Source organism: Heloderma suspectum, chromosome 1 (assembly GCF_057233095.1).
Source record: "Heloderma suspectum isolate Gila_16-S chromosome 1, 16-S_ref, whole genome shotgun sequence".
Classification (NCBI taxonomy): domain Eukaryota; kingdom Metazoa; phylum Chordata; class Lepidosauria; order Squamata; family Helodermatidae; genus Heloderma; species Heloderma suspectum.
The window spans coordinates 43,478,082-43,550,170 of NC_139458.1; the positions used below are offsets into that span (position 1 = coordinate 43,478,082).

General features: G+C 42.9%; 1 protein-coding gene across 1 annotated transcript; it reads left to right on the plus strand.

The window, feature by feature from the left end:
- The first annotated feature begins 13,918 nt into the window (after positions 1-13,918).
- SEL1L (SEL1L adaptor subunit of SYVN1 ubiquitin ligase) lies at positions 13,919-54,183 on the plus strand. Its single transcript, XM_084841290.1, has 21 exons — positions 13,919-14,247; positions 22,177-22,214; positions 22,843-23,068; positions 24,768-24,935; positions 27,657-27,762; positions 28,174-28,336; positions 29,033-29,086; positions 29,182-29,241; positions 34,273-34,354; positions 35,976-36,130; positions 37,138-37,194; positions 39,133-39,201; positions 40,063-40,140; positions 40,777-40,839; positions 41,704-41,791; positions 42,713-42,861; positions 43,851-44,016; positions 45,674-45,748; positions 46,372-46,544; positions 47,014-47,142; positions 49,632-54,183. The coding sequence occupies exons 1-21, from the start codon at positions 13,947-13,949 to the stop codon at positions 49,833-49,835; spliced, it is 2,604 nt and encodes an 867-aa protein (XP_084697416.1). The 5' UTR covers positions 13,919-13,946; the 3' UTR covers positions 49,836-54,183.
- Positions 54,184-72,089: the final 17,906 nt, after the last annotated feature.

The following is a 72,089-nucleotide window of genomic DNA, read 5'->3' on the forward strand; positions in this document are numbered from 1 at the left end:
CTCTAATACTGGAGGTAGTATATAGCTATTATGACCACTAGCCATTTGATAGCCTTATTCTCCATGAATCCCCTTTCATGTCTCCATGTCTAATCCCCTTTTAAAACTATTCATGCTGGGGGCTATTACTACAGGGATCTCGACACCTCAAGTTTATTGCACATTCATGGTTGCTCACTCACTGAATTGTGTGGGTCCATTACATGACGTCATGGTTGTCCAGTCATTATTCCACTATTGCCTCCCACCTATCCAGTGTTTTCCTCAAACAGAAAAAAATGGGTATTTTTCCAGATATGCACAAATGGAGCGCCATGTCCTCCCCGTGTATTTCTCCCCTAGCGTGAATGAAGCGCTGAGTGTGGTTGTTGGGGGCATGGTCATGATGTCAAAGGTGGTGACAAAGGTCTGATGGGTGTTTAGCCTTCCCGCTCCTGCGCCATTTGGGCTCCTTGCCAGGGGTGTCATTAGCAGAGGGTCCACCTGGGCATGGGCCCTGGATCTTTTGAGCTGTGCCCTAGATCTTTTGAGCTGTCCTAATTGCCTTTTTTTTTTTTTTACATTTTCCCATTGACTTGCATTGGAAAACAGAAAAAGCCATAACTTTTTTCTTTGATGTGATAAATACATGACATTTGGAGACCTGGCAGCCCCTATATAGATGACTGAATCTGCCAAATTTCAGACAGTTAGGCATGGTGGCTTTTGTTCTAGCCACAGGTAAAATTTGATTTTTTCCAGAAAAAATGTCAAAGCAAAGAGCTATATATTTTTTTTGTTCTTCTACATAAGCACATGGAAATTGGGGATCTGGCAGCTCCCATGGAGCTGATTGAACAAGCTATTTTCAGGCAGTTAGGTGCAGTGGCTTTTATGTAGGGATGTCAGAGAATTCCACAACGGATCTCAGTGAGGCCAAATGCCAGTGCATTCGCCCCCCCGAAATCTGTTGTGGAACAAAGCCCCACCCCCCCAACCCACGAAAGGCGGGCGGGATGAAGTCCCCGCCGCCCCCACCCCACGAAAGGCGTGTGAAATGGAGCACTTACCTGCTCCCGTCCGCGCTGCTTTGCGAATGGCAGCCGTCCTGGCCGCCATTCACTTCCTCCTCTTCCTAGCCGTGATAGCCTACGTAAATACTTATGTAGCCTATCATGGCTAATGCAGAGACACCATTTGCATCCTTGCGGAGGCCATGATAGGCTACGTAAATATTTACGTAACCTATCACGGCGGGGTGGGGGGAAACCCCAATGTACGCAAATGGCGGCGGCTACCGCCATTTGTGTATGCTGGGGTTTTTCCCCCTGCCATGATAGGCTACGTAAATATTTACATAGCCTATCACGGCTCACTACAGGGACGCAAATCGCGGCGGCTACGACACCCACCATTTGCGTCCCTGCAGGGCTGCCCAGTGGCCGGATGTCTGGCTGCGGGTGGCCGGAGCCGGCCGGCAGCTCCGCAGCTTGGCCACAAAGCGGAGCCGGCCGGGCAGGATTCCGGGGGGAGGGACGGAGCACCTCCCCCCCATCGAGGATTCCGGGGGGAGGGATGGAGCGCCTCCCCCCCACCCCGGATGCCCCTGCGCGGAGCCAGGTAAGGGATTTGTACATCCCTACTTTTATGCTAGTCACAGGTAAAATTTGCTATTTTCAAGAACATGTGTCAAAGCAAAGAGCTATATTTTTTTTGTACTTCCACATACATGCATGGAATTTGGGGACCTGGCAGCCCCCATGCCCTCAGCCACCTCACCTCATAAAGTTCATTTAAGTACATGCAATCCTTACAAACCCTCCACAGCCTCCTAAATTTCTCTGAAGTACCACCTCTCTGAAAGGAGCCGCTTGGCTTAAGGAATTCCCTCTAGCCCCCACCCTGCATTTCCAGTCACCATTCTTCTTTTCTTCTTCCCTATCCTGTTCTTTCTTTCTCTTCTTTATTCCACCCAGAGCATATCGTGAGGAATTCTTAAAGAGGAGTCTCTTCAGTGGGCAAGAGAAGTTCTGAACTGTATTTGACTTTATACAAACAGACAAGAGGGTTGGGTTTTCTCCTTCTCACTCAAATCTTTGAGAAGAGTGGGTTCACATGGTTGCAGAGAAACAAAACTTGGGCTGTTTTGTTTGTTATTTGCCATTATCCAGCAATAGGAAGGGCTGTAGCTCAGTGGTAGAGCACATGCTTGGCACGCAGAGGGTCTCGGGTTCAATCCCCAGCATCTCCAGGTATGGCTAGGAAAGAATCCTGCCTGAAACCCTGGAGAGCCGCTGCTGCCAGTCAGTGTCGACAATACGGGGCTAGATGGACCCAAGTCTGACTCAGTATAAGGCAGCTTCCTATGTTCCTATAAACAGAAAGCTTTAACAAAAATAAGAGGTTTTGGTTTGTTTTTTAAGTGAAGGGGAGATAAATACTGCTCATTTATGCAATCCTATGTATGCCTACTCAGAAGCCCCATAATGTTTAATGAAGGCTACCTTCAGGAAAGTGTGCATAGGATTCCAGCATGACTTACTTTTGCAGGGACGTTTGCACTTTGATGTTCTGGATGTTTACTCAGAAATAAGTCCTGAGTTGTGACATGGTACTGCAGGCTTAATACAGTGCCTACACAATTCCACCTAATGAATTGACTACCCTTTCAGCTCAGTCTAATGCATGTTTTGTCATTTGTGGGTTTAGTGTTTTGTTGTTGTTGTTTTGTTTTGCATGAACTCTAGCTTCAGTGGTGAGGGAAAGGCACTTAGCACATGCTCAGAGTTTCTCCATAACTTAGCCCTACTTTTGAAAACAGACTCATTGGCTGAATCCTGGTGAAGTCTTGGCACAAATGAAGTTATGGGGAGGAAGATACAATGAGAGCTTGTGCATAACAAGGAGGAGGTAGAGAGGAGTTGCACAAAACAAGACATCTATTTTTTTGAAGAGTTGCTGGAGGATGGTAGGATGAGGAGAGATGGTTGTATGGAGGGGAATAGAATTGGTAGGGGGAGAAAGTAAGTGCTTAGTGTGAACGAAAAGCATTCTGCATATGCTCAGAGGCACTCTTTATTTAAGAACATAAGAAGATCCATGCTGCATCAGACCAAGGTCCATCTAGTCCAGCATTCTGATCACACAGTGGCCAATCAGATGCCCTTGGGAAACCTGCAAGTAGAACATGAGTGCAATAGCACCTTCCCACCCATGTCCCCCTGCTGCTAGTATTGGTGAAATGTAAATAAATTCTAGTTGTTCTAAATTTGCATGTATCTATATCCTTCAGAAATTTTGCAGGTTTCTTGCCTGGGAGACACCTCTAATGACCTATGCATTTTCATACAAATTTACCCAAAAAAACTATTAGGGAAGGGGTGAAGGGAAAGAAAATCACTCCCTCCCCAAACTGGAGAACTCCCCTTCCACATGAACTGCTGCATTTATCCTTCTGAAACTTTGCTGGTTTCTTACTTAGGGACAACTCTAGGCTGTCTGTAATTTTCAGAACAATGGTCCACAAGAACATAGAGAGATAAGTATGTCCTCTTTTGGAGCCCTCAAAATGGCAAGGCCACTCTTGCACAAAAATCCTTGTGGCTATCATTCTGAAATTTGAAGACATGATCTCCTCAGACATGATCTCCTCTTATGGGGCAATGAATCCTGAAACGTTTATCCAATTCTTCCAAGTAATAAAAATTTTTATTGGCAGTTCCCATTAACAGAAAATCAAAATATAAACCCTGCACCTATTTTTCTGACATTGGGCAGGTGTAATCCCCTTCTAGGGGGCTATTATGCCTGAAATTATCATCCAGTTCTGAGCAAGAGAAAAAAGTTACAGGGTGTTTTTTTTAAATTTCCAATGGTAGTCAACAGGAAGTATAAAGATTCATTTTTCCAAACCTTAACTCAGGTTTGGTGCTGAGCTGAAATGGTCCGACTACAAATTGGCCTGAGCAGAAGCGGAATGTTTTCCAAAATGCTGAATCAGGGTCTGAGTTGAAGGGGGGGGGGGTGTCAGTGCACCCTTATGTATATATGTATGTATGTATGTAATCTATACACACACACAAGCACACCACACACATGCACACCACACACATGCATGCCACACACACATATGTATATATGAGGTGCACTTAGACTCGGATATATTATAAAGATAGATAGATAGATAGATAGATAGATAGATAGATAGATAGATAGACAGACAGATGCAAATTTGTGTTATGGGCCTGTGCCCGAGATCTTTTAAGAACCTAGCAATGCCCCTACTCCTTGCCATTTTCAGCCTGCCTGTTCAAAACAGAACGGCAGGGCAGCAGTGAGGGTGGGGCGGCAGAGCGGAGGAGCAGCAGAGGGGCTGAGCATCAGGGACTGGCCAAAAGCATGGAAGAGGGAGGCAGGGCCCGGGAAGATCTGGGGGGGGGGCTGTCCGCGTGTCAGTCCCCATCCACCAGTAATGGGCAAGGGGAGCAAAAGGGGCAGGAACCCAGAAGCAAGTATTGCTGAACCTGGAGCGTGTGTAATGCCTCTTCACGGAAGCATAACACTATGGGAACGGCCATCTACAGAGAAGGAAGCGTGTGTAAAGGGAATCAGTTGTGATCCTGCATTTAAAACGGAAGTGGAAAGCCGCGTTTGAAATGCAGGATTTTAGGCTGGTGTAGAAATCCCCTGGAGAAGATGCTGATGCTAGGGAAAGTGGAAGGCAAAAGGAAGAGGGGCCGACCAAGGGCAAAATGGATGGATGATATTCTGGAGGTGACGGACTCGACCTTGGGGGAGCTGGGGGTGGTGACGGCCGACAGGAAGCTCTGGTGTGGGCTGGTCCATGAAGTCACGAAGAGTTGGAAGCGACTGACCGAATAAACAACAACAACAAATCCCCTACATCTCATGGAAGCGAATTACACAGTTGAACTATACACTGTTTAAAGAAATACTTCCTTTAGTCTGTCCTGAATCTCCCACCATTCAGCTTCATTGGATGACTCCCAGGGTTCTAGAATTGTAAGAGAATGTGTGCTAGTATTTTTTATTATGGTCTTTATTTACTAGCCCTCACAGTGAAGGAAACCTAGTGTATTCTAATGGATTTTTTAAAGGCATACACACACACACACACGAAAAACAGGGGGAAAGAGTTGGAACATGTGTGCATGACCAGCAGAACTTCAATAGTTCAAACTTTTCCCAGCATGGAGATGTAGTGATGAGAAAAGCGAGCCCTGTTGAATGTCTAGCTGCCAAGTTAAAAGACTGGGAACTCTGCCGGGGAGAAACCCTAGCAGAGATCTATCCGCATATGATCTTATTTATTTCATTTATATCCCATTTTTCTTCCATTTAAATTAGGCTGATGAAATGCAGAAAACTTCAGGCAGGGGTAGGCAACTAGTACCCTCCTGGGTTTTTTTTAACTAAAGTCCCATAAGCCTCAGCAAGCATGGGCAGTGGTCAGGAATTATGGGAGTTATAGTGTAAAACAAGAGTGAACTTTTGTATGAAAGAACTATGAGCTCAGTTCAGTTCTGGTACTGAAAACAAATTCAGAATGTGCTCAGGGGCATCCTGTTCTTGAATTCTAAGGGCATGTCTTTCACAACTGGCTCTGGTTGGTGGATCGTAGAGTTCTGGCAAAAAAACAAAGTAGTTCCAACAAGCCTAAAGTCTGCCCATCCCTAGTTTATACACCCTCTTGTGTATGCATGAGATGTTGCTATTGCAGTTTGCTCTTTCAAAATCCAGTTTCCAGAGAACACTATGGCCCTTATATAAGAGTTGCCTGTGTTACTAGCCAGTTAATGGTTCCAAGATTGCTTTCTAGACTGACCTCTCAAGGGAGGGAGATCAAGCAAAGCTAATTAATTCCTAGGTGAGTTTATCACTTCAACTCTGCCTTTTTAGATAGTTCCTTAATAAGCCACATAATCAAGGCACCTGATGAGAACAAGCTGGCTCAATCGACTTTTACTTTTCTCTTTAAAAAAAAGCTTTTCTCCAAGCTTTTGAGACATGGTATGGTGAATAAAAGAGAATGTCTCGAGATTGTCTTTTGCTGTCCAAAACAAATGTCAAGTGCACCACTTAAAGCACTTTTTGAGCCTTTCTTCAACTGTTGGTGCGCAGGTGGGAGAGACAGAAATGCAGTTCCAAATGTGTTTGTATCAAGTTTTTTAATCAATTAATGGCCATGCAGGAAGATGGATTTACAATGACATTTCAACCTCCTTGTGTTATTAAGTAAACAAGTGCATTCTGTTTGAAGTGTATCTCTTAGTCTCCACCCACTAGTTTTCCCCATAAAGTTGTGTGCATTTGGGAATGACTACTTTCATCTCCTCTCTGTGTGGAAGCGTCTTTATAACACAGTGGTGAGGAACCAGTAGCCCTCCAGCTACTTTTCCACTACAACTCTTGTCATTCCTGACCATTGGTCATGGTGTCTGGAGCTTGATGGGAGTTGGGAGTCCACTAATTTTGGAGGACCACAGGTTCTCCACCCCTGCTATAAAACTATTAACAGGTGTGGCTTTCTTACTTAATTTTACCCTATTACCCAGGGCTGGCCCTACCATGAGGAAGAGTGAGGCAGTTGTCTCAGGAGACAGAGGCTGGGAGGTAGCAAGGTGTTGGGGGAGAGATCTGGGCAACATGGCCAGCTCTGCACCCCCTAAGGTAGGCCTTCAGATGTGGGGAAGGAGGTTGTCCCATTGCCAGTGTTGAAGAAGACTCATCGGCCAACCCATGGCTTTCATATATGGAATAGGAGAGGGTGCCATCTTGTCCTTTGCCTCAGGCTGCAAAATGTCTTGGGCCATCCTTGCCTTCAACTTTTCCTTGTCCATGGGCATCAGTGGCACAGATTTTTCCTTCACTTCCTTGGTCTCAACTGAAACTATCAAGATTAAGGGCAAATCTTGCCAATTTCATTGGGGTTTTCTTCCTTTTTCTTGTAAACATCACATATTCCCACCATTGCGCTGGGTGCATGCACATGGAAATACTTCCAAAAAAACCTTACAAGCGATCTGTGAAACTGACATGGGTTTCCCCCAGAGCTTGTCAATTTAACTGTTATAGAAGGAAAGCGGGCATCAATGGCATTGATAAGGTTTTCCCCGAGCCTTGTTAATTTCAACAGAGACCAGAAAGGCATGTGCATGTGCACTTGTGTGCATTGTTAAAATACAGAAAGAAAGCAATTTTTGTGTGATTATATAAACAGTTCTAAAAAGATTGTTTTTCTGTGTTTTACCAATGTGCCTCAGTAAAACACTGCAAAAAAAGGCTATTGGTGCAAGCATATGTATGACTACTGTGATTGTTTTTTTTGCACTGTGCTATCAATGTGCACATCTGTGTCAGTAACATAGGACAGGGAAAGATGCCAAGGGAGAGAGTGATCCCAGGTCCCATAGGCAGCATCTGGGGGAGATAGGATTTCAGTTTCCCAGCTCCAAGGTTGTAGACAGTGGTGAGAGCTCATAGCTAGGAAACCATGTTCCCTGCCCCCTCGTAACTCGCACGGAGAGAACCACACTTCTGCCACCTCCGTGCTCGTAACATGGGGCATGGAGGGATAAAAATGGGGCATTCCTGGGGGGAGGGGATGGAAGGAGACCAGGGAAGCTGTTTTAGATAGCTTCCTATGTGGTCTCCAGCCCCATTCCTGCTCCTTCCCTGAAGCCTCACTTAGACGCACAAAAATGCATGTCTAAGGCAAAGTGCAGGGCGGCTGCAGCACAGAGGGAATCCTCTTCTCCATGCAGCTTCCACCCTGCATTGGATAGGAAGTTGCCTCCGACTTCAGGGGAGGTTGGAGGTGCCCATCTATCTCTAGAGGATTGCACCCTAAACCTATGGCAAACTGCATGTGCTCCATTTCTGGAATTAATTTTTAAAATTTTCCTAGTTAAATGAGAATTCAGGAGGTGTGAAATGTAGGGCAGAGCAAACCCACACAACAATAATGGAACAGAACTGGGGCAATCCATTCATCCCAATTCAAAACATAGATATCAGTCCTTGGAAATATCTTCATTTTGATAGTAGCAAGACCTTTTTCCATGAGCAAGACCTTTTCCTTCCTAATAATTAAATTTAGACAAATATATGGAATTACTAGTTGTTACTATTAGCTCTATATTGGATTCCATTCATTCATCAAAGGACGTATAAGCCATTTAGGGCCAAACCCTCACAAAGTGACATTCAAAGATGAATAAGATCAGACAGGTGTACCGTGATTAAGAGAATTGCTATGAATAACACATGCCATTCACAATCTTAAGGAAAGACTGCAGTGAAGAGATCAGTTTTCAAATCCTTCTTAAAGGCCTGAACTGAAGGGGCTAAGTGTGAATCCGGTGGAAGGTAGTTCCTTAACTGTGAGGCCATGACCAAGAAGGCTCTGTCTGTCATGCTTACCAACCTCCTCAGCAGACACACAAGCAGGCCCTCCAAAGCAAAGCTGAGTGTATTTATGGACCATATGGGTAAAAGCAATCATTAAGATAACCCGGTCCCAAGTCATTTAAGGCTTTAAAGATTAACACAAGTTGTAGGTAATCCAACTGATGCAAAAATTGTGTGACATGTCCTGACTTTCTGGACTGTATAACATTTAGGCAATCTGGATAACCCTCATTGCTTCAGCCCTAATGAAATGAGTGCTGATTTTAGCATTATCTTTTGAATTAGCTTGCTTATTCAGCTTTGTTTATCCCTTTTAGGTACACCTTCATTAAGCACATTGTCAGCTCATTTTACAGAAGAGAAAATAGAGAGATTGAACTTCTCTTTTGCCACTCAAAACAAAGTTATCTGTAGCACAGTTAGACACCACCCCAGTAAATACTTTTGATTAAGTTCTCCTCCGTTCCCCAAGTTCAGAGAAGTTCAGGGACAGTGCTAAAGGAATTTAGTTTCCTTTGGAGAGAGCACTGGAAATACATGGTGTCTTTGAAGTATTTCTTTGTTTGCAGAGCATAGCAGACACAAATAAGAGTCTTAAAAGCAGGTAGCACAGCTGCTGATCCTGCCTTATACTCCAAGGGGAATTACTGTTGCAGTCCATCCAAGGCTCAACCCCAGCTTTAGCAAAGTCCAGCTAAAAACTCCTGACTTTCTCTTTCCAAATGCAACCAACAAAACTGGCCCCAAACCATTTACCTGACCCTCCGTCATGTCCTCAAGCTCTGATAAGTAAAAAGGTGAAAAGGTAAAGGTGTCCCCAACCAGTCGTGTCCGACTCTAGGGTGCGGTGCTCATCCCCGTTTCTAAGCCGAAGAGCCAGCGCTGTCCGAAGACGCTTCCGTGGTCATGTGGCCGGCATGACTGAACACCGAGGTGCACGGAACGCTGCTACCTTTCCCGCCGAGGCGGTACCTATTTATCTACTTGCAATTTCTTGCTTTCGAACTGCTAGGTTGGCAGGAGCTGGGACTGAAGACGGGAGCTCACTCCGTCACGCAGCACTCGGGTCTCGAACTGCTGACCTGCCGACCTTCCAGTCTGCAGTTCAGCGTCTTAACCACTAAGCCACCGCAGCCCAGTATTACAGTCCAAAGACTGGAGAGGGGCTCCTAGCTACCAAGGAACATTACTGTTTTTATAGTTTCAGTCCCTGGCCATTCAGTTCACTGTAATCGTGCAGTTTACTGATCAGTAGCTTGGCCTAATGATCTTGAAATAAAATTGCAAGCCTCAGTTTGCCCATTCTGTGCAATATGTTTTGTGCAATGGGTGGATTGTGTGTTGCTGTATGGATCTCACCCCCAATGCTTTGTTTTGCTCCAAACAGCTTTTTCAAATCTAAGTTTTGCACACAAGCTTCATTTTAAAGAATGGACAAGCTATACTTCTGAAAAGGTCTGGGGCAAAACTTCTTGTTAATAGAGTGATATGCCTAAGTGGAGGATCAAGATAGCTCTAAGGGGTGGTGGAGGCCACATACTTTGGGTAAAATTCAACAGAAGCCCCACTGAGAGTAGACCCATTGAAATGAATGAGACTTAAGTTAGTCATTACTAACCTAGGTCCCATTCATTTCAATGGGTCAACTCTAAGTAGGACTTATGTTGGATTTTACCCTCTGTATCCCAGCACAGAACTAAGTGTGACAGCACCCAACCCTGCTATACCAAGGTGATACATTATCCTTCACCTTAGTTAGGTGCTGACACTTCCAGATGAAGGCTTCTAGTGCTACCAATTCGAAGGCATTGCACAGCTATTCTACCTTTTCCCCCCCAATGGACTTTTTGTGGTGAGGGGAAAAAAGATGGAAGAGGTGGTGAGAAAATATGGCAGGATTATGAGTGGAAGACAATGATGTCTTGATGCCTCATAAAATTCTGTGAATAAGGCAGAACAATGGCACAATAAAAGCCTTATGAAGTAATGGTAATGCATTGCTTAAGGGCGTTAAGTGCATTGTAAAGCAGAAGGATGGGGAGAAAACCAGATCTAGTTGGCTCCACCTACCGTCACCCCTTGGATCCACTTATTGTGACCCCTTGGATCCACCAGCCTCAATGGACACCAACCACCACTGAAGAGAAGCATTATTCTGTTCAGATGCTTCCAGAATTTAAACCATGAAAAAACACAGCCAGTGAAATAACAAATCTATATGTCAACTGATACATTAGAACAAGTCCAAACATGAGAAACATTTACACAAACCAAATAGATTCTTGTAAGGCTGCCTGTGACAAAATCACAATTCTTGCCATGTGGAGTTTATATGTGTTTGCTGTGTTAACAGGTGAGTTAGGGTAAACTAGGAGGGAGTGAGGGGTGTGAGTGTGTGTGAGGAGAGTGAGTTTATATAAGGCTGGAGCAGACAGTTAGTTGGTTAGACAGGTGATAGAGATAGGGTTTGGAGTAGAGTTGTGCACAAATGGCCTCTCAAAATTCCCCAGCCTATTTGTGGGCAGAGAAATTGGGCAGACAATTTCACTGAATTTCTCCTGGGGAAGGAGAAATTCTTCAACAGTTTCTCACAGATAGGGCTCACTGTCAGCAGGGGTTGTCACACCTTTCTTTCTTTTTTCTAAGGGTTTTTGGTTTATTGCACTGCTGCTGCAAGTGGCAAGAGCATCAATTGTGTTGAGGCTTCCACTTTTTTGAGGCAGAATTTTGAATTTCTTTTGGTTTTTGAGCTTACCCAATCACTCCCAGGTGGCTGAGGCTGCTGTGTGTGTTTTCTCTCTGTATTACACATCTTTCCATTGCCCTACAGTCTCCTAGGCCACCTGCCCTTTCCGAACTGAAAAAGGCCCATGGGAGGAATTGCCTCATGATGTCTTCTGCATGATGGCTTTAACTGAAGCATGGGAAGCTGAAGAGGTTACAGGCTGCCACAGAAATTATTGTAATGACAGACAGGACACTCATGCACACTCCTCAGCCACCTCATAAGTAAGGTAAGCCCAAGAAGCCCAAACCCAACCCATGAGAATTTCTCTGAAATTTCTATTCCTTTGAATTTCTTTTTGAAAGCAATTCCTTTTCTATCAAATTGAATGAGAATGGTTGAAAAAAAAGTGGGAGAAATTTTCGGCACAGCACTAGTCTGGAGATAGGGACTTGGGGTTTGATGAAGCTACATCTAGATAGTGGGGTTGTGGAAACAGGAGTTAGAAGGGGTAGAGTAGGCAAGGTAAGACCAAGAACTGAGTGATTAATTATAAGATATAACATCTCGTATTAAATAAACTCTAATTTGTTTTTAAATTATAAAATCCCACATCTTGTTCATTCTGTGCTACCAATAGTGTTCATATTTCCTGGATACTTCTCCTGGGGGGATAAAGGGAACCAGTTAGGCATATTGGGTGTCTCTGTTACCTGGTGAATTTAGGGGCTGAAGCTTGTGGGACAGCAAGGACAGGAGAGTTGTCCTGCACGACCTGCAGGAGAGTTACGTCACACTGCCCTTATAAAAACAATGCAGTAATCCAAATGGGAGGTTACCAGAGCATGGATCACTGAAACCAGGCTATCTCTGTTTAGGTACGGTTGTAGCTGGAGTACCAGCCTAAGCTGGTAGAAGGTACTCCATGATAATATTCCTACATTGCATGGGGAGAGGGGGAGGCCTGAGCCCGAGGAAGATAAATTTATGACCACCCTTCCACTACTGTCCCCATATGACCGGGGGGGGGGGGTGTGCAGCTGAGACATGGACAGACATTGAGAGAAATTGATGTGATAACCCCGTAATGTAGTCCAGTTTGGGTACCTGGTCACTTTCAGTTGGTGCCTGTTTGGTGTTTCCAAGAACAGATACCTTATCTTATAGAAAAGAAGATCTCAGAATGGAACAAAGTTAAGTCTAGTTCAATTACCACTACCATTGCTCCCTCAAAAGCCCTCAAAGCAAGCACTCAACTAAATTTAAACATGTTGTACTTTTACAGCTGCAACAGAGATAAATGGATAGCTGGGGAGAGGGGATAAAGCGCAATCTACAAATTGAATAAGGATGCAATCCTATGTGTGTTTCAACAGAAAAAAAAAAGTCTTACAACTCCCAGCATTCCCCAGCAAGCATGGCTGGCTGGAGAATGCTGGGAGTTGTAGGACTTTTTTCCTTCAAAAAATGGATAGGGTTGTGCCCTTAATGAATAGCACTGGACTCCATTATAGAACTGCTGTAAGCCATCTGCAATATGGAGGTAACACCACGGGACAATAATATGAACTTCACACACGCACACTTACATTACCTTAAATTAAAACGAACAAACGAAAACCCTGGATTCTAGATAATAATATTGGAGTACATTGCGGGAACGTCGTTTCACTACTCTCCATCAGACAAACCCCTCCCCACTCCAAGGGGTATAATAACACTGGTCCCCATGAGGTTGTGGCTGAAAGACTGGCTCACAACAGCCCTGCCAAGTAGCTCAGTATGATTATAATCCTATTGCCTGGTGGAGGGGAGGGGAGTCTGAGAGAGAGTAGCATAGGATGAAATAATACCTGAATTAGGGGGCAATCCCATGCATGTTTAGACAGGAAAAAACAGTCCTACAATTCCCAGCTTGCTGAGGAATGCTTGGAATTGTAGGACTTTTTTTTGTCTAGATATGCATGGGATTGCGCTCTTAGAAAGAGTATGAACTCCCTGTCTGCTGATACTTTTTATTGGGTGGACGGGCAGGGAGAGAACTACACTGTCCCGTCCGGTCGCAGATACTCTAAAATCTTGGATTTCTACCGGGAAGTCCTTACTCTAGACAATGGGTGTGTCACACTACTTATCTCTACGGGCGACAATGTACGACTCTACACTTTTTATCTCTATATGGCTTTTAATGCGAGTGACGTAGTTCCTCCGCACGGTCCCCGGGGCCGGTGTTCTGAGCTGGCCTTCTCGATGCGTTCCACTCGCTTGTGGCAATGCCTTCTGGTTATTGTAGTCCTTCCTGCCCATTCCCTTGCGCGCATTGTACTGCCTGGCTTGGGCGAGAGGATTCTCTGCGAGAGCAAAGGGCTACGGTCTCGATGAACTTGGGGCTATACTTCCGGTTCGAAGTTGCTCTCAGTCGAAACCTCCATATGCGGGGCAAAACTGCTGGAAGTCCATAGACAACTATGTAATAACGCAGGTAGAGGCTCCCTTTCGTTGCAATGGTTTGAAATACTGACAGCTTGAATCCCTCCCCCCCCAGCAAAAAGAGGTAGAAAAGAAGCTAGCCATTTATTTATTTTTCTTCTGGGAGGGCTTCACGGCTTTTTAATTCCAGCAGGCCCCTCCCGTGAAAGAGCGTAGGGGCTGCAATACAGAACCGGAAGTGGGAGTGCGAAACTTGCGTTGACGTCCTCATCGCCGTCGAAACCTGACTGGTCAAGGGGAAGACACTGACGCGCCGCCTCACCATTGGAATCGGCGCCTTCCGTCCAATTCGGAGAGGCCATGTCGGAGAACGAGGCGGCCAATGAAGCCCCGGCTTCGGCGACGTCAAGCGGCCATTGGAAGCGCTCGCGTCGTCGGCGGCTGCCGAAGCGGTGCTGCGCGATTGGCCGCCGTGCGGTTAGTGGGCGGGGTCGGGGGAGCCGGACTCGGGGCTCCCTCAGCGGCGCAGCGGCGGCCCGTCGTGTTGCTTCGCCGGGAAGGAATCCGGAGCGCGATGGAGCTGCTCGGCCGGGTCGGACCGCGGTGGCGGCTCGTGTGGGCCGTGGCGGCGGCCGTGGCGCTGACGGCGCTGTTGTTAGCGGGGGTCAGCCTGGCTGCCGCTGGTCAGTAATGGCGCTTCTGGTGGGCCTCGCCTTCCTGGGGCTGAGTTCGGGAGGGCAGATCCAGGAGGAGGAGTTGGGTCCCAGGGGGACGGCGGGCGGGCGGCTGGCAGGTAGAGTGCTCCCGCCACAGGGTGCGGAGGGAGGGCGTCATCTCTGGGTGCCCCAAGAGCCCACCGCGGGGCCAGGGCTGACTTCTTCGTCCGTCTCTTCACCACCCCGAGTGAACTTCAATGAAAATATTATTGCTTTCCTTATTTCCCTTCTCTTTCTCTCTCACACACACACACCCCACCTTGAGTGTCTTATCCTGCGCAGCATCAGATTAGCACGTTGTTCAAGGGTGGACGGCGGCACTCTGCTCCCACTTCTGTTTATAATGTCACTTCTGCAGTATCTCTGCCCACCCAATTTCTGGAAAGAGTGGGGAAAGCTCTTACCAGCACGGGCTTTCCGTATGGGCCCGATCACGTCTAAATGCGCTGGCTGCACGTGCCGGTGCTTTTGTGTGGTTAAGCTAGCACTCCGGTGATGGGGCGGGCGACTGTGTTTGAATTGTAGGGGTGGCCCCCCTGCAATTTGTGTGTTGCCTCCCAAACCTGGCCAAGTGCACACTAAGAAAACGTATATGGGGAAGGACCGTAGCTCAGTGGTAGACAGCCCACGCTTTGCTTGCAGTTCAATCCCAGGTTCAATCCCCAGATATTGCTGGGAAAGACTCCTGTCTAAAACCCTGGAGAGCTGCTGTCAGTCAGTATAGACCAAGGGTAAGTACATGGTACTCTGCAAATGTTTTGGGTTATAATCCCTGACCATTGGCCATGCTACCTGCGACTGATGGGAGTTGTACTCCAAAACATCTGGAGAGCACCATGTTGCCTACCCCTGGTATAAGCAGTACTGACCTAGATAGACTAAGAGTCTGACTTGGGTTAAGGTAGCTTCCTAGGTTTCTGTATGGGTAAGTGTTACCCTACGTTCTGTATAAATAAGGCCTGTGTCTATGGCCTGGGCAGCTGGTGTAGGTTAGAAAGCCCTGGACCCTGTTCCTCCAGCAATGCAGGGAATTTCACTTAGCTAGCAAGCTACTAAACTGCCTCTTTACCTACACCATGGGAAAAGGCAATGGTTCTTTTTCAAAGATATTTATGTAGTTGAGGTAGGTACCTCTAGAATTTTGGTAACCCGGGTGGTTGTGTCACCTGCCCCTCTGGTTGAATTGTGAAGTGCCAAGAGGCTGTGGAAATCAGTGGGTGCCAGTTGATGATGGTCACTGATGGCATGAAATATGGCAGGTCATTTTTGAAACTTGGAATAAAAGCTAGTTGAAAGGTGGGAGGGATGGTTTGGATTGAACAGGGTAGGTACAGCAAGGGCCCTGAATTAATTGGATAAGTCTGACAGATGGCACTCAGAGGGTGGGTGGGGCAGTAGTTTGTAAGTTGTACAGATAGGATGTTTGGATAAGGGTGAAGGCATTGGAGAATGCACATCAAATAGTGGATGTGGTCGATGCAATTAACTGACTAATCTGAAGTCAGAGCCCCCCTTTAGGTAGTCCAAATTCATAACTTGATCTGTATATTAGCTAACTTGGGATTCAAGCAGGATGGAATCAGCCAGTGGAATGGCAATATGTCTGCTCTTCTTCCGTGTGTCTAATTGTTCCAGTTTATGTGCAGAAGTCTTCTATATAGTTTAACAGAGAGCTGGTTCCCTGTCTTAGGCTACAGTCCTATGCATATCTATCTGGGAATAAACCCAATTGAACACAAGCCCTGTTTGAGTGTTCAAGCACATGGGATGCAAATCGCATGAAAAGGGAAAGCTGGACTGTATTCACTGGCATTGGAAAGGAAGCTGTGCAGCAGGCAGCTTGCTGTAGGAGTGTAATTGTATACAAGGGGTTCTAAATCACATGGGGTGCATCATATGTATTTGAACATCCAAGTAGAGCTTCAGTGGGACTTACGTCTGAGTAACATGCATAGGATTGTGTTGTCATTGTGCAAAGAACAGGAGCGCTATCCAACTCAAGTTATTTCTTGATACTCTGGGTTCCTTGTGAGCAGTTAAGCCAGAGGAATGGGTATATAATTGTACCTCCTTCTCCTCCTCTCCTACTTAACTGCTGAGAAGGTGGAGGCACTGATTTCATTGCTTGTTGCAGGCTCAGTTGCTCAGAACATGAGAGTATTACAGTGTTGTCTTTACTTTCTGAAACTTGTTCTCTAGTTTTGTAGAGGTTATGATGCAAGCCTGTCAAGCTGAAAGTATGTTATCTCTGAGCTACCAGTTAGGTAAATAGGGTTAAGGTGAAGGAAAACATAAAGAAGCATTTGGAGGAGAATAAGTGAGTGGCTTTGCAGTAATGCGTACTGGTTACTGCTGGAGAGGTTGTGGAAATGGGATTATATTAATCTCTTTTAATGGTAACCAGATTAATAGTAGCTAGACATTGAGAAGCATAGGAAAGGGTTTTTTATCTACTACAGAGCAGTGGATTGATTAGAGTCTTATAAATTCTAGTGATAAAACGGTTCATTCACCAGATTAAAATTGGCAGTCGGGCTGACTTCCTACGGGTGTGGTTACCATTCTTGGGATTAGTGCTATGTATGTTTATAACTTGTAAGACCCATTGACTTCAATGGAGAGATTTAAGTACATGCTTAGCTCCCACTTACCACTCAGTTCACTAGCTTAGCTTTAGTAGGATCATGCTTACACTTAAAAAGAAAATCCTTGGTGGATTCTCATTTGGGCATCTTACCAGCCTTCTGCCTGTCCATTAGGTTGATGTATTGGGGGGGGGGGTCGGGGGGGTGCAAAAAGCATGAGCATTGTGATGCCAATTGTAAGTTGGTGCGCTGGACAACTTGGGTTAAATATCAGTGACAGGATGCAAGATCAAGTTGTGCCCCCAATGTGGTAGTGTGCCCCTGATCCTGTGAGCAGCTCTCCCAGTACAACAGCTAAGAGGAAAAGGCCATTGACTATTTATCACATCCAAAGATATGATTAGCTGTTTGTTAAACCTAACTAGCCATCTGCACTTTTCCCAGAAGTATTTTTAAAATAACTGGTTCTGTGAAGTCAAATGAATCAACCTTGCTAGTTGTTGCAGGTAATAAGTTCCAGGGTTCATCAACCTTTTCCACTCCTTACAGATGACCAAGACACTAGCAATATTTTTGTGATCGAACTCTTATATGTAATCCTGAAGTCCTCTGACACAAGTATTTTAATGCATGCCAGGGTTTTGGTTGGCAAATAGAAACTAACTGTGGCATAATGATTTTGCTATGTTTGATGGGAGGGAGGGGCGGTTGTTAATGCTGACCTTTCCCTAGAAAATATCACATTTTAATTTAAGGATGAGTATATGTAGATTTATGTTATCAGCCTCGCATTTTCTGATTCATAAGTTAGACACAAAGTATATAAAGAACAGAAGTCTACACTACAGCTAAAAATAAGACTGAAATTAACTCCAGATATTCCAGAATGATTTTGCTAGTTAGTATAGTCCTTGAAAGGCATTTCTATTACTGGCTTTAAAATGACTAGCATCTGAATTCTGCATTGTTAGTATGTCCTGATATCAATAAATAAATGGCCTTTTAATATCTGAAGTATTAATTTTCACCAACTTAAGCCTGAAGGCTAAGTCTCCCTCATATATTCTTGGAATGCATGGTCAAGATTTACTTGGTCTGGTTCTCTGAATATAATAGCATACTGACAAATACCCAGTGTGATTTTTGTATGCCTCGGTCTGCTGTAGATCTCCTGAACCAGTTCAAAATTGTCTCACGAAGCCTTTCTGAGACAAAAACATCCAGTTGCTGCCATTTTTGACCTTTCAGACTTATGACAGTTCTTTGAAATATAGGAGTCTTAGAGACCTTTCATATTGTGGCCGAAGAGGCAATTTGTCCATTTTTGTTTGCTTGTTTTTTCTTTTTCTCTTTTTCGAAGAACCATACATTCCAGGGTTGCATTGGATTTACCTACTTCAGACCTTTTGAGAAGCAGGATGGTGTCTCTCAAGACACCTAAGTGTAGCTTCCTATGTGTAGCTCTTTTGTCTCTGAAGATTAATGGCATTATAACTCCACCTCTTATCCACCCCCCACCCACTCATGCTCCCGGCAGTCGTAGACCGGTATACATTAGTGGACTTTACTGAACAGGTGTGGATTCTCCGGGACAAAAAAAAAATTCTCTCTACTTTTGCCATAAGCTTGGCTTATATTCCAGTGTAGGACTGAAATTGGGCCAGATGGATGTCCCAGTGATGAGAGACAAAGTTTTGGGGATTGATCTTAGCAAGCTTTCTTTCCACATGTGAGCCAGCTCAAGGTAAAGTTCTGAAGGCACTAAATGTTTTGAGAATCCTATCTTTTATCTCATTTGGAGTAGACCATACATTTGTGTTGCAATTCTACAGAGCATTGGTTCAATCCAAACTAGACCTTATTTATCATGGGGTGAGGGGTGGGGAGGGTGCTCAGACTGTATCAGAAAACATTTCGTTTCGCCTCCCCTCTACATAGTCTCTATGCTGAAGCAACAAACCACTGCTGAGTTTGTCATGCACAGCTCTCTGCAGTGTATTGCTATGACGTGGCATCTGTTTGACCACTTCACTGGGTGGGAGACGTTGTTTGCTGAGTTCTTTCAGTCAAAGCTTTGCACTTAGACTTAACCTGCTTCTGCAACAATTCAAGCTACCACTTAATATTGCTTCAGTAGTACTTCATTGTCCTCTCTGGCCAGGAGGCTTCTTGGGGCACTTTGCCCACTTGAGATACTTGCTTACTTGCCCAGTTCCCAAAGGTTGAGATCACTGTCATCCATTATCAACAGTTGAATTATGAACACCATTCACTTCACAAGGATTTGGCACTGATTTTTATTGACAGTTACAAGACACATGACCACGTGGGAGCAGTACTTATCCATAGGCAGTTGACTGTAGCACAAAGATTCCCAACTGAGTCATCTGTGTTCACTGCAGAACTGTTTGCAATCCTGGCATTGGAATACATTAAGCATCTGGGCTTGGAATATCAGTGATTATACTGACTCCTTCAGTTCACTGATGGCTGTTGCTGGGAGTGCTCCTTGTATCTTCATTCACACGTATATGTAAACTCACATTTATACACGTGTATATGAATAATACAAAATATTAGGAACTTTCGTGCATACACGGTAGGTCATATGCTGTGCCAGACAAGATGGGCAAATTAATTCAAGATCACTGACAAAGATCAAAAGCATATAAGTTTTATTTGATCACCAATATTTACAGAAAGGAATAATTTATTAGTATACCACTCCATAACCCTGGACCAGCAGGCTATTCCTAATAGCAGTGATAGAAGACAAAGGCAGGGAGTTATGGTTTGCCACATACGGAGTGGAAAGGGCACTAAAAACTCTGTTCTCCTCTTTGTGGCAGAATAAAACATGAAGGTTTCTAACATTAGCTTTCCTTATTGCAATAAGGAAATTAAATTAATTCTAATTCGCCTTAAGAGTTATAGGGTTAATGTTATGCCTGTAATTTCCTAGTGTATCTTTTAAACATTTTGGAATCCATCTATTGGATTTGCAGAAATAATAGATCATGTTTTGCTAAGCTTGGTTTTCATCTTTGAAAACAATTTATGAAATCAATCCTGACTATAGTTAGTAATCGTTACGATTTTTCTCTTGGGAACCTGTAATTAACATGTCTTCTTGTTTAGGTATACGAACAGAGTAAGCTTTCAAGTAGCCTTAAATTAATATTTATAATCATGGAATTCCTGATATTACTTTAAAAGAAATTATTGTTGTTGTGCAGTGGACATGCCTCTCCATTAGAGTTCTGTGCCAGGAATGGTAGAGGAGTAAATTCTACCATCTTCAGTGATTTTATTGTACAGACCAGCTACTGATTTAAAAGGGAAAATATACCAAAAGCAAACTGAACACACTCAGCCTGTTTTTCCCTCTGACATGTTGCTTTGGAAAGAACATCTATTTGCTGACAATCAACAGAGTGTTTGTCTGCAACCTAATATAGAGCTTGTTGCTTCAGAGAGAGTGTTAACATGATGCAATGAGAATGAAACACGCTGCATGCTTCACTCTAAAGATTACAAACAAAAAAACATTTGTTGGTTCTGGTAATTCAATGAGTTCAGCTTAAAAGGAATGCTTTCCCCCTTGTTTTTATATTGCTCTTCCATGCCACAATGCTAATTTACTGAGGTGCAGTTTCATATCTAATTCTTAGTGACCTGGTCCTGGTCCCTTTTTGTACATCTTCTCCATAATACTGATGCTTAAATGTGACATTGTGATGGCTATCACTTCATTTTCATAACTGAAAGAAAAATATACCTTCAAGCCTCGAGCAGGTTTTTAATCAGGACAGATATACCCATTAAAATACCTTGATGCTTATGGTTTGCGTCATTGACTGCCGTGTAAATTTTAATAATAATTAGTAGTACTTGTTTTTCTTGATGTTTATTTCTACGTTTCTTTCACAAAGATTAAGTATATTTTGCCATGAGTTATGGAAGTTAAATTTGTTGCTTTTCCAGAGTAAAACCAAGCTAGATTCCTTGCTGATAACCTGCAGTCTTTATGAAAACTCCTTCGGCTGGCTGTTATGATTGATCTTGCAATTGTATATTTACTGTATCCTCTAACTTTGCTCACAATTAGTCAGATTACTTGTCTTTTCCTTTCATTTTCTAACTTTGCTTTGAGGCTTCAGCTAAGAGACTCTCCTGTCTCTGCCCCACACAACTCTTTATCTTTGTTTCCTTCCATGCCTTCCACTGCCAGAGGGTTTTCTTTCCTGCACACCACTTCTTCTTTTCCCTCTTAAACAGTTTTTCTTTATTAACTGTTAAATATTCTTGCTGACTTCTAAGAATTTGAAATATATAATTTTCACCATATTGCTATTGGTGTTTTTATCAAAAGAATAATACGCTGACAGAATGACAAAAGAGAAAAAGGGATAAATGCATAACATGGGTGAAGGAAGAAAGGGAAGAACACTCTGCTATTAATGTTTACTGTCTGCAATACCTGAAGTACATTCTAATACTCTTGTGTGTACTGAATAATCTAGGAATAACTGGTTCCATTAGAGACTGAGCTCTTAATCTTAAATCTGTACTGTAAATTGGGTTAGGTCCAGAGTGTCCCTTCTGCAAATGGAAGAAGTCCTTTCATTCACAGAAGGGAATGAGATCTAATGGAAGCTTTCTTTGGAGGAAAGCAGGAGATTTTCACCAATTTCTTCCTGCAGTCCCCCTTGCCACCTCCCACACTGTTCCAGTGGGTCCCCCCAATCCTTTAGAATAGTTTCTGAGTGGGCTGTAGAAGGAAAGAAAATCAAAAACACCCTTTCCTTTAATATACACATTTTTTATACATCCTTTCCCTGGAGAACTACATCACAAAATTCAGAAAAATGTGAATATTGAAGTATAACTGTTTTGGTTCAGCCATTGGTTTGCGAAATGAAAACTAGGTAAGTTCACATTAAAACATGAACTAAAACAAAATGTTCACCCAGCCCTATATGAGAAAGTTACATTTTACATGTCTAGAGATGCTGATAAAGACTAATATAACAAGCATGTGACCATTCCAGACTTGGATAAATAAAGATAACAGATACTAATATCTACAAAGTCTTAAACTACAGAGTGGCATTTGCTGTCAGAACATTAATGCCTCTGGTCTGCTTTGCTGAGAGCATGATTTGTTCATATATTTTGCTGTTGAAATTATATACAGTTATTCACTGCTTAATATAGCTTATTTTCCAGGAGGTTTCAGTTCTGTTTAATAGCCTGTAGATACCTTAGTTACATCTAACTTCTCTTAAAACACTCTTCTTTAACTTTGCAGATGAAGAAGGAACTCAGGAGGAATCCTTTGAAACAAAGGTGAGCACAATCTCCTTGTGTGCAATTTCCTTCTCACAGTTGAGAAATGCAGTGAACTCTTCAGTTGCCAGTACCAAAGGCATGTACTCCACATAAGATAATTATTTGTTCTGAGTAGTTTGGCGTCTGGAGGCCAAAGAGTAGTTTGGTGTGTGGATGCTTCAAGAGTTGAGAGACAAGACTTGAATGGTGATATGAATTTTTTTATATAGCCCATCTTGGACTATAATTAAAAATATTCAGATACTTCTGCATGGAGCTGTAAAAAAAAACTGTAAAAAAAAGTATATTTGTGGCTAGAATGGAGTAGTGGGAGTAGATTAGATGTAGTGGGAGATACATGAGTTACAGTGAGCAAAGAACAGGCTTACATCTTAAACTAAAGCAGTAGATGCTGAAAGTAAGAGTGAGAAAGAGAAGAATCTGGACAGGGCACATCTTCAAAAGAACATTCATTCACGAATCCTAAATATTGTTCTCAAGCTATGGTGGTACCTTCTAACTCCTTGCATGCATCCATCCTAAAATGAACATTCTGGCTTTGTTCAATCTATGTCAAAAATCTTATGTATGTGAGAGGTGGTCAAATGTTTCATCTGCTTAATGTTTCATACTACTTATTTTGTAGACAACCTTGCCTTCTGAAGAACAGGTGAAAGACCATTCAACAAGAACCCAAGTGGTAGCAGGTCAGATCTTCATTGACTCTGAGGAACCAGAGACTCACACTGAAAATGGAGAGAACTCCAGGAGCCAAGAGGAAGCAAAGGAAAGAACTTTGGAGGACTTAAGTTCTCTAGAACTGTCAAACCTATTAAATAAGGACTTGGAAGAAGTAGAAGCACAAAAAACAGGTGATCTTTTATGCTGTCCCTGATCTAGAGCTTTAAAAAAATGTGTGTGTGTGACTCTGAGATGAGAGTGGACCTGTGGGAGGGGAGGGGATATCAATTCTTGAGAGAGAGGTGGTATAACCATATGAGCCATGGTTATCAGAGTGAGTTTCTGATAACCTACACACTCTGCCTCTATTCTCTTGTGTGAATTCCCCTCCTCTCCTCAGCATTAACCATGATGTAGCAATACATCTGTTCTTACACTATTGTTACCGTGCTTACTCGTAATCAGTTAGCAAACAATATCCAACTTAAAACTGATAGTTAACTAAGTAGGATTCTTTTACTAATGTTTCTAACTGGAGTTGAATCTTAACACACTTACTTACCTGCAAGAATACTTGCTCTTCTAGAGCAGGAGTGTTAGGATCATATACATAAAACTGAATGGGACTCCCTTAATGGTAGTAGATAGGAGCATAACTCTCAAAAGTCTCACATCTCCAACATATTGATCCAAAAGTGTGGGTGAGAGGTTTAAGTATAAAAGCATACCAAAATCTGAGTTGGGAATGTAATATGTACTGTAGAAGACATGACTAACATTACCTTTTATCATGGTATTCTGTGTACTGCAGTGCAGCTTAACCTTGCGTTAGATGTGTTGGTAGGAACCCTTTCTTACAATGTAAAAGGAATACAATGTATTTATGAGTCATCATTGTACTTTAACTGGCAAGTGGTTACCAGTTCTTGTTCAGTATAGGCACCTACCCATGCAAAAAACATATGGTATAAGTAAAGGTGACGTACTTTAGACAGCATATTGAACTTGAAATACCCCAGTAGCTTGATAAGAGGACATATTTCAGATCACTCTGCAACTTGAAAATGAAAAGCAACTAATCACTAAACCATATTGAAACCTTCTATATATAATTATTAACATTAAAAAAGAGAAGACTTGTCTCATGCCAGACACAGCAAGTGTAGCCTGATGTTTCACTTTTCCCCTAATGCCACGTCAACAGTAATTGCTGGCTTTATGTAAATTTCAGAATAGACTGGCATATGAAACCACATAATAGGAATAAGTCTGCTGAAAGCCTAAGCTGTTTTCTGCTTAGGTTAACAAATATAACTTCAGTCTATAACAGAAAACCCTGTTGGATTTAGAGGTGGGGAGAGTTTCCTATATCATCAAACTTTAGGATCCTAGCCTTAAATAGTTGCTTTATCAGAGAGAATTTCAGCTTGCAGTGCTTTCTGAGTCCTAATTATACATCGAGGTTTGTGGATGTCCTATTGCTTTCAGCTCTGCAATTAATATTAATAAGGAAAATATGGTGTGTAGGAGTGTATGAGAGAGAGCAGGCAGATGCGTACGTGTGTGGGAGAGCTCAAAGGTGTGTATGTGAATATATCCTTATACAACAGCAACTAGAGGTGACGTAAACAACTTTGCAGTCATGTTGCTGCTAGATTATGATAACTAATTAGCAAACTCCAAACTGCTCATGTGTGATTCTGCTGTAATTTCTGGAGTTTCTGAATCTGAATATCCATTTCAGTGGGGTAGAAAATGTCTATAAATTTACATTTTGGAAAGATGCCACATGTTCTTTTTAACATAGAAAACTGGTAAGAAATAAAATGAGCAACAGTTGAGATCCTTTGGTATGTTAACTCCTGGGTGTTTGTGTGGTGGTGTTTTTAGTTTTGACAGCCATTGCAGGAACTGCAGATGGTGAACCATGCCACTTCCCCTTTCTTTTTCTGGAGAAGGAATACTCAGAATGTACTGCAGATGGAAGGGAAGATGGCAGACTCTGGTGTGCAACAACCTATGACTACAAGATTGATCAAAAGTGGGGCTTCTGTGAAAGTGAGTGTGGAAGCTATCCTAAGCGATTCAGTTCTTGGGCTGCATGAAACTTAATTGATGGTTACCGTTGAAAGAAAATTTCGTTCTTGCCCTCATAATGCCAGAACTTGGGGTCAACTGGTGAGGTTAGTTTTCAGTACATTCAGGACAGATGGACAAAACACTACTTCACACAACACATAATGTATGGAATTTGCTGCTCCAAGGTATGGTGGTGGCCACTGGCTTAGATGGCTTTAAAGTCAGGGGTGAACAACATGCGGCCCGTGGGATATATGTGGCCCCCGCTACCCCCTGAAATTTGGGGACCCCCAAAATCTAAGGACACTTTTTTGCAACCAAAATGGCATCCAGAGCTGCTACAGAGCACCAGAATTAAAAATAGCTTTAAAAATTAAAACAAAATGTCCATAGCTGCTACAGAGTCCCAAAAGGGTCAAGAGAGCCAGTGTGGTGTAGTGGCTAGAGTGTTGGACTGGGAGCCAGGAGATCTGAGTTCTACTCCCCACTTGGCCATGGAAGCTCACTGGGTGACTTTGGGCCCATCACAGACTCTCAGCCCAACCTGCCTCACAGGGTTGTTGTTAGGATAAAATGTAGAGGAGGATAATGTAAGCCACCTTGGGTTCCTTGCAAGAGAAAAAAAGGTAGGATATAAATGCAATAAATAAATAAATAAAATTAGGTTGCAAGCAAGCTAATTTTGACCCTTTGAGGACTCCATAGCAGCTATGACACCATTTTGTTTTAATTGTTAAAATTATTTTTAATCCCCTCCCCACTTTCGGCATCCATGGGGGGGTGCAACCCATGGGAGGGGGAGGGAAATGGCTGCCAGACCTCACAAGGTTGATCCCACTTCCCCCTCCTTTAAAAGCAGATTAGACAAATTCTTTGAGGAACTTCCAGGTTCAAAAGCAGTATGTCTCCAAGTACCAGTTTGTGGAAATGAACAAGGTGAGGGACCTGTTGCCTTCGTGTTTTGCTTGCAGGCTTCCCAGAGATATCTGGCTAGTCACAACTATCAACCTGTCTTGCATCTTTTTGGGGTAATTTGGATTCTTTAATTGAGCAGAATTGGAACTATTGGTCTTTTCTGTATTGTGAATATGGTTTGTTATGAGTTTGTTTGTTGATTTCTTCTGTCCACTAGAATAATATGATGTCAGTGAGACTATATTGACCTTTCCAGCAGGATTCCTACATTTAAAATCCTGATTCACTTGCCTCCCCACTTGTTTTTTGTTTTGTTTGTAATAGCCTGAATATGTTCCTCCACTTAATGTAGCATTACTACTCCAGGGGGTGGAAATCGGTGTGTAAAACTAATTCCGATATTTTGTCCATATCCTTAAAGTCATGTAAGCTGGAAAAAAAGTCATGTACCCAAGGAGGTTTCAGTCTAAATTTTTGGCAGTGCAGGAGATAATAGAGAGAAAAGAAGGGAGAAGCTGGGGTAATAGAGGGGTGGTATCGGCAAGGTAAGTAGTGCCAGCACAACAAGAAGAGCAGAGCAGAAGGCTAGCCCATATGGAAAGCAGCAGTAAAAGAAGAGAAGCCTTGGAAACGATCAGTTACATGTTCACTGTGACACCCTTTCAAGTTTTATATCATCTGATCAAAGCACAGTCAGTACACATAAGCAAACACACCTAACATGTCAAAGAGTTGAGGAAAATACTGGGCATGAGAAACGTCTATGATGGAATTGAAAATGGAGATGTTCATCTTGGTGGTTTCCAATTTCTTGCAGTCAAAAGCACTTCTGACTGTTCCAGATGTTAGAGTCAAATGCTCAGAGTCCTAGTCCCAATACCTACTTCAAGACTATCTCGGTCATGAGCATATAGAATACGCTTAGACCAGGATGGTGATTATAAATGAGCCCGCATACTTTCTGGATTTGTTTAAGACCAAAACTACACAGGACAGTCATTTCTGACATTCTTTTTCCTGACCTTTGGGGAGGTTGTGTGTTTCTTAAACTGGGAAACTGAAATAGTGAGCCTGGGAGAGGGGCTGTTTTACTCTTTCCTGCCAGTCCATTTGGCCTCATCTAGCTACCTTCTTACTAGCAGGGGGAATGTATCTATCAGCACTGGTGGAAAGCAGTTGGGTGATGGTTGGCAGGGAAAGCATTAAACAGTCTCTCCTCAGCTCATGATTTCAGCCTCCCATGGCTGCTTTTCACTTAAAAAGAAAAAACCTGGGTGGACAAATCTGGGAACTGGCAATCACTTATAGTTGTACTAAAGTAACTGTAACCTTGATGAAATGCAAAAATTGCTCTGTCCTCTGAAAAGCAGTGGGTCCATCTATCTTCATTTAACAGTCAAATGAAAATGTTTCGTTTCCCTGAGTAGAATAAAATGAGTAACTTCCACTTTTGAACAATCAGGTCTCAGTTGTCATTGACAGTGTGACTTTTTCAAGAAAAAGAATTTTATTTGGAAAAATTTTTAAAATTGTGTTTCACTTCGTAACATCTCCATTAAATTCTTAGCTAGATATGTTTGACTGTTTCCAGTTTGTGATTGTTTATTTCTGAGCCTTTCCTTCTTTGCTGCAAGACAAGTATAAAGCACAGTGGTTTGTTAAAACACAGGAGCCCAGTATGAAATATGTAGGGTTGTGACCGTTTTTTAACAACCAAAATGGTTGGCCTGAGCACTGTCTTAGTGGGTGAAGTATTAATTACTCCTTCTTTCCCCCTTTTATTAGCTGAAGAGCAGTCTAATAAGAGAAGACAAATGCAAGAGGCAGAGGATGTTTACCAAACTGGGATGAAAATTCTTAATGAGAGCAGTAAAAAGGCCCAGAAGAAAGAGTGAGTTGTCATCTTCTTTCAGCCCTGCTGTGGAAACGTCATGCAATAATAGGCTAGTACTTGGGTATCAGTAACTAGTAACTCATGATAGCTATATCATACCTAAAGAATCGGAGCCCTAACATATAGATGCTTAATACATATTAAGTATCATCAAGCTACTCCACCAAACATTTCTTTCCAGGTAAATATTAATGGCATGTCAACACTCACTACTTAAGACATTTTGGTATCATTTCCAATATACATGAAGCCTCAGATTTCAATTTTCTAGCTCTAATACTTTAAAACCCTTAACTATTTAACATTAGGGTAACCTGCTACCTTCTTCCTTTTTTTGTTAAACCAAAATAACTGACCCTGCATATGTGTGTGTGTGTGTGTATATAAATACTTGTTTTTTCTTTTAAGAGCCTATAAATATCTTCTGAGAGCAGCTGACATGAATCATACTAAGGCGATGGAAAAAGTGTCTTATGCTATGTTGTTTGGGGACTACCTGAAGCAAAATATTCGGTCAGCTAAAGAACTCTTTGAGAAACTGACTGAAGGAGGATCTCCTAAAGGACAAACAGTAAGCATACCTTTAAGAGCTGTGATACGTTTTAGGAAGTGTCTCTCTTTTTTTTTGCTTAGTGGCAGGATTGTAACTTGCATGTAAATGCTGAAATGAATAATCATACTTCTTTTGTTACTATTCCTGTGTTAGAAGGTCAGCGCACTTTCAGTCATGGCTGACATAAGGCTTGAGTGCTAATTTGGTATTATCTGTAATTGTTTACCTATGTCAAACAAATTAGCTGTCCACAGATCTGAGAAGTAGAAGCAATTCTCAGGGTCAGCCAAGCAGCACCAGAAGTTTCAAGTAGCACCGCAACCTCCTACATAGGTTTAATGTTAATACCATTTATGGAGATTCACAAAGAATGTGGTTGTCCAGCTTAATTTCTTAGTATGGTAGAATAGTGTGCCTTTTGGTGTCAATCAAATCTCTGGTGACCTGGGGTCGAAATAAAATTCACTGTGTAGCCAAAATAGTACTCATAGAATTTAGCTTGTTTCCCCATACTATGTTGCCTTCAAATTTAAGATAAGGTCATGAAGTCTTTTTCTAGTTACCTGTGTTATAAATTATCTTCCTATTCACTGTCTTCATCTTGTATTCACAATACGTATATAAACACAGACACCTTGTAAAACAGGTTGTGACTGTAGTTAAACCAGTCTTGAAATTGCTCCATCCAATTGCTTTGTTATGTTTCTATTTCAGGCCCTTGGATTTCTCTATGCCTCTGGACTTGGTGTTGATTCCAGCCAGGCTAAGGTATGGCAATTGTACTGGCTTCTTTAAAACAACAACAACTGTTCAATATGCCAATGAAAATAGTGTAAATAACCAGTTCTACTTTCTGTCTGTAGGCACTAGTTTATTACACTTTTGGAGCTCTTGGAGGAAATTTGATAGCACATATGATTTTGGTAAGTGTATTTCCCTACCTAACACACAAGTGATTTCATAAAATAGCAGTATATTCCATTACCAAAACATAAATGCCTTACAATATCTAAAAACACTGAGATGTTCTAATGTAAAATATTAGTGTTATTTTTATGGGTCTAAGGCCAAGGTACTTTGGAGTATGTCTCATCAAATCCAGTGGAGTGTACTTTTGGGTAGACATGTATAGGATTGCAGCATAAGTTAACTAATTGGCTTTTAAATAGGAACATTTCTGTATTTAGTCCTTGAAACTTGGAGCTCCTTGGTTCTATCACGTTTTAAATCATGACCTTTAATGGTTTGGATCCTACTGTATCAGTAGTGCAGTTGTTCCTAACTTAACAGAGATAGTGCTCAATTAAACTCTGAACATCTCTTCTTTGGCTGTTCATAGTACAGGCAGCTTTTTGTTTTGATTTGTTCCAGACTAGTTCAGTCATTGTTCTGCCTATGTCTTCAGATGCTGGATGAACAGTTGGCATCCTGGACTGCTTACCAGCTTCTCAGCTAGCTAAAGGGGCGGGGGGAGTGTTAATTCTCTTAAGAAAAGTTCACTTTTCTTTCTAGTAGCTTTCTGGAAAACCTTATAAGCTAGGTCGCTTTTAGATCACTAAAATCTGAACATAATTCCATGGGTCCTTTAGACATTTCAGGCAGCACACACAAACACACCCGCTTCCCATTCTTTGAGAAGAAATCTGTGCTCAAACATGGCAACTCTACGCAAAAGTTTAAAATGGCTTGTTCCTCCATGTGCTAGACTCTGATTATAGTTGCAGCATTAAAATAGCATAATAAAAATTGGTGTTCAAGGGGGTTCCCATAAGTCAAAGCTGCAAATGTGTAAGGTAGAGAAGTACTTTGCAGATGTTTTAAATGAACCTCCCATGTTTAAAACCATTGGCTTGCAAGTTATTAAATTAGGACTTAAAAATACTAATGAATGTTCTACCATAGCCCCATATTATATAACATCAGATCAATTTGGTTTTATTAGAAGATGCAATATTGTAGACCTAATTCAGAGATTATTAAATACAATTTATCATTGTAAGAATAAAAGCAACACCCCATATACCATAACATCATAAGACACTGCCAAGGCCTTCAATATGTAGAATGGCATTTTATTTTTGAATTAAGCAAGAAAATGTTGCGGGGGGGGGGGGGGCATTATTAACTACTTCAGTCAATTATACTGCCAGAATAATATTGCCAGAATTAGGCAATACTTAGGATGAATAACATAGGCTCCCTGCCAATCCAAATCACCACAGGCACCAAGCAAAAATACCCATTATCACCTTTATTGTTCGCCCTTTCAGTTGGACCCCTTGCCAATTTGATCCAAAATTCCTCAATGGGGGAAGGTGTTAGGGTTAATTAACAAATAAACGAGATTCAGAGCATCATAGAATAGTAGGGTTGGAAGGGACCTACAAGGCCATTACGTCCAACCCCCTGCTCAATGCAGGAATCCAAGTCAGAGCATCCCTGACAGATGGCTGTCCAGCCTCACCTTGAATGCCTCCAGTGTGGGAGAGCCCACCACCTTCCCAGGTAATTGGTTCCATTGTCATATTGCTCTAACAGTCAGGAAGTTTTTCCTGATGTTCAGCCGGAATCTGGCTTCCTGTAACTTGAGCCCATTATTCCATGTCCTGCACTCTGGGATGATCGAGAAGAGATGCTGGCCTTCCTCTCTGTGACAACCTTTCAAGTACTTGAAGAGCGCTATCCTATCTCCCCTCAGTCTTCGCTTCTCAAGGCTAAACATGCCCAGTTCTTTCAGTCTGTCTTCATAGGGCTGTGTTTCCAGTCCCCTGATCATCTTTGTTGCCCTCCTCTGAACCCTCTCCAGTTTGTTTGCGTCCTTCTTAAAAGTGTGGTGCCCAGAACTGGACACAGTACTCCAGATGAGGCCTAACCAGTGCTGAGTAGAGGGGAACTAATACTTCCCAGGATTTGGAAGCTGTGCTTCTATTAATGCTGTCCAAAATAGCATTTGCCATTTTTGCAGCCAAATCACATTGTTGGCTCATATTCAGCTTGTGATCGACACCAATTCCAAGATCCTTCTCACTTGCAGTGTGGTTGAGCCACGTATCCCCCATCTTGTAATTGTGCATTTGGTTTCTTTTTCCTAGGTGCAGAACTTGGCATTTATCCCTATTAAATGTCATTCTGTTGTTTTCTGCCCAGCACTCCAGTCTATCAAGATCACTTTGAATTTTGTTTCTGTCTTCCAAAGTATTAGCTATCCTGCCCAATTGTGTGTCATCTGCAAATTTGATCAGCATTCCCTGTACCTCCTCCTCCAAGTCACTAATAAAAACGTTGAAGAGCACTGGGCCCAGGACTGAGCCCTGCGGTACCCCACTCGTTACCTCTCCCCAGTTTGAGAAGGTCCCATTGATAAGCACTCTTTGAGTCCAATTCTGTAGCCAACTGTGGATTCACCGGATCGTTGTTTCATCTAGCCCACGTTTAGCTAGTTTGCTCATTGGGATATCATGGGGCACTTTGTCGAAAGCTTTGCTGAAGTCGAGGTATATTATGTCTACAGCATTCCCACAGTCCACAAGGGAGGTGACTTGATCAAAAAATGAGATCAGATTTGTCTGGCAGGACTTGTTCTTGACAAATCCATGTTGGCTTCGAGTAATCACTGCATGGTTTTCAAGGTGCTTACAGATGGATTGCTTTATCATCTGCTCCAGAATTTTCCCAGGGATTGATGTCGGGCTGACTGGTCTGACTGACTGTAGTTCCCAGGTTCCCCCTTTTTACCCTTTTTGAAGATAGGGATAACATTAGCCCTCCTCCAGTCATCTGGCACTTCACCCATCCTCCATGATTTCTCAAAGAGAATAGACAATGGTTCTGAGAGTTCGTCTGCCAGGATGCAGTTCATCTGGTCCTATGGATTTGAACTCATTCCAAGTAATTAGGTGTTCCTTGACCATATGCCTATCGATCTCAAGCTGCAATCCTGCCCCTTCAGCCTGTACTTCGCCTTTGCCAGGGCGTCATAGACCCTCTTTTGGGAGAAGACTGAGCCAAAGTAGGAATTGAGTACCTCTGCTTTTTCTTTGTCATCTGTTATCGTTTTGCCATCCTTATTTAATAGCTGAACCACCATTTCTTTCCTCTGTCTTTTACTATGCACGTAGCTGAAGAAAGCCTTTTTGTTTTTAGCATCCCTCACTAACCTCATCTCGTTCTCAGCTTTAGCCTTCCTGACGCCATCCCTGCAATTCTGTGCTACCTGCCTGTATTCTTCCTTTGTTACTTGGCGTTCTTTCCACTTCCTATGTGTGTCCTTTTTTGTTTTCAGGTCATCTCTAAGCTTTTTTTGAAGCCACATTGGCTTCTTCTGTTGTCTTCCACCTTTTCTTCTTGTTGGAATTGTTTGTAATTGTGCCTTGAGAATTTCCTTTTTTAAAAGCTCCCTCCCATCTTGGACTCCTTTTCTCATTAGCATTACTTGCCATGGGACCTTACTGATCATTGTTCTGAGTTTATTAAAATCAACTTTCCTAAAATCCAGGGTACACGTTTGACTACACTCTGCTTTTATTTCCCTTAGAACCAAGAACTCAAGTGCAACATGGTCGCTTTCCCCCAGAGTGCCTGTAACTGCTACTTTATCCACTAAGTCATCTCTGTTGGTTAGAATCAAGTCAAGGATAGCCGATCCTCTAGTTCCTTCCTCTACTTTCTGTAGGAGGAAGTTATCCGCCACACAAGTCAGGAATTTCCTGGAGGGGCCATATTTTGCAGAATTTGTCTCCCAACAAATATCGGGGAAATTGAAGTCCCCCATTACTACTACATCATGCTTCCTTGAAACATTGGCTATTTGCTTTTCAAAAGTTTCATCCTCGTCTTCTCCTTGATTGGGTGGCCGGTAGTAGACTCCGACCACCAGGTTCCTTTTATTCTTTGCTCCATTTATTTTGATCCAGATGCTCTCGATGGGGCTACCAAGCTCATCCTCCTGTATTTCTGTGCAGAGATATGTATTTTTCACATACAGTGCAATCCCACCTCCCTTTCTGTTCCTCCTGTTCTTTCCTCCTGTTCTTTTTGAACAAGTTATATCCTTCAATTGCCATATTCCAGTCATGAGAGTCATCCCACCAAGTCTCAGTTATACCCATCAAGTCATAATTTCCCTCTTGTATTAAGAGTTCAGGTTCGTTCTGTTTGTTTCCCATACTCTGGGCAGTAGTATATAGACATCGAAGACCATGTGCTTCATACTATTAGTGTACAGCAATGGCTGTCATGCAGTAAAACACGTCTGAAATCAATTTCTTACAGGGTGAGGGAAAATGTTCTAATGACGAGACATAGATGGTATGTCACACCACTGAAATTAGCTATATTAGCTATATTGGCGAGACATTGTAGGCTAAAATAGCATGGAACGCATTATACAGCATGAACTGGACAACATGTTCCTCCTGTTACATCATTCTGTTTAGGACCAATAATAGAATTATATATGTTTAAATATTGATTTCTGATATGTTTGCCTGTTTATTGATTGTTTATAAAAATTTCAATAGTAATTTAAAAAAAATTGGCTTGCATCCAGGCTTTGCTTCCGCCAGCAGAAAGAAGGGAGATGACTTTTGCCAATTTCCCCATTACCCCTGCAGCTCCATGCACGCTCTGGAGGCTTGGGGGACCCTCTGGATCAGTGTGGGAGTGGCGCTGGGGGCTCTAGGGGAAGGGGGGCATTACCAGAAGTCATCTCCCCCCTTCCACCATCAGGATGGTGCTCTTTATGTAGTTCTTTACAATAACAGAAGCTCAGCTTTGACATTTGAATATGACTGTCTCTTTCACCACTGTCTCAGCATCACTGTCTGCTGGAATAATTTCAGTTACGGAACAGCAAGATGTATTTCCATTTGTGTACTATCCCCAATCGTGGTGGATTTTTTTCTTTTTAATATTTTGCCTGAATACGTCAGAATAAAAGAGTTGTTTCTTTCCAGGGCTACCGGTACTGGGCTGGGATAGGAGTCCTTCAAAGCTGTGAATCCGCACTCACACATTACCGTCTAGTAGCCAACCATGGTATGTGTGTGTACATTTAGATAGATATTTATTTTCCCATTGCCTAATGCATTTTCTCTGAATTGTGTGTTTTCGAGGTTGATGTCACTATACGGAAGTATGAATAAGGTGGATATCAATATATGGAGATACGCACATTTTATTCTGTTCTTAGTTTGCTTTGAATAGAAATGGCCTTTTACATAAAATGAAGATTGTTCAATTGCTGTTTTAGGCTGGATTTCTCATGTAGTCACTGTTGCAGGTGAACTACCAGTATAAAAGAATATAATCTTTTTTGTAGGCCAGTCTCGTTGAAGAAGTACAGAATTACAAGCTCATGACGTAGTTTCTCTCAACTATTGAAATACCATCTTAATTTAAATGTTGCTTCTGCTTTACTGCCTATTCCTACCACTCAATGTATGGCCCTTGACGGTACTAGAGTCTTCTGTTTAACCACCCTAAGCCAGTGGGGTTCCTGTGGACCCCCAGCTGTTTTAAATATTAGAAAACGTACTTTAGAAAATCTGAACCATTTCATACGCCATATACTTTTTAAAAATATGGGTTAATTTGCCTGAGGTGTTTTGTCTCCTCCTTTCCTTTCTTAAAAAAAATATTACATATAACTTATTAAGCCAGGGGTGAAGAATATTCTTTTCTGTTTAGTGCCACATTCCCTCAGAGTAATCTGTCGAGGGCTGCATGCCAGCAATTGGCAGGGCCATCCTTTTGTGTATACTCACACACGCGCTCGCTCTCTCTCCTCCTCTTATTGAGACAAATGGGAAAGTGAAACTACCAAAGAACTAAGCTAATTGGGGCCCATTCTGCCCCCAGCAACTTCTCAAAATAGAGCAGGGGAAATAATTTCACATTTTTCCTGTATTAATACCACTTGAACAAAGGAGCAGGTTTTTTTTCTGGTTTGCAGCAGCGGTGGCAGTGGAATTGTACATTCCTATGTGTACCAAAAAAATCAGTTGGAATCCAGGAGTAAACAGGAGTAATTTTTGTGAACTGCCCAGAGAGCTTCGGCTATTGGGCGGTATAGAAATGAAATAAATAAATAAACAAACAAACAAACCGTCACCTCAGTAGGAACGTAGGAAACAGCCTTACACTAAGTTAGACCATTGGTCCATTTTGCCAAGGATTGTCTACACTGACTGGCAGCAGCTCTCCACAATGCCAGACAGGATTCTTTCCCATCCCTACCTGGAGCTGCCGGAGATTGAACTTGGGACTTTTTGCATGTGCTGTACCACTGAGATATGGCCTCTCCCCAACTGAATGTCTTATTACCCATACTCAGTAACTTCTGCTCCTGTTCCTTTTCTAATACTACTATATATTTTTGAGGGCCGCTTCACATTGTTTTCTAGATGTACATGTGCAACGTTACATTTGCTGATAAAACTGCAAGTGTATGTCTCATTCAGGTATACTAGTCAGGGCACTTGGATTGTTTACATCTCCCTTCTGATTATACACTTCATGGCCAGTTTGCTACTATGTACTGTGCAGAAGAGCCCTAAATCTGGCTAAATTGGTTCGTCCTATAAGCAGTGTTGTGTTTCTTTTAGGCAATTCTATATGAGTAACTGCTAAATGTTCTTGTCGCCTTCTTTCTCTCTAGTGGCTAGTGACATCTCTCTGACAGGAGGCACAGTGGTGCAGAGAATTCGTCTGCCAGATGAAGTAGAAAATCCAGGAATGGCAAGTGGGATGCTGGAGGAAGATTTGATACAGTATTACCAATTTCTAGCTGAAAAGGGAGATGTTCAAGCACAGGTATAATTAGCTTGCCAACTAGGGTGGGAATTTGGAGAATGGCAATTGCGTACAAGTAAAGGTCTAGAGAAAGCAATAGAGCACATACATCAATATTAACATGTTGGGCATGGTGGGAAAGACTGCAGCATAGCAACTAGACAAATTGGATGCAGTATTGTGAGCCCTCAAGGGAGCTTCAGCCAGAAATGATACATGGCTCCGCAGGGTAGAGAAACAGAGGCACACCTGCCTGTGGTCTATACCACATTTCCAAAATGTGAGCGACTGAGACCAATTTTACTAAAAAGCTTGTTTTTTTCCTTGTACGAAGTGCCATGATTGCTTCCACTCATCATTAGAACTTTGTACTAAACTACTCCTGAGAGAATTAGCACATTGCGCTAGGGATGCATGGCATATTTCAAACAAGCGATGAGAGTTGTGGCCTCCAAAAAATGTAATAAGCAGTAAATTGCTGTTCTTTTAGAAGACAGTGTTGGCCAGCTGTCCCACCACTATATTGCAATCCCTCTAAATACAGACTGTACCCTTCTCACTGTGGTGAACCTGTGCATGTCGTGTCTGCTTCATAGTGCAGACAGGGGCTCACAAAACTGAATGCGTCTTGGTAAGAAACGAGATGTTGGGTATAAGCTGAACCGCCTCAGCCTGACATGCTCAGTGTGCAAGGAATTGTTTTATATGGAGGAGCTTTAAGTCATGCAAGCCCCCACCTAGAGTCTGAAGAAGTAGAACCCAGACCAGGTTCACCACCACTGTGAGTAGTAGCCCTGTACCACTTTGTTCCAGCATGGAAGATGTCTTTGCTTTTTAGAGTATCACTAATTTATTGGTTGTGGCTGACAAGTTATTGTGTTTACCGAAGCAGGGCTATTTCCCCCCTCAAAATGTTTCCTTGAGTTCTTGATTTGCATGTTGCGCCCATATTGCATGTTTATTCTTTCTACTATTGTGTGCCTTCTTTCTGTAGGAAAATATGTGACATGTTTCAATTAATGTTCCAGGTTGGCCTTGGGCAGTTGCATCTGCACGGAGGAAGAGGAGTAGAGCAAAATCATCAGGTAGCCATTATTTTCTATTTTTATAGTGCCATGGAACTGTTTCAGGAAGATAAAATATCAGTGCATTTTGCATATTTTTAAAAAAGTGGAATTGGAAGCACTATCTGTCATATATCCACATTAGGACTTTGATAAGAGGCCTGCAAAAGAATTCCAGTTTTTAGCAGTAAGTTTGAGGTTAGAAAAGTCAAAATAGAAGGAGCCCAATTCCAGTTGATGCACAGCAAATAGCTCTGCTTTTTTATTCTTAAGCAGTTCACGTATGAGATTGTGCTGCTGTCTGGAATTAGAATATTTGTATAATTAATAAACTTCCTCACTTGGCTGTATAAGTAGTGAAACTGACTAAGTACTGCCAAATGTTCAAGATTCTGAGTTCAGACAAGGCAGTAAAAACATTTCCCTGGGGGCTGGGATTATGCAGTGGCCAGGCATAGTTTGGATTCATTACATGCGATACAATGAGATGCTGTTTATATGCTTAAGATACTTATGTACTGCCCTTTATGAAAAATTGATTCCAGGGCAGTTTGCAGTAATACAACAAATAAAATACTACCACAGTAAAAACCAGGTAGTTGAATTCTGAGGTGACAGAATGGACTGTGCAATTTCTTAATATTCCTTTACATGAAAAGCTCCCTGCGAGTAGAAAAGTAGGAGAACAGAAAGGTTATAGCCAGCCCTTTTTCTCCTTACTCTGCTAATTTTCTTCTGAGACAGCTGTTTATGTAGAAGAGTATTTTAAAATGCTGCACCTCCCCTCACATTCCCACCTGCAATCTGAAGCAGTATAGTCCATTTTACTACCTTAGGACTTTACCACCTCATTCTGCGACATATGTAGGCTAGGCCTCCTAGTCTGTTAAAAGAAACTAGCACACTGAATTAACAAGATACAGGAGTGAAGGGTTGCTGTGGTGGTAATAATAGGTAGTCATTAACTACCTGTTAATACGCATTGCCAGAAATACAGGGAGGGAGGAAAATGCCCCCCCCCCCTTGCTGGATACCTCTGGCTACTTGAAGGAAAAGAAAGATGCTTTTTTCACATGCTCCTGCTCTTCCCCACAGGAATGCACTTTGCCCCTTCCATGTGCTCCCCAATATTCTTTTTCTGGCAACACAAACACCTCACGGTTAAACTGTTGAGTAAGATTGCAATGAAGTAGGGTAGAATAGTATCCAATGTGGGCACTGTGTGACTTCAGTCCATACCAGTTCCACAAAATCTTCTAGCGCTTCAAGGGCTATAAAATGTTTGGGTGCCAAAACATGCAAGCAGATAAAGTTTTCCTGATGTGTTATAAGCGTTGGCCAAGAGTCTGTCACAGATGGGCCACTCCTGGTGTTAGAAGTAGAAGCTGGTAATGTTTAATACTTAATTTGTACCCACTGCAACTCCATAATGCATGTAGCAACTGCATGGAAAGCTGGAGTTCCTCATCAGTACAGAAATTTCTGTACCGCCCAATAGCCGAAGCTCTCTGGGCAGTTCACAAATGCAAAATAAACTCATCTTCAGCACACTCAAAAGTAAAGAGGTCTTGGTAGACTGTGATCCGATGCTTTCTACAATATTTCTGATAGATCCAGTGTGTATTAAGGCTGCAATCCTATGCATACTTGCCTTGGAAGTAGGTGCCTTGAACCAAAGTGAGACTTACTTCCAAGTACACCTGCATAGGATTGCACTGCACAAGGTATCCAATAGGGACATTGCCTCATGAAGTTATTCAGGGAAGTGCAGTAATGTACGTGACCTGTGTGAGTAGTTTGAAGGGGTGTTCAGTTTTATGAAATTATTATTGAACACTTAAAGTATTTGTTCTGTTGTATATAATGCATGATTTAATTATAAAATAGAGTTGCTGTGATGGGCAGGTGTTCTGTTTGAAATAGTTGTCATTTTTTTCTCCCTCCCCATCTTCTCTGTAGAGGGCTTTTGAATACTTCAGTCAAGCAGCTGGTGCTGGCAATTCGCATGCAATGGCATTTTTGGGGAAGGTAAAGTATATAATGTTTGGATATTATCTTTTGATTATTATTGAAATCAACTGACTAACTGCTGTGGAAAATAAGATATATCTAAATGAGAACCTGGGTGCATTTAAAAAAAAACTGTTCTCTATTTGGTGTAAGGATGCATCCAAGTGAATCTCATTAATATCCCCAGAAAGGCAGTCCTGCCTTCCTGGGTGGTGGTGATTCACTAGGATGCCTCCATCATACCAAAACAAAATGGACTTTCACAGTAAGTAACCAACATCCCATTTCCTTTTACAAATCTTATGACTTCAAATTTAATTTGGCAGCAGGTTTAAAGTAAGTTTTAATAATAAACTAGGTTAGACTTTGATTAGGTTTTAAATTATCTTTTCCATGTCCAATAAGTAGTTCATAATACTTTTTTAAAATGTAACAGTTCACTTGGAAAACATATACACACTTCAATTCTAATCAATATATTTATGCCGTTAGAAGTGTTGACAAAAACTTCATATGGCAAGCAACCTTTTCAAGAGAGGCATTCTCCCTTGTCTCTCACACAGGGAATGCCTCTTCAAAGATGTCTGCTTTGAACCTATGTTATCATCCAAAAACAAGCTAAGCTAAACCCATGGGTTGTTTAACCCTTAAACAATCCAGCACTCCGAGTTCAGATGACATGCTAAGCAACCTACAGCAGAGCTGATCATGGGTTGGTGAGGAACAGCAGAAGTGGCAGGTGCATTGCAGGCAGCGCATCCACTCTCCTGCTTGTGCACAACAGGCCATGGGTTGTTTAACCCATGGGCTGCCATGTCGTGTGAACTGGCCCTATATCTTTTTTCCTAAATAACCTGCAGTTATCTTTTGTTCTTCCAGATGTATTCTGAAGGAAGTGATATCGTACCTCAAAGCAATGAAACCGCTCTTCATTACTTCAAGAAAGCTGCTGATATGGTATGTTTATTTTAAGAGAGCTATTTAAGGCTCCATGTTATCAAAAGAAGTAAGTTTCAGATCCCAGTCAACCGAGCACAAGAGGCCTTGTGCTGAGGGTATAAAGGTATGAGTGCTAGTTTGAGAGAACAGTTCAGCAGCACTGTAACCTACACTCAGCCTAAGCATTGGCACGGCAGTGAGTAACACTATTCTTGGTGTTGTTACCATGCCATTCATTATAACCCTGCCACGTTAATATCTTTGAGTGTTTAACTTTCCATACCCATTTTCCACAATGATGTTCCATGATTGTAGGATGGATGTACCTACCAGGTGAGAAATACGCCATTTTTCTGAAGAGGGTGCCAGTTCACTAACCAGAGAAGTGCCATCTCCTATTTGTGATGCTTCTGTTTTTAAACATCATGCAACATAATTTACATATGCAGCTTGATCAATGCCTGCCACTATCAAGTGTCTAGCATCAAATTTATCCTAGCTTTCTTCTAAAATTGGAACTGAAGCACAAAGCATATGGATAGGCCAAAACTTGGCATTATGACTCTTTCTGAATGTCTGTGTTCTGTTTAATCCTTGTGAATGTTAGAAGTGCAAAGTGGTGATCTTACATTCCAACTTTTCCCCTTTTTTCAGGGTAATCCAGTAGGGCAAAGTGGTCTAGGAATGGCTTATCTATATGGAAGAGGTGTTCAAGTGGTAAGTCTGCCTGGCACAGTCGCAGTGCTAATCTTATTGTAAAGATCCAGTTATTTGTAAAATAAATGAGATGCACTTGATTTGAAATATTGCAATTTCATTATTTATATAGCTCTATCGGTGTGCATGATGCTTAACAAGGCAATACGTATCTGCCCAGAGAGCTTAATATCTATAATTTACATACAGGAGAAAACAGAGGATGGGAAGGCAGTAGTAAATGGGGGGGGGGGGGAATGTGCACTGTTTCACTTAAAGATACTTCAGCATTACTTTGTATTGTTTTATTGTGTGCTCGTTGGTTTTAATTTTTGTGAACTGCCCAGATTTTGGACGGTATAGAAATGAAATGAAATAAATAAATAAGCCTGCACATGGTGATTAGTGGGTTCCGCTTCACAGAAAAAATGGATTTTGAAAATATGCAAGTATTCTGGGAAGCAGTTCCAACAGTAAGGTCCAGAAAGGGGAAAAGGACTGAGTTCAAGTCAACAGAAGAGCTTTGGATGACTGAGGGTGGCAGAGCTGCAAGAGTGAAGGTCATGGGACAGGGCTGTTTTGAGATATAACAGCAGAGAGCTATGGGGACAGTAGGGCCATGGTGGGCTTTCAAGATAAAGAAGAGGAGCTTCTGCTGAATTCCGGGATGGACAGAGGAAGCCCATGTAAGCTAACTGAGATGACAGGGTCCATATTTAGTATAGCTTTTTCATTTTTATCTCCTAGAATCAATATCCATCAGCATAATGTAGTAATAATCATAAAAGTGTGTTTACGGTTGCTTGTAAATGCGTCTGCAAGCCTTTCAGTGTGGGGTAGAACTCTAGTATTGTAACTGATTCTCCATCACCTGTCTTCCTGCAGAATTATGAGCTAGCACTGAAATATTTCCAGAAGGCAGCTGAACAAGGATGGGTGGATGGACAGCTTCAGCTGGGCTCCATGTATTATAGTAAGTAGCTTCAAGCAGATGTTCAGTATCTACACCATAGGGGCTGCTATGCAAGTCAGTCTCCAATAGGTGGCGATTGCAATGCAAAAGTAATCAATTGTTTAAATTTGATGTGTTGGTTTATTCTTTGTTGTAAATACATATTTTTTAAAAAATTACTTTTTTAGAGTGAATACTTTTTAGCTTTTCACAGACTTCATAAAACATAGGCCAAAAGGTAGATAATAACCTATAAAGCATATAGTGTAGAAAAGTAGATTGGTATCACATTCTTTTTTCCATTGTATTCTTGGTCTTTTTAGCAAATATCCTTGTTAAAGCAGTTTTAAGTGACAGACCTGAGCAGCTCTGTTCAGTGGCTAGAAGGGAAGTAAATCTGATGTTGGGGACAAGCTGCATTTTATTCAAGTTTTTCACAGTCTGGAACTCCCATCACATAATGAATGGGCCCTCTTTTTTTGGTGACCTAAAATCTTGTTTTTGCTAAAGGTTTCAGTCTTGCGTGTACTTACCAGGAAGTAGGTCTTGTTGAACTAGATATAAATTTGGAGTTGGTGTGTTTAAGATTGGGCTGTATGAGGTTAGCCATATTGGTGTGTCAAATGGAAGGCAAGGTAAATGTCTGTATATAGCTGTATACACACAGCTGTATACAGGAATCACTACAATCTTTGAGGGAAGCTCACTTCTTTTAATACCCAGGAAGGTTAATAGTTGTTATACTTCTTCAGAATTGAATGTATTTTCCCATAAAAGTTAAACTATCTTGACAATTTTATAATTAAATACTGCTATTACACTTGGCTGTAATCAAACGTTTGTACTTTTGAATTTAGAGGAGAGAATGCTTATAGGTCAAGTGACCATAGTTCATTCATTTCAGCTGACACTAACCCTCTGCTGTCACTTCTCTATTTGTAGATGGCATCGGTGTTGAGAAAGATTATAAACAGGCCTATAAGTATTTTAATCTGGCTTCCCAAGGAGGCCACATTTTGGCCTTCTATAACCTGGCACAAATGCATGCCACTGCCACTGGAGTAATGCGTTCCTGTCATACTGCTGTTGAGGTAAGACTGCACTCCTTTTCTAGGTTTGTGTATAAGCACTCAGAGCAAAGTGTTGCATAGCAGCATACTTGGTAACAAAAGTCATTGCAGGTACAGTCAAGCAGCAGTTCTGTACACATGGAGTTGAACTTGCTTTAATTGAGTCCTGAGTGCCATGTATTAAAACTATTCTTGAAATACAGACAGGTTTGGGTTATATATATATGAGCCATACTCATGCTTTGAGTAAGTAAAATGGAACGGCTTTAATTTCAGTGTACTCAGTTAAATACTGCTGTAGGACTTAACAGAGGTTATTCTTTACAAACCAATGTGATACCTAATATGAAGAAGGCAATATTGCTGGTGCTCGGAGTAAAGTACAACCAAGAGAAAGAACAGACAACTCAGTCCTTAAATGTTCAATCTACTGTGAAAACATGAATGAGCCCAAGTTAAGCATTTTCCCCTAGAGACGAAGAGTTCTAAGACTAACTGAAGAGCAACAAAATGTTTTTATAAAGCAGAAGGGTTGTATCCCATGGTGCCTGTCTGCCAACAGAATGGATAACACTAGTGGAATGGATGCCCTTTTCCCGTTGTAGCGCCCCATGCACTTTCCAGATCTGCTCCAGAAACTTGGGTGACCATCCAGAGCAAATTCAGGGCTGCGTAGAGTAGGAGGGGAAGGTAAAGATCCATTGCACCAGCAGACATCTGCTCATGTAACATGGATGTAGCCTGAAGTATTTAAAGTAAAACCTGGTAGGAACTTGCGCAATAAGCAAATTCATGAAGATGTTTTGTCATATCTTTGTCTAGTGGTTTGTCACTCTCATTCATTCTTGCATCCTTGTTGAATGGCTGTGCACCTTAATGCCCTTTTTAATATCCCTGTGGTGTCTTCTAAAACAATTGAAAGGTCTGTAGGAACATCTGATTGTATCTCCTGAATGTATTTTAAATGGTTAAGTAAAGTTACAACTGTTTCGTGTTTCTTTTCTCTGCAGCTATTTAAGAATGTATGCGAACGGGGTCGTTGGTCTGAGAGGCTTATGACTGCCTACAATAGCTATAAAGATGGTGATACAAATTCTGCTGTTGTTCAATATCTCCTCTTGGCAGAGCAAGGTTATGAGGTTGCACAGAGCAACTCTGCCTTCATTCTTGATCAAAGTAAGGGATTAGACAACGACTTACATAAAGTACTAGCTGGGTGCAGGTTACCTACAATCAGTGCTTTTTAGCATACAAGCCAACCTCATTTTTAATTATATGCTTCTGGGAGTTAAAAAAAAAAAAAAAAAAAGCTGACCTGAAGTAGCAAGATTCTTGATAAGCCATTTGTATAACTTTATTCCAAGGTAAATGTTATTCATGCCAAAGGCCATGACAAATACATACAGAAATAAATCAATACAATAATACACAATCAAAATTTCAGACTCTGCATCAAAGCAGCAATACAACAATGGGGCCGATTACCTAGGGAGGTGGTGGGCTCTCCCACACTGGAGGCGTTCAAGATGAGGCTGGACAGCCATCTGTCGGGGATGCTCTGGCTTGGATTCCTGCATTGAGCAGGGGGTTGGACTCAGTGGCCTTGTAGGCCCCTTCCAACCCTACTATTCTATGATTCTATGAATAGATTACAGAGGTAGAGAAACAGGCTTTAATACAAATTAAATCTCTTATCTCCATAGCATTTTGCACCATTTTTCTAGCTCACTTTCTGATATTCCTTGCTGCCAAAGCAAAAAGAGCCACTTTGTGTGTTACCTCGGTATTAGTATTACTCCAGAGAAATAACTTGATTCTGTTTAACTTGCATTCCACAATGGATAAAAATATAAAATGGAAATGTTCCCTCCTCCACCCCAAAACAAGTCCAGGCTGAGACCTTGCACTGCATTGCTTCACAGATCCTCAGGAAAACAATGTGTTGCAACCTGAGGTGGTCACAATGCACACCTCCCACATGCTCTTACTTGTTGGAATTTAATGAATAGGTAATGTGCTTTGCATTGATCTTGGGCAATGTGGCGCAGAGGGACAGAAGTTAGTATTAAGATGAATTTTGTTGAATGTAGGTAATCCTTTGAGATGCTTGCAGCTATTTTCACCAACGCATTATTGTCACTCTTAAAGTTCAGACTTCCTACTGAAAACTGTTGTAGGCCCTGTGTGTGTGTTCATCACCTTGGCACTCAGTTCTAGGGTTTCTGCTGACCTAAATGCAAAGTGACCTACAGGGAGAGGTGTTTGCCTACTTCTTCCTGGCTTGGAGTATACGAGGGGGCTTTAGCCTTCCCCTCATAGGATTGCTTTCCATCCAGGGGTATCTTTGTTTTATATTTAAGCACCTTGTTGTGTATCTCAATCTGCCAGATGCAGTGAGAAGGGGGAGGGGGTCTAGCACAATGAGCAAGATGGGTTAGATCTCCCCCACATTTGATCATCTGAGTAGAGCACAGCAGCAGGAAAACAATCCTATGAAGGAAAATGTAAACCATAAATCCACCTTCTGTGCTTTCATTTGGGACTGTCAGATCTACAGCCCCCAGGCTTTGCTAGGCATGATCCACTTACCACTGTGACCTCTCATCTGATGTGCTTAGCTGCAAGTTGTGGGGAGGGGTTGTAGAGTGAATTATGGAAGCCATTTTGGCTTCCCTGATTCCCTCAGTGGAGCAGAACTAGGTGGTTCTGCCCATCCCTATTCCCAGTGTAGCTGAGCACAGAAACCTCTACATGGGTCCTATGGTACTTATATTTTAGGAAATTAAGACACAAGTCATACCTAATTCTCCCAACTTCTATTGTAACTCTGCAGAAGAGGCCAGCATAATAGAAGAGAATGAGACTTATCCTAGAGCCTTACTACACTGGAATAGAGCTGCCTCTCAAGGTCAGTAACACCTGAAATTATCCTGGTCCATAAGAAGTAACGCACATGATGAGTTCTTACAAGAGATGCCTGATTGGACTGGTAAAGAAAGGAGAGGCCCTTATTGTTTCTGTGCCTGTTCAATTGTTGGAAGCAGCTCATGTTAGCAATGTGCCAGATCCTTTATAGATAGGCAAATGTCTTGCTTTGTGCCTCTTGAATCCTTTCTTTGCCCACACTCCTGCACTAACTACAGCAGAATACAGGCAGATCTAAGAGAGCATGTGTACTAGAGGGGTGAACTGTTTCTAGGTCTGCTTCTGCTGCAGTGTACTTGCTGCCCACTTGATCCATTGTTCAGTAGGTGATGTAGTCAACTTGGGTCTCAAATTTAGTAATTTCTGAAGTGGCTTTTCAAAGTAACTTCTCCGAAAAGCTACCTTATTCTTTCAGTGCTTTTGCATAATGGGGAGTGGGGCACACATGTTCACCACAACACTGTAGACTCAAATTCTGTCCATAATGCAAGTAAATCTTGTGCTGAAATTAAATTCCCTCTATAATTATGGAGCGTCTTGAAATAAGCTGAAAGGCATATGCAGTATAGCCCACATTTGCATAGATGATGTTTTTTTTTGTAATAGGTTACACTGTTGCTAGACTGAAACTTGGCGATTATCATTTCTATGGTTTTGGCACCGAAGTTGATTATGAAACTGCATTTATTCACTACCGCCTAGCAACAGAGCAGCAACACAGTGCACAAGCCATGTTCAACCTAGGGTATATGCATGAGAAAGGCCTTGGCATCAAGCAGGTAAGCACAGTTTGAGACACAGTGATTGTAAGTTTGCTGCAGCATCCACCCTAGAAGGCTGTAGAAATCTCTTGCCTTCTAGCAAGAATAGACTATAGGCGATATTCCCTATATCCTACAGCTTGCAATCTTTCTGAATAGAGATAAGGGATCCATTAATCAAAATTGCTTTAATTTAATGCAAGATGGTACTGATGGCCAACAGCTAAAGTCATATTGGTGAAGCCTCTGAAGATATTTGAAGACATAATTTCCAAAGCTCCTGTTAACCTTTTCTCATGCAGTATTGATGAGATGTACCTATCTGGAACTAATCCATTTAAATCATTCTTGTGAAATAAATAGATTGGGAACGGGGTGGGGGGGGATAATCTTTCTGCTGTTGCTTAGAAGTCAGCATTGACAAGGTCAGATTAACTCCTTTTTTCCTTGGACAAATAGATTTTAACATACTGTATGTTCATTGCAGGATATTCACCTTGCAAAACGCTTCTATGACATGGCAGCTGATGCCAGTCCTGATGCTCAAGTCCCTGTCTTCCTTGCACTCTGCAAACTAGGAATCATTTATGCCTTCCAGTACATGCAAGAAACCAATGTAAGTAATGTGAAGGAAAACAATGATACAGGAAAAGAATGATACTGCAGGTATCGTAAAGGTGGTGCATTCTTGGTCACAGTTATCCCTCTTCCCCATCTTCTATGAGACTGACTTGGATGGCTTGAAATATAAATATATCATGTGAAACACCTTTAAGGAGCAGGAACATTTGTCTGTAGATAGACCAGTTTCTGGTAGCATTGGGCTTTCAGGTGAGAGGTTAATGTTTTGTGCTTGTTCTTTATTCCACTTCCATTGTAATGGCATTTATATTTCTTAATACTTTTGATATCTCACCCCTATTTGGCTAGAGAGGTAGGCTGTGTACAGAATTGACCAGTTGTACAGTTATTGCCCCTGTTGTGGTGCATAGCACACTCTAGAAATGTGGTGATTGATCATAGGTTTTTAGTGAGTAATTGTCAAGGGCTCCTTGGAGGCCTCTCTCAGTCTAATCCAGTAGCCAAGTCCAGACACAGACAAATGGATTCTCTTCAAAGCTTTATTCCTCTTTTACAACTTAACAACTATACCGTTAGCAACTAGATATGAGCAGCAGAGTACCTATGCCCTAAGTTGGAACAGTTGGTCCCCGTTTGAAAGGGAATTACTGGCAGACCCCTGAACTTAAGGACTAGGGAGAGTCCCTCCCCTTTTCCCTTGGATCCTCTGGGCGCAGCCGTTGTTTGCATGCCAACCGGGCACTACGCCTCCTTTCTGCGCCCTCCATTTGGCGCCGCTCCCTGCGTCGGCGTCGAACGTCCACCAAGTCTACTTCCCGCGCTCTGTCACTCCCTGGACTGCTATCTAAGCTAGGAATGCTGGTGGGAGGAATCTCCGTCAGCTGTTGACCCTGGGAAAGAGGAGCGCGCTCCTCTCCCAGAAGCGACTGCTCTTCCTCAGAATCAGAACTACTCTGGGATTCTATGGGCTCAGTGTCCACCCTGACAGTAATCCAGCTTCTGTTTCCATATGATCCATATCCATTTGGAGAGTCCTCTAAATTTGTTGGATGATATATTTCACTATTGCTGAGCCTTGCAGGTCTAGAGACTGTTCTGTGTGATTCAGCATGGTTATCACACCTCAGTCACTCTGGGATGACTTAAAACTCAAAAGCAAGTTTAGGCCAGCCAGAAGTGGGCTTAGCTTGGGGAGCTGCCTTCACTTATCTTCTTTCCACACCAAATCCCATTTCATACCAAGCAACTAGAGGCCCTCATGGATCTAGCCAAGAGCCCATCTGGTCCAGTGTTCTGCCACCATAGCCAACCAGATGCCTCCAGGAAATCCACAGGCAGAGAAGGAAGGCAATAGCCATCCCATGCTGTTGTCCCTCAGCAACTGGTATTCAGTGGCATTCCTCCTCTGACAATGGATATACCACACAGCCATCATGGCTAATAGCCAGATGTCTAAGTGATTCTTAGGCTGTACAGCTATCAAAGGGGAAGAGGCTGACAAAATAACACTGCTTTTTTCTGGTTTGCTTCAACTGTTAGCATTCCCATCAGATGAGAGCTCTGGCTTGGCTGTCAATAACTTATTTTCGGATAGGCCTGGGTTGTTACTTTTTCGCCTCTTAGAGATGGGCCTGCACAGTTGTCTTACATCCTAACAACATGAGATCGTGGTTCTGGTAGCTGAAACTTTGGTACTTTCATCCAAACACCCTTCAGAGCGGTCATTTTGAGATTTCATCCTCTTACAGAAGTGCAGGGGAGAAGTGCTCCTATGACTGAACATAGCTGCTGTGTTCTAGTTCGTTCTCTCTCTCTCTCTCTCTCTCTCTCTCTCTCTCTCTCTGTGTGTGTGTGTGTGTGTGTGTGTGGTGGGGATAGGGAGGAGAGAGAGAGATTAGCCTCCCTTCAAATGAGCATGATTTTTTTGCTGCATCTTGCCGTTATTTCTGTGGCCCAAAGGTGAGTTTGAGCAATAATAGATTTTGAAGACATTGAAATTTCTATATATGGCTGTAGGATCTGGCTGGGAAGAGAGATGTTTGCTGTGCCTGTTCCATAGAATCAGTGAGGAAAAAACAAACCCGCTGTCTAGTCAGAATGGACGTGGGCATGTGCATTGAAGGCCAAGTGAGGAACAGCAAGCAGGCAGAGGAGTAGCACAGGCATGGGAGATAATTTTAGTGACTTCTTTAAAAATAAATCAAGCAGTCTGGCACAGAGGGGAGCAGATAGTGTGACAGGCACAATGGCACCCATGAGCACCATATAGGAGACCCCAGAAATAAGGTATAAATGTAGAACTTCTATGGTAGCCTGGGTTGCTCCACAGCAAGATTGCTATAGATGGGTTATCCCATCAAATATGCTAGCCTTACCATTCAAGAAGATGCGTTTGATTTGTTCATGTTGTAAGGGACAGGAAGCTGCTGAAATTGTGGGCAACCTCTTAAGCAGCATGGTTACACTGTTGAAAACTGGTTTTTCCATCTAGATTTTTTTTAAAAAATGTCTGTCTTTGTTTAGATCAAAGAGGTATTTTCACATCTTGACATGGACCAGCTTTTGGGACCTGAGTGGGACCTTTACCTGATGACCATCATTGCTTTGCTTTTGGGCACAGTTATAGCTTACAGGCAGAGGCAGCATCAGGCAATCCCCCGGCCGGCAGGGCCACGGCCAGCTGTGCCTCCCCAAGAGCCTCCCCCAGAACATCAGCCACCGCAATAGCAGAAGTATGAGTCTCAATGAAGTGAACTGGATTTCTCAGCTGGGACTGCTCGTGTGATTTTATGACACCCGATCAAATGGCCACATCTGCAAGAGAGACACAAAAAAAGCATTGCATTCTGAAAGCCGTTTAGAACTATGCCTTTTTTTCAGGGATATGCATCTTTCTTCAAGATGGAGTTGAATGTTATTTCAGTGCCAATGGAATAACAAAACAGTTTTTTGTGAAACACAAGTGTGCTACTTCAAAAGTGATGCCTGCTGTATCCAGATTATTCAGTGCCCTTTTCAATTTGCCTCCTGGTCGTTCAGATGTTCTTTCTGGTGTAAGTCGGCCTACACAGAAAGGAAAACATTGTGAGGCTTAATAGAAGAAAACCAGACCTTTGCCCTTCTAAGTAAAAGGCAGCGCTCCTTTCATTGTGTGTTTGGCATTGTGATAAATTTGATTTACTTTCGGATTCTCCCAGTTGTTTCTAAAGCCATCTTAATCCCTTAAAAGTATTTTCCACCTTTGAGCGTTTGTTTGGATGCTTTAACTTGGATATACCAGTCATAAGAAGCAGATAATGACTACTGGTAAATATGATGACTAGACAACTAATTCTCCATGATCTGTACATATCCTCCCCAATACATACTCTTTTCTTAGTAACAGAATTTAGAAATATGAGTTGCACTTGTAAAACGAAAATATAATTTAACAAAACCCTCCATTATGTTCACAGAATTTAATTTTCTTTAAATGATGCAAACTCAAGAGCCTGTCTGTAACTTGTAAGATTTTTTCCCAAATATGCAAGGCAGGTTGTTTAATTTTCCCTTTTTTATTGTTCCACAAATATGCCAAGGTTAGCCAAACAGTGGGCTGGAAAAAGAACCAGTGTTAATTAACCTCAGAAGGCTTCTTTATGGCAGTCTTTTTTTAATGGCATTTTCTTATGCTGGTTTGCTTTTCAGTCCATCATGAAAGAGTTCTAATGAGCCAGATTATCTTAACATAGCATCATAGTGGTAAAGGATTGTGCAGTTGTGAGTTATTGATGTAACTGCAATGTACATATCTCTAAAATACATAAACTCCAGTTTTTTGTTGCACATGCTATCTGGGGTACCAAGCACCAAATTTGCATATACTAGACTACTCTAAAGATATGGTTAATGACCGCCCCGAGATTTAGACTATGCTGGTCTGACAGTACAACTCCCTGGGCCAGTCATGATCTGGCTAAATCTGGCATCTGATTTTTAAGGTCCTTGGGGATGGGGTGGATGCAGTACCTTATTGTGGGTTCTTGTTTTTTTTAACTGATTATCCTTTTTGCATAAGTTATTATACAAAGTAAAGACACAAGGATAACTTTCTGGCTAAAGACCAAAACAGAAACATGTTCCTTTTCTACTGCTACAGTAGCAAATACAGATGTCTGTTCCTAGAGCATCATTATATAAGCTGTCAGTACTCTTGAAAGCAATGTTGTATTTGAATGCTGCATGCAGCATATCTTTGAACAGCAACAGCTTTTCTTAGTAGGTAAGCATTTGATTTATGTTTGGAGCAGCAAGGGCCTCCTTAAAATGGGGGAGGGGCAAAGAGATACTCTTTGGCTCTGAAATGTAAGGATATTGTTGAGCAAGACTGTCTTACTACTAAGTTGTCCCAGAATCTGTGGGAAGGGCTTCTAGCAGCAGGGCATTTTGTGGCTTAATGACAGTATTATAAAGACAGACAACCTTGTAAGTAGTTTTAGAGCTTTTCTTCAAAATTGCACGCATTAGATAAGGAGATATAAAAATCTCTTACTATGAATAAAAAGTTCCCAGAAGTTTGACGAAAACAAAATGGTGTAATTGAAATTCTACATGTAGGCTGAAATTCAAAGGAGCAATATGTGTATCAGGGAGAGATTTCTTTGACATTTTGGTAGCTCTCACAGTCCTAGAGGCAAGGCACTGCATTAGCAAACAGCTTGCCTCTTCGGCCTTACAATTGAGAAAATGTTCAAGATTCCATTTGTGGTGGTCTCCTTATGTATGCATGTATGCAACTTTTGTTAACTGCTGTAACTGCTGTAGATTGAAATCCTTAATTTCAGTGAGATCTAGCATCCTTAATTTCAGTGAAATGTAAACTGTGATACAATTGTTATTGTTGCATTGAAATCAGACTTCACTTTCTCTGGATGACAGCTAGTAACTACATTAGTTCTTCAGAATATTCATGCATTTCCAAAGCCTTTCCCCCTCTGATATTACATTTAATTCCTACTGTGGATATGTTTTAAAGAATTGCTATTTGCACCCCTTCAAAGCTTGTTTTCATTCATTGGAAGAACATAATCATTGGTTCTATCTGTTTAATCTCTACCTAATGATGTAGCAGCCATAGTCCCCTTACCCACATCTATACTAAACTTTGGGGAAATAAGCAGACCAACTTATTTTCCCACTTTTGAATTACATTCCTCTTAAAAATGCAAGATAAGCAATAAGTGTGTCTCCTCTTGGGTTTTACCATTGCTTAATCTATTTAAATAGTATCCATTTGGATATGATATAGCTTATACGAGGTTACATGGAAAAACATCAAGCTAACTCAGGGATTTAAGGATGATGAGTAGGTCTTTTATGTTACCTGCCTAAAATACAGTATCTTTGAACATCCTCTTCTATTCAGAATAAAACGTTTAAAATTTAAATTAAGGCTAGCAATTACCAGAATAAAACTGCTTGTGTTCAGTTGGTGATAGGAAAATAGGCTTTGACTTTTGAAAAACCTTGCTGTGGGTATGAATTCAGGAGAGACACCTTGTTAGAAAAACTAGAGGGAAGGATGGGTTTACATTACCTAAGCTAAATGGATTACTTGACATGAATCAAATTGTGACTCTAATTGAAAAGCATTCCCTAAGTGGAGACTGTAATTAAAAGTTGTCTTCATAAAACAAAAAAGTCAGATACTTTTGTCCAAGATGGATTAGAACATAAAGGACTTGGCTAAGGATTTGCTGAAACTTCTCTATTTCTAATCAATCTCTTTTCTGAAAGTTACCACTGTGCCAGATGTTGTGAACATGAACAGCAGCATGTTTCAGAATATAATTATATACAGTTTGATGAACTTTGCATACTGTGTAAGTAGTACTATCCATATATATGCAGGAAGTTGTCCTGAGGCTTGCACATAGAGAAGAGACAGTGTTTGAGTGAAGAGTTTACTCAAGTCTTAAAAATCACTAAACCAGGAATAAATACTTAAAATAACAGAGGATGTTTCCTCACAAATCTGTGTTGAAGCTCCTCGTTTCTGCCTTCCTCTTCTTGGTTGCCCTCACAGATGCATCTTAATCTGTTTTCTATAATGTGGTTGTGTGTGAAATATTTCACTCTGTTATGAACATCCTTAGGGGAATAAAGTAGGGTGCGGGAGCTGACCTTGCCTTTAAGAGAGAATTCTAGTGAATGCATTGCTTTCCCTAGAGGGGATGAGAGAATTGAAGGGAAGTTCAAGGTTTTTTTCCATGTTTTAACAAGCCAAACAAATGTACAGCACCCACTCCAACTAAAAGTAATCATCACTGTTGGTCCCAGTTTGGTTTTTCTGTTACACTAGGTGGGTTAAATAAATCCTCACTGAAACCAATGGAACAAACAACTTGTGATAGACGTCATGAGGCTGAGCATGATGTAAAAATAAAAAATGGAGAGCACATAGTGTTCTGAGCAATTGCTGTTGTGCATGAACAGTTACTAGCACTTGTGTGTGCAACGCTGTGTCATGTACTCCCAGGTCACAGATCCCTGATGCAACTGACTGGTTCCAGTTGTTTCAGTGGAACCAAGGTTGCAATCCTGTGAACACTTCGCTGGGTGTATGCCCCATTGAAGGTAGCGGGACTTAATTCCAAATAAACATGCATAGGATCAGGCTGCAAGTCACTGCTGGCTGAATCTGGATTGGGGCCAGACCTTATACCATATTTAAAACCCACATGCCCAGAAGGATAGAAGGTTACTTCTACCACTTCTTTAATATTTGAAATTGAGCATGATAAACAGAATCTTAATAGATTTTTTTTAAGGTTTAGTATGATTTGAGAGCTGCAACTGAATGCATACAGTTGGAGAGGGCTAGTGAGAAGAGTCCTTTTGTCTCATGTTGGCCTAAGTCGCTAGGAGTGTATAAGAGGTTTTGTAAATTTTCTTTTGTATTTAAGATGATGCAGTATAAAGGCTGGAAAAGTGTAATATAACTATGTAAACAAATCCTGTTAATAGAAAGATGTACAGATTCATTTTGTACTATATCTTGTTGAATAAAGATGCCACTTTTGTGATTGGCCTGTAATGCTGTAAGAGGACTTGTTTCTTTCTTAAATTCAAAAAGAGCTGGTATTTCTGAAAAACTGTGGCCCACCCAGCTGAACTAATTCTCACCTTTCAAATTTAACACTGACTCTTCTTTTTGAGTGCAGTTCAATACTTGCAGTCCCTCTGAGTTGAAGTAAATATGCATAGGATTTCAGCTTCTACTCACCTACCTGAGAGTAAGTCTCATTTGATTCAGTGGGGCTTCCTTTTTAGTAGATACCTATAGGATTCCACTGTTGGACTCCTAACCATCGGGGTGCAGGGGGGAGACATATCTTCTGCATGTACCCTCAGTGTGTCTGATTCTCATGATTGCTTTCTCTCCTCTGAAGTGTCTTCTTCCTTATGAACACATTGAAGCTATGCTGAGCTTCTAGGAAGGTGGGGGCACAAAGAGCCTGGTGGGCCTGTAGTCATTTTTTCCCTTGCAGGTATATAAGGGAAAATGGACAGGCATTATTAATTGCTTAGTAAGAAGTAAAGCTGCTTTTGGCTGTCAGTGTTCCAGTCAATGACTGATGAATATATTGAATATATTGTGTAGTTGTATAAAAATTACTTATGTAGAAGATTTATAATCTGCCTTTTAGGGTAAACCCTTTTCAACATCTTAAACTACTAATTTTCAGTTTTACAGTAACCCCTTCGGTTGTACCATTTGGTCCAACCCTCAACATTCTTGCCTATCGGCTGGAAGCTAAGTAAGTTAGGCCTGTTCTCAAAATGAGACAATTGCAAAAACAACAGTGACAATCTCCAAACCCCACAGAAACAAATAAAAGTATAAGAACACTTCTGCCACCATATATTGTCCTTTGGTTTTAAAAATGAGACATTCCACCTGCCTGAATATAGAATAATATGATATAGATACAGGGTTGTATCTAATTAATGGTGCCTTTGCACTAGCAGAAAGCACTCCTGCTTATACAAGTCTTATACAGTGCATACAAAAGAACATAAGAGCCATGCTGGATCAGACCAAGGGTCCATCCAGTCCAGCATTCTGTTCACACAGTGGCCAACTAGCTGTCAACCAGAAACCCACAAGCGGGACACGACTGCAACAGCACCCTCCCACCCATGTGCCCAAACAACTGGTGTACATAAACTTACTGCCTCTGATACTGGAGGTAGAATCATAGAATAATAGGGTTGGAAGTGGCCTACAAGGCCATCGAGTCCAACCCCCTGCTCAATGCAGGAATCCAAGTCAGAGCATCCCTGACAGATGGCTGTCCAGCCTCGTCTTGAAGGCCTCTAGTGTGGGAGAGCCCACCACCTCCCTAGGTAATTGGTTCCATTGTCCTATTGCTCTCACAGTCAGGACGTTTTTCCTGATGTTCAGCCGGAATCTGGCTTCCTGTAACTTGAGCCCATTATTCCATGTCCTGCACTCTGGGATGATCAAGAAGAGATCCTGGCCTTCTTCTCTGTGACAACCTTTCAAGTACTTGAAGAGCACTATCATATCTCCCCTCAGTCTTCTCTCCTCAAGGCTAAACATGCCCAGTACTTTCAGTCTCTCTCCACAGGGCTTTGTTTCCAGTCACCTGATCATCTTTGTTGCCCTCCTCTGAACCCTCTCCAGTTTGTCTGCATCCTTCTTAAAGTGTGGTGCCCAGAACTGGACACAGTACTCCAGATGCGGCCTAACCAGTGCTGAGTAGAGGGGAACCAGTACTTCCTGGGATTTGGAAGCTATGCTTCTATTAATGTAGCCCAAAATAGCATTTGCCTTTTTTGCAGCCACATCACATTGTTGGCTCATATTCAGCTTGTGATCGACACCAATTCCAAGATCCTTCTCGCTTGTAGTGTTGTTGAGCCGCATATCCCCCATCTTTTGACTGTGCATTTGGTTTCTTTTTCCTAGGTGCAGAACTTGGCATTTATCCCTATTAAATGTCATTCTGTTGTTTTCTGCCAGTGCTCCATTCTATCCAGATCATTTTGAATTTTGTTTGCCTTCCAAAGTATTAGCTATCCCGCCCAATTTTGTGTCATCTGCAAATCTGATCAGCATTCCCTGTACCTCCTCCTCCAAGTCATTAATCAAAATGTTGAAGAGCACTGGGCCCAGGACTGAGCACTACGGTACACCACGCGTTACCTCTCCCCAGTTTGAGAAGGTCCCATTGATAAGCACTCTTTGAGTCCGATTCTGTAGCCAACTGTGGATCCACCGGATTGTTGTTTCATCTAGCCCACTTTCAGCTAGTTTGCTCATCAGGATATCATGGGGCACTTTGTCGAAAGCTTTGCTGAAGTCGAGGTATATTATGTCTACAGCATTCCCACAGTCCACAAGGGAGGTGACTTGATCAAAAAATGAGATCAGATTTGTCTGGCAGGACTTTTTCTTGACAAATCCATGTTGGCTTCGAGTAATCACTGCATGGTTTTCATGGTGCGTACAAATGGATTGCTTTATCATCTGCTCCAGAATTTTCCCAGGGATTGATGTCAGACTGACTGGTCTGTAGTTCCCAGGTTCCTCCTTTTTGCCCTTTTTGAAGACAGGGACGTTAGCCCTCCTCCAGTCATCTGGCACTTCACCCGTCCTCCATGATTTCTCAAAGAGAATAGACAGCAGTTCTGAGAGTTCTTCTGCCAGTTCCTTTATTACCCTAGGATGAAGTTCATCTGGCCCTGGAGATTTGAACTCATTCCAAGTAATTAGGTGTTCCTTGACTGTATGCCTATCGATCTCAAGCTGCAGTCCTGCCCCTTCAGCCTGCACTTTGCCTTTGCCGGGCAAAGACCCTCTTTTGGGAGAAAACTGAGCCAAAGTAGGAATTGAGCACCTCTGCCTTTTCTTTGTCATCTGTTATTGTTTTGTCGTCCTTGTTTAATAGCTGAACCACCATTTCTTTCCTCTGCCTTTTACTATGCACGTAGCTGAAGAAAGCCTTTTTGTTGTTTTTAGATCCCTCGCTAACCTCAGCTCGTTCTCAGCTTTAGCCTTCCTGACGCCATCCCTGCAGTTCTGTGCTACCTGCCTGTACTCTTCCTTTGTTGCTTGGCCTTCTTTCCACTTCTTATATGTGTCCTTTTTTGTTTTCAGATCATCTCTAAGCTTTTTGTGAAGCCACATTGGCTTCTTCTGTTGTCTTCCACCTTTTCTTCTTGTTGGAATTGTTTGTAATTGTGCCTTGAGAATTTCCTTTTTTAAAAGCTCCCACCCATCTTGGACTCCTTTTCTCGTTAGCATTGCTTGCCATGGGACCTTACTGATCATTGTTCTGAGTTTATTAAAATCAGCTTTCCTAAAATCCAGGGTACACATTTGACTACACTCGGCTTTTGCTTCCTTTAGAACCATGAACTGAAGTACAACATGCTCGCTTTCCCCCAGGGTTCCTGTAACTGCTACTTTATCCACTAAGTCATCTCTGTTGGTTAGGATCAAGTCAAGGATAGCCAATCCTCTAGTTCCTTCCTCTACTTTCTGTAGGAGGAAGTTATCCACCACACAAGTCAGGAATTTCCTGGAAGGGCCATATTTTGCAGAATTTGTCTCCCAACAAATATCGGGGAAATTGAAGTCCCCCATTACTACTTCATCATGCTTCCTTGAAACATTGGCTATTTGCTTTTCAAAAGTTTCATCCTCATCTTCTCCTTGATTGGGTGGCCAGTAGTACACTCCGACCATCAGGTTCCTTTTATTCTTTGTTCCATTTATTTTGATCCAGTTGCTCTCGATGGGGCTACCAAGCTCATCCTCCTGTATTTCTGTGCAGAGATATGTATTTTTCACGTACAGTGCAACCCCACCTCCCTTTCTGTTCCTCCTGTTCTTTTTGAACACGTTATATCCTTCAACTGCTGTATTCCAGTCAGGAGAGTCATCCCACCAAGTCTCAGTTATACCCATCAAGTCATAATTTCCCTCTTGTATTAAGAGTTCAAGTTCGTTCTGTTTGTTTCCCATACTCTGGGCATTAGTATATAGACATTGAAGACCATGTGCTTCATAGTCTGGCTTTCTTCCTACATGTGTCTGAAGACTATTATTGGGCGCTATTGGAGCTGTTCTCTCCGTTGCAGTGCATGAGCCTACATCCATTGTTACCCCCAACTTTACATCTCCCTTCCCCATAGGATTCAGATTAAAACCCTCCTGATGAAGTTCTTCATGCTGTGGCCAAACACATTCTTCCCATCTTTGTGAGGTGCAACCCATCCCTTGCCAACAGCCCAAATTCCAGGAAGTATAGCCCGTGGTCCCAGAATCCAAATCTCTCTCGTCGGCACCACCTTCGTAGCCAGTCATTCACCTGGAGTATTTTTCTTTCCCTTTCTATCCCTCTTCTAACTCCTGGAAGGATGGATGAGAAAACTATCTGGGCCCCAAAGTTCTTGAGTTTCCTTCCCAAAGCTTCAAAGTCTGACGTGATCTCTTCGTAGCTCTGCTTGGCGGTATCATTTGTTCCCACATGGATGAGAAGAAAGGGATACCTGTCAGTGGGCTTTATGAGTACAGGCAACCTTTCAGTCATGTCTCTAATCCGTCCTCCTGGGAGACAACATACCTGGTGAGTCCACGGGTCTTCGCGACATACTTGGGTCTCGATCCCACGCAGCAAGGAGTCTCCCACTACTACCACTCTTCTTCTTGTTGTAGGCCTGGGTTTCATCGCCTCTGTTTGACCTTCAGCCTCTTGCTCACTCATGTAGGTTCCCCTGTGATTCCTCCTCTGCAGGCTGTCCTCCAGTCTCATCCTCAAGTACCTGGAATCGGTTCCACAGCTCCACTGCGTCCACTGGTGCAGAGTGGCGTCTAGTTCTTCTTCTCCTGTCACCCTTTTCCAAGGAGTATCCTCTACTCCCATTTTTCTTCACCTCAGCATTTCCCACTTCTGCCTCATCTTGCTGTTGCTCTTCAAGCTTCTGGTCTTCCCTTTGTTGCTGTAGTTCCCCCATTCTGTCCAAGAACACTTGGTGTTCTCTTATTCCCTGGAGGGTTGACAGTCGCCGCCCCAGTCCACTTACTTTTTCTTCCAGCAGCGTGGTCAACTTGCACTTGTTGCAGATGTAGGCCATGTTGTTCTCAGGCAAGAAAACAAACACTGCGCACACCTTGCAGGTCACCACCACTGGAGAGTCTTGTCCTTCCATAGCCTCTTTTCCCTCTTTGTGTCCAGCTTTGTGATTGTTCTAGACTAGCCTGTGCCTGCTCCTCTACTCAGTAGAGGTTAAAAGCACAGTCCCACTGGTGTGGAAGTGTGTGTTACAAGACAAATATATGGGAAAAAAAGTTAGTTAAAAAAGAAAAAAAATGTTAGGGGCCTCCCCCTTGACCTCCCCTGCCCAACTCCCCTGCCCAACTCCTGTTTGCTCCCCCTGTCCACTCGCTCTGGTCGCTCACTCTCTGGGAGCTTGCTCGCTTCTGTAGTCCCTGGACCAGCTGGAGCAGCTTGCTCTGCTCTGCTCTGCTCAGCTGGGAAGAGGGAAACAGACTGAAGCTTCCTGCCCACTGAAGCTTGCTGCACCTGGTGAGCTCACAGCCACTCAGAAGGATAAAGGGCAGCCCCCTGGGCTTCCTGCAGCCCACTTACCACTTTGCCTCTGTCTCCTCTGTCTCCTTTGCCTCTTCTACCACTGCAACTCCCCTGTCCAACACCTGTTTGCTCCCCCTGTTCACTCGCTCTCTGGGAGCTTGCTTGCTTTTGTAGTCCCTGGACCAGCTGGAGCAGCTTGCTCTGCCCTGCTCTGCTCATCTGGGAGGCGGGAAACAGACTGAAGCTTCCTGCCCACTGAAGATTCCTGCACCTGCACCAGACTGAAGCTTCCTGCACCTGGTGAGCTCACAGTCACTCAGAAGGATAAATGGCAGCCCCCTGGGCTTCCTGCAGCCCATTTACCTCTTAGCCACTGTCTCCTCTGTCTCCTTTGTCTCTTGTACCACTGCAACTCCCCTGTCCAAGTCCTGTTCGCTCCCCCTGTTCGCTCGCTCTCTGGGAGCTTGCTTGCTTTTGTAGTCCCTGGACCAGCTGGAGCAGCTTGTTCTGCTCTGCTCTGCTCTGCTCAGCTGGGAGGCGGGAAACAGACTGAAGCTTCCTGCCCACTGAAGCTTCCTGCACCTGGTGAGCTCACAGCCACTCTGAAGGATAAAGGGCAGCCCCTGGGCTTCCTGCAGCCCACTTACCACTTAGCCTCTGTCTCCTCTGTCTCCTTTGCCTCTTCTACCACTGCAACTCCCCTGTCCAACACCTGTTTGCTCCCCCTGTTCGCTTGCTCTGGTCGCTTGCTCTCTGGGAGCTTGCTTGCTTCTGTAGTCCCTGGACCAGCTGGAGCAGCTTGCTCTGCCCTGCTCTGCTCAGCTGGGAGGCGGGAAACAGACTGAAGCTTCCTGCCCACTGAAGATTCCTGCACCTGCACCAGACTGAAGCTTCCTGCACCTGGTGAGCTCACAGTCACTCAGAAGGATAAATGGCAGCCCCCTGGGGTTCCTGCAGCCCATTTACCTCTTAGCCTCTGTCTCCTCTGTCTCCTTTATCTCTTCTACCACTGCAACTCCCCTGTCCAACTCCTGTTCGCTCCCCCTGTTCGCTCACTCTCTGGGAGCTTGCTTGCTTTTGTAGTCCCTGGACCAGCTGGAGCAGCTTGTTCTGCTCTGCTCTGCTCTGCTCAGCTGGGAGGCAGGAAACAGACTGAAGCTTCCTGCCCACTGAAGCTTCCTGCACCTGCACCAGACTGAAGCTTCCTGCACCTGCACCAGACTGAAGCTTCGTGCACCTGGTCAGCTCACAGCCACTCAGAAGGATAAAGGGCAGACCCCTGGGCTTCCTGCAGCCCATTTACCTCTTAGCCTCTGTCTCCTCTGTCTCCTTTGTCTCCTTTATCTCTTCTACACTGCAACTCCCCTGTCCAACTCCTGTTTGCTCCCCCTGTTTGCTCCCCCTGTTCTCTCGCTCTCTGGGAGCTTGCTTGCTTCTTTAGTCCCTGGACCAGCTGGAGGAGCTTGCTCTGCTCTGCTCTGCTCAGCTGGGAGGCGGGAAACAGACTGAAGCTTCCTGCCCACTGAAGCTTGCTGCATCTGGTGAGCTCACAGCCACTCAGAAGGATAAAGGGCAGCCCCCTGGGCTTCCTGCAGCCCACTTACCACTTAGCCTCTGTCTCCTCTGTCTCCTTTGCCTCTTCTACCACTGCAACTCCCCTGTCCAACACCTGTTTGCTCCCCCTGTTCGCTTGCTCTGGTCGCTCGCTCTCTGGGAGCTTGCTTGCTTCTGTAGTCCCTGGACCAGCTGGAGCAGCTTGCTCTGCCCTGCTCTGCTCAGCTGGGAGGCGGGAAACAGACTGAAGCTTCCTGCCCACTGAAGATTCCTGCACCAGACTGAAGCTTCCTACACCTGGTGAGCTCAAAGTCACTCAGAAGGATAAATGGCAGCCCCCTGGGCTTCCTGCAGCCCATTTACCTCTTAGCCTCTGTCTCCTCTGTCTCCTTTGTCTCTTGTACCACTGCAACTCCCCTGTCCAAGTCCTGTTCGCTCCCCCTGTTCACTCGCTCTCTGGGAGCTTGCTTGCTTTTGTAGTCCCTGGACCAGCTGGAGCTGCTTGTTCTGCTCTGCTCTGTTCTGCTCAGCTGGGAGGCGGGAAACAGACTGAAGCTTCCTGCCCACTGAAGCTTCCTGCACCTGCACCAGACTGAAGCTTCCTGAATGTGGTGAGCTCACAGCCACTCAGAAGGATAAAGGGCAGCCCCCTGGGCTTCCTGCAGCCCACTTACCTCTTAGCCACTGTCTCCTCTGTCTCCTTTGTCTCTTCTACCACTGCAACTCCCCTGTCCAACTCCAGTTTGCTCCCCCTGTTTGCTCGCTCTGGTCGCTCGCTCTCTGGGAGCTTGCTTGCTTCTGTAGTCCCTGGACCAGCTGGAGCAGTTTGCTCTGCTCTGCTCAGCTGGGAGGCGGGAAACAGACAGCATATAGCCATTTGGACTAGTAGCCATTGATGGCTTTCTCCAGGAATTTGTCCAATCCCCTTTTAATGCCATCCAAATTGGTGGCCATCACCACATCTCGTGGTAGCAAATTCCATAGTTTTTACTATGCGGTGTGTGAAGGAGTATTTTTATCTATCCTGAATCTCCCACCAATCAGCTTCATGGGATGACCCCGAGTTCTAGTATTATGAGAGAGGGAGAAAAATGTCTCCCTATCCACATTCTCCACACCATGTATAATTTTGTACACCTCTATCATGTCTTGTAATCTTTACAACAACTCCTATAAGGTACAGCAAGATTATCCCCATATGCAGATGTGGGGGCTCAGGCTGAGAAGAAGCAGCTTGCCTATGGCCATCTATTGAACTTCTCAGGACAAAGGCAAGATTTGAATCTGGGTCTTCCTGATTCATAGCTCACTGTCTTCACCAGCTCAAAATAAAGAGACTGCAGAGTGAGTGTGTGTACGAGTGTTGTATAAATCAAATACCGTGACACTCGTGGTTAGGAAAAACACATGTTTGTTGTTGCACACTTTCAAGGCCTGTCAAAAATAGCTTTTACTGGCATAAAATAGTACTGGAAATGATAGTACCATGTCTTAAAAAGCCAGCAAGAGAAGCATCATTTATGTATGTAATTCCTCAAACCAGCAGAGGGAGTTCCCTTCCAACATCATAAGCTCCGCAGTCAGATACTGAAAATTGATGGGGAAAACTTCCTTGAAAGGAAGTCCAATTAATTTAACTGAGACTTCAAAATAAGCAAGTTTTGATGTCAAGATTTCTCTCCTCATATGATTTCCTTATCCGTTGACAGTGTTACTATCCACCCTTTTGAACAGGCATGTAATCTTGGCTTTATCTTTTACTCGTCTTCCTCCTTTGTCCCCTTATTCTGACTGTTGTCAAGTCGTGTGACTTCTCCCTTAGCAAGACTGCAACAGTAGCGAGGCCCATCTTCTCTGTCCCCTCAGCAAAAACTCTAGTCTATGCCCTGGTCATCTTTTACCTAGCTATTATAACCTTCTACTCTCTGGTCTTCTGATGTCTCATCTCTGTCTCCTCATGTCTATGCAGTACCCTGCTATCAATATCGTTCACCTCTCTTTCTTTGATTGCTTGACTCCCCTTAAATCCCTACGCTGGCTTCTTGTCCTTTCCTTGATCCAGCAAAAGCTCCTTGTCCTTGCCTTCAAAGCCCTCCATAGTTGCCCCTCCCCCTTATTTCTCTTGTACTGTGTTACAGCCCTTCCTGTGACGTATGCTATGCTACCCTCAGCTGTCCAAAGGTCTTCTACTCTACCCAAGCCTTTATTCCTGGCTGTGCCATACGCTTGGAACTGCCGGCAAGAACACCTACATAAAGCCACCTTCTCTTGCTTCCTTCAAACCCCTCCTTTAAAACTCACCTTTTCTGTAAAGCCTTTGGCACCACCCCCTAGTTCCCGTGTCCCACTGTAACTCCAGGTGCTTCCATACGGACAACTCCTAACGATACCAATCAAAGGACATTGTGCAGCTATTCCATGTTTTCCTTCTTAGCAGGTTTTTTTGTATCATCATCATCATCATTATTTTATTACATTTATTTATTTTATTTATTTATTTATTACATTTATATCCCACCTTTTTTCCTCCAAGGAACTCAAGGTGGCGTACATAATCTTCCTCCTCCTCCATTTTATCCTCAACAACAACCCTGTGAGGTAGGTTGGGCTGAGAGTATGTGACTGGCCCAAAGTCACCCAGTGAGCTTCCATGGCCGAGTGGGGACTAGAACCCGGATCTCCCGACTCCCAGTCCAGCACTCTAGCCACTACACCATGCTGGCTCATTTCTATACTGCCCAATAGCTGGAGCTCTCTGGGCAGTTTACAAAGATTAAAAACATTAAAAATACAATATACAGAGATTAAAAACCATTTACATAAAAAATACATGAACAGACAATATACATGGAAGAAATATATATATAAAACAACTTCAAACAACAGTCTCAAAAACAAACAACCATAACCATAAGACATTCCAGGATCGATTAAACACTTACTATATACTGCCAGAAGAGAAAGGTCTTAACCTGGTGCCAAAAAAATAACGTTGACACCAGGCGGGCCTCGTTGGGGAGATCATTCCATAATTTGGGGGCCACCACCGAAAAGGCCCTCTCCCTTGTCGCCATCTTCCGAGCTTCCCTCAGTGTAGGCAGCCGGATAAGGGCCTTAGATGTTGAGCATAGTATACGGGTAGGTTCGTGTTGGGGGAGGCACTCCCTCCATCAGGTATTGTGGTTCCAAGCCATGTAAGGCTGTATAGGTTAAAACCAGCACCTTGAATTGGTCTTGGAAACATACAGGCAGCCAATGCAAGCGGGCCAGAGTCAGTCTTATATGTTCGGACCTTCTGGTCCCTATTATCAATCTGGCCACCGCATTTTGCACAAGCTGCAGTTTCTGAACTGTCTTCAAAGGCAGCCCCACGTAGAGTGCATTGCAGTATATAACTTGGGGATTACCAGAGCATAGATAACTGAAGCCAGGTTATCCCTGTCCAGATAGGGGCGTTGGTAGAACTTCTACTGAAGTTGGTAAAAGGGACTCCGTGCCACTGAGGACACCTGAGCCTCAAGTGACTAAGATGGCTCAAGGAGAACCCCCAAGCTACAAACCTGCTCCTTCAGGGGGAGTGCAGCCCTGTCCAGAACAGATTGAGCATCCTCCATCCAGTCAGAAGAACCACCCACCAACAGCATGTCAGTCTTGTCTGGATTGAGTTTCAGTTTATTAGAATAAAGATAGAAGAAGCAGTGGGAAAACACAGGAGGGTTGCAGGTGGAAGATGACAGCATCTGGACCTCGAGTAAAATTCTGTGAATAGGGCAAGGTCATTGCACGATAAAAGTCTTGTCTGGAAGCTCCCTCAGACAGTAACTAAGCTTAAGCCCATGTAACTGAAACAACTACGTATTGCGTTTCCGCATTTAACCCCTTCGTCCATGTCCTCTGTTTCCCCTCTATTGAATCTCTGATCGTAACCTCTTGGGGCTGGACATGTTGTTTTATACTCTCTAAAGCACCATGCACACAGGTGCTATATAAAATAATGATAGTCATGAACTGGGGACTAGAACCCGGATCTCCCGGCTCCCAGTCCGTCACTCTCACCACTACACTACACTGGTTATCCTTTCATTTTTTCAGATGAAGTTGTCATTGTTAATTTGTATGCCATTTTTCTGCATAGATGTGTCTACAGCAACTTTCAGCACAAGAACAGGAATATGTAGCAAAGCATCACTACAATAAGCCTACTGCCAATTCATTTCAAAATGTAATATAGCAATCCAAATAAACAGTTCATTTCAATAATACTAACATTATGATATTTCAAATTTGTTACAAGATAGACTGTATCAGTCTCTAACATTAACATATGAATTTATTTGTTGTTAATATACATAAGCCAGTTAGTGACAGGGCTACGATTTTAATTTACATTGTTCAGTGTTGCTAGCCAGGAACTTTAAAAAAAAAATCATTCTGTTTCCATTTGTGCATTGCATTCAAATTACATTGGCTTTTGGTAAATTTGGGTTCATGTTTCTTTGGTCCTAGACTGATTTATGTTGATCCAAATTTTCCAGTATTGTTAGTTTTCCAGTATTGTTAGTATTCATGACAAATATAATATTTTTGGGACTGAATTCTTAAAAGTGATTGAGATGTATGGTGCTCTTAAAATGTATGTGCCCAACCCAGCCAAAGTTGAGCACTTTCCAGTTCCATTTATTTCAAAAGGGAGAGTTAAGGAGCTGCTTAAAACTCTTCCAGTGAAATAAGTGGGACTGATAAGTACTTAACTTTAGCTGGATTTTGCCCACAGATTATATTTTACTTCTTATCTTGAGTATGAGTTGAGTTCAGTTCTGCCTGGAGGGAAATTACACAGAAGGGAGTGGGATAAGATGAGAGTGCAGAATGGAATGACATAATATGACCTCACTCTGCAGCTGTCTGCTTTTTCTGCCCCTTTGCTGAAGATTCCCTATTGAGGTTCATACAGGTTGTCCAGTACTCAAAGATGGTCCCAGGCAATAGTAATAGTTATGTGGAATTTTTCAGAATTGGCAGGAGGTTAATCTCAAAAGTATGGCTGTTTGGTCCATCTTCCAGTATGAGCAAACACAAACAGACAGTGACTTAATGCTCTAATCGTGTTTGCCTGAGAAGTGTTGGAGACAACATAGACATTTTTGGAGTAATTTTTTAGCTTCCTCAAGATGGACTGAGAACGCTCATGCCAGTATGCAAACAAGAAGGACTTAATAAGCAGTGGGAACATATATTCCAGGTAAACTGGGTAACTGATAAGGTGGCTTTGCTCCATCACAGTAGCTGTGAATTAACAGATTACAAACTACTCTAATTCACAAAGGTAAGAACTATTTAATCCAGTGGTTTTTTAATTTGCTACCTTCAGTGATCTTTTTCTATGCTGACTGGTCTGTTGAGGAATTCCTGCAGATTGTTCTTCCTTCTAGCATGAATGTACCATGCAACCAGGACACAAGCTAGACCTATCAGTTTCACCATCATTCTACCCCTACATGAATCAACAGAATATTCCTAACCCAGCTCTATTTCTAACTTTCATCAAATTCAGGTGAGGCAATGGATGTTTTAAGTTCGTAAATGACTGAAGCTCAATCTAGACAACACAGAAGTGTTAGCCAGCTTATTCTTGATGGGGTATACTCTGCCCAAAGGACCAGGTTTGCAGTTTGGGAGTGCAGTTAGATCCATGCCCAAGTGGCATCTTTGGCATGAAGTGGCTTGCGCTAGCTAAAGCTGGACAGAGATAGTGTGGCCATTGTTATCCATGCTCTGGTAACACCCAGGTTAGACTACTGCAATGTGTTGTACGTAGGACTGGCTTTGAAGAATACTTTTAAACCGTACTTGGTCCAAAATACAGGCTAGGAGCAGGTGAACAGAACACATCTTGCCAGTTTTAAAACAGCTTTGCTGCAAGCAGTGACCAGGAAAAGGGCTTTCTCAGCAGTGGTACCCTTTTTTTGGGCTATGTGCTGTGTTAAAAAGTGTTGTTTTTCTGTATTGTGTTAATTCATTATTCTTAAATTTGCAAGCTGCCTTGGACATTTTTAAATGGAAAGACGTATAAATATTTTAAATAAACAATAATAATCCCAGTATTGTACTACAGTTATTTATTGCAGGAGAGTATCTGCAACAGTGGGCAAGGCAGCTTTCTTGGAAGCTTGCCTACCATTACAGGTGGGGAAATGTGGTTAAATGCAGCTGGAGAAAAAGCAGAGGCTTTTCACAGGTTCTGCTACTTAACCTGAATGGCCAGGAGTTGAGCCTGGAATGTTAAAAACTCACAAAACATCTCCCTCAAAGCTAAAACATCTTTTGAGCCTACTATATCCAGCCACAATCCCCTTCCTCCTCTCTCTAGTGCAGGGGTGCAGAACCTAAGGTAGGAGCCAAATCTAGTGCTCTGGGGATCCAATCTGTCTCTCCAGGGATCCCCAGATAGCCACTTCCCCTCCCCTGGCCCCACCCCTTTCCCACCCTTTCATATGGTGGTTTCCTGACTTGCAAGCAATTTTTCCCCAATTCTAAAAGGTTAAAATGCCTCTCCTAGGTAGGGATGTGCAAACCCACCCCTGTCCAAATTCGGGCACCTGTCCAGCCCCTGCCCCTGCTCAGCAGTCCCCAGACTGTGCTCGAGCCCCTCCCATGCTCAGCGAGCAGCCCACACTCACCTCAGGGGCCTCGTTGAGCTCCTCAGTCATGATTCTTTGAAAAATAAAATGGCGATTGCAAAACTGCGCATACTTGCATATGCGTAAAAATGTGCATTTTTGCGAATGCGCATATTTATAATTGCCATTTTGATTTTTTAAAAATGGCAACCGTGGAGCTTGACAAGGCCGCCAGGGTGAGTGTGGGCCGCTCGCCGAGTGGGGGCAGGGGCTCAGCGAGCAGGGCTCAAGGGTGTGGGCAGGGGGGGTTCTGCTGGATTCCCAGATGGATTCAGGTGCCTGTGCCATCCTACTCCTAAGGCTTAGTTACTGGCATTAAAAATGCTAAGCTAAAATATGCTGGTATTTTTGGTGTGTTTGGTTTTTGGCCCTGCCCCTTTTACCTTCAACCCCACCCACCACTAGCGTGCAGTCCCGGAGAGCTTCTCCAAAATAGAATTCAGCTTTTGGGCTGAAAGAGGCTCTATACCCCTGCTCTAGTGCAACTAAGGACATAAGGACATAAGATCTATGCTGGATCAGACCAAGGGTCCATCTAGTCCAGCATTCTGTTCATATCGTGGCCAACTAGCTGCCCACGGGAAGCCCACAAGCAGGACATGAGTGCAACAGCACCCTCCCACCAATGTTCCCCAGCAACTGGTGTACATAGGCTCACTGCCTGTGGTACTGGAGGTAGCGCATAGCCATCATGACTAGTAGCCACTGATAGCCTTCTCCATGAATTTGCCCAATTCCCTTTTAAAGCTATTCAAATTGGTAGCCATGACTATCTCTTGTGGAAGTCAATTCCATAGTTTAACTCTGTGCTGTGTGAAGAAGTCCTTCCTTTTATCTGTCCTGAATCTCCCACCAATCAGTTTCATGGGATGACCCCGGGTTCTAGGGTTATGAGAGAGGGACAAAGATGTCTCCCTATCCACTTTCTCCACACCATGCATAATTTTGTCATGTCCCTTATCAAGTAGCCCATACAAGTACCGAATACAATGGTGTTATGGTTCCTGATGTTGTTTACACACATTACCGTAGCTCCTAATCTTAATGGGCTGCTGTATAATCATAGGTGGGCAAAGAATAAAAATAAGTTACTCTTCAATGTCTTACCAGGTGGAGTGTCTCTCTTTTTGGTGTTGCACAAGAACAGTGTGGGAATTCTGAGAATACATTGCCTGCATTTTTCACATTAATGCTTTTCATTTTCATAGCAACACCAGCTGCTTATAATGAACAGAAGGGAATCTTATTCTGCATTGGTGTTGCTGAAATATAAATAAAAATCATTCTCTTTTCCCTAGAATGCTTATTTAAAGGGCAAGGCAGTGGATAAATTGATTAGCTTGTAAGCAATGTTGAATTATTTTAGCTTCCAGGTAAATAATATTGTACAAAGCAGATAATATAGAACCTTGCAATGACCAAGAAAAGTCAATACGTCTGTCTCTGTGCATTATGTAGGGTAACATACAAAGGAATATATTTACAGCACTAATGGGAGCACTTCCAGCAACGGGGGAAGAAACATACAAAATGTTTAAATGGGTGGGGGAGAATCCTTGCTTATATGTATATGCTAATCTCAGCTGTTATTGCTACACACCTTGGCTTATTGTCTTCAATAACTCTCAAGTCATGGTGTGTATGTGCTGTAAATTCCAAACCTCTTATCCGAAGATGAAACAAAAGTGAATTACGGGCTGCGGGTTATGTAAAATATCTCCCCTTGATTTCCACTGCCATCCATGTCTGAGGTCAACTTCACAGATCATGATTTTTCTGTAACTCTTACTTTGGTGTAGGAAAATTTGGGAATATTGTCATCCATCCTAAGTGTGCCCTGATCTGTTTTGTCACGTGTGAAGTAGCCCCAGTTAACGTCTTTCACACTTGACACTTCTTGACTCAGATTTCTGGAAGTAAAGCTATCACTGTAGGTGCTTTAAGGCAAGATTAAGAGCATGGACACGACTGAACGACTGAACAACAACAACAAGATAGAGGGACTTCCCTGTGATTGTCCCCCAACTCCTTCCAAAGACAGATCTGTCTGGCACCTTATTACTATCTTTGGGAGAGGTTTTGCATTTTTCAGTCCCGCCCACCACTTTTGCCTTTGGCTCCCAAGAGCTTCTCCAAAATGTAATCTGGTCTTTGGGCTGAAAAGGGTTCCCCACCTCTATCCTCAACTATTCCAACAATGGGAACATCCAGAGAAGGGCTTCCAATGATCTTAGCTGCCAGGCAGGTTCATATAGGAGCAGGTATTCTTGTATTTCTCTACCTGTTCTCTCTTGCTGCTCCTTGTGGCTGGAACTCCTTCTCAAGCACCTATGGGGTTCCACCTTTCTCTCTCTCCTCCTGCCCTACTTCAAACTGTTCAATTAAGCCTTTGATTTCACTCTTGAGGCTCAATTAAGAGATGAAGACTAAGTACATATACATTGCATATGAACATATTTATCCTGGCAGGGCCTCAGGTAAAGACCCCACCTCAGGCAGATGCTACAGAGAGCCCTGCCAGCTGCTGTCCTGCTGTGGCATTTGCAGCATCGAGATACTGGCTGGCAGGGCTCTCCAGAGCAGCTGCCCTCTGGAGAGCTGCATTGTGGGAGGCGTGTCCAGGAGCTGGAAATCTCCTGGGTGTCAGGGCCCAGCTTCAGCACTGCAGTGGGCCTTGTAGCTTATAGACTGGATTTGATTAGAAGTAGCTTGGAAGGTTTGGGCCTATTCAGCTTCTGGAATGTCAGAATCTGTGTGAGCTTACCTCTGTCAGTGTTCTCAGAGCAGAGCTGGGGGAGTCACCCTACTCTCCATCCAGCTGCTGGCTTGGCCTTGGCAAAGAAGCTCCCCATGAGAACCTGACAGAGGTGGGGTTTGGTTTGCAGGAGGGTCACCCAGGTTGAAGCATCAACACTGGAGGACCAAACAGAGATGCTCTGTTTGGATAGGGGCCTTGCTGAAAGGCCAAAAGCCCTTGTCTGCCAAGTGGTCTGGAGGAGGTGTCTAACCGTAATGTTTTCCCTTTTTAAGTCAATGTAAAGGTGAGGAGCTTTTGCTAGGAACATTCTTGTCTTCTTTGCCTGAAACCCTTATCATGGTCTGAGCCTCTGGAGGAACTCTACCATGGACTGTCTTTTGAATTGGAATTTCGGATTGCTAAGGACTTGCCATGAAAAGTACCATGATGCTTTTCATAGACTGTTGTTTGCTGTGCATTGTCTGTCTTCCTGGTCGGCAGCCCAGAGTGTCGGCAGACTGGGTTTGATTCTGACTCTTGGACTTTTATCTTCCTGGACTTATGCAGCGTGGAGTTACCAAGGGGAAAGCTGTGGTGTGGAACTCTCTGCTTGTGTGGACTTACTCTTGGACATAATAGGCATCGCCCATGTAGCACAGAGATCCCAATAAAGGTTCTAGGAGAAGTCTCCGGGTGTGTAGATTTGTTTGGGCCTTTTCTAGAACTCTTGCCTTTGATTGCCTGGGAAGGATGACCCCAGGAATCATTCCAGTTCCTTGTGGTGTATGTGGAAATTCATGTCTTTGATTGTCTGGGAAGGTTGATCCCAGGAATCATTGCAATTACTGACTATTGTCCTTGATTGCCTGGGAAAGATGACCCCAGGAATCCTGAGCCTCTTCCCCTGTGTTTTGAGCCTCAGAGATTGCAGTGGGGAAACCTGTTGTGTGGATCTCTGTCATGGTTGTAGTTATTAGCTTTTGACTGTTCTGGAATCACATAGAGTTTATAGCTACTGAGCTATAAAGTTTATAGCTTTATCAGCTATATGCTTTCTGAAGAGTATAACCATTAAGCTTTTGCTGTGGGATTTCCTGCAATAAAGAAGTCTCACTGATTTGGGTGTCCTGTGTCAGTTTGCCAGAGTGTGTGTGCTGGGAGACACAGCACTGGGACACTCCTCCCAGGCCTGGCTCTGAGGAAGGACCCCCTCAGAGCCAGGCATTTCATCCAGGTGGGCTCTCTGAAGAGCCATGCCAGCTGCTTCCTCCAGTCATGTGGCTCGGTGGTAATGGTGAGGGGAAATGGGGGCAGGACGCAGTAAAAGTAAGGGGTGGTTGATGTGATGGGAGGGGTGTCATGTGGTAAAGGAAAGGGGGGTGCGACACAGTGGCAAGAAGCGGAA

Excerpts from the sequence above, each read along its gene's own strand:
- SEL1L (XM_084841290.1), top strand. The coding sequence starts at position 13,947 with ATGAAGCCCCGGCTTCGGCGACGTCAAGCGGCCATTGGAAGCGCTCGC. Across the intron at positions 28,337-29,032 it reads GATCTCCTAAAGGACAAACA|GCCCTTGGATTTCTCTATGC; the intron begins GTAAGCATACCT and ends TTTCTATTTCAG. Across the intron at positions 40,840-41,703 it reads ATGGAAGAGGTGTTCAAGTG|AATTATGAGCTAGCACTGAA; the intron begins GTAAGTCTGCCT and ends GTCTTCCTGCAG.